This window comes from Labrus mixtus, chromosome 10 (assembly GCF_963584025.1).
Source record: "Labrus mixtus chromosome 10, fLabMix1.1, whole genome shotgun sequence".
NCBI classification, from domain to species: domain Eukaryota; kingdom Metazoa; phylum Chordata; class Actinopteri; order Labriformes; family Labridae; genus Labrus; species Labrus mixtus.
The window spans coordinates 2052920-2125008 of record NC_083621.1 but is presented as its reverse complement, the minus strand read 5'-3'; the positions used below and the strand labels follow the sequence as shown (position 1 = coordinate 2125008).

The following is a 72089-nucleotide window of genomic DNA, read 5'->3' as shown; positions in this document are numbered from 1 at the left end:
GAGGGACACATAAACAGATGGAGGGGTTGGACAGAGCGTTGGGATCAAGGGCGGGTAAATCCCAGCAGATATTTGGCCCCTCTGCTCTGTTTGTTGGGTTGGTTGTCATGGGAATGGACCTGCATTCTGTGACGCTGACTCGAATCCTAACCCTCACTGTGAACACTGAATGCGATTACCGCAGTGTCTGGCCGGACTGCCAGGTTGACACGCTATCTGTTCCCCTCCAAAGAAAACCTTTCCCCCGGTCAAGTCATCTGTTTAGACATTTTGTGGTGGATTCTGTTCTTTATAAAAGGTCATTTTCCTCTCCTTGTCATGTTGAAGATAATCACTCACCAGTACAGTTTATTTGACTTCTGTATTATTGGCTGAACTTGCATTTTAAACTATTCACCTTTTTCCCCAAAGCTATCACCCTAAATGCCTCTGCAGTCATTTTCTTTTTACACTATGACCACTAATGGCTACAGCAGGGAGTCTTAAATGTTAACAGTGCAACATTAAGTAAACCAGCTTCCCCCTCATGGATCCAGACAGACCCTGTTAAAACATACACGTCTTCATCCCATATAAGGGGTCACGACCCAAACATGACTGTACATAATTTCTTCATGGTTTTTTCTTCAAATGCTTTTTTTCCCTTTTCTCAGTATTTAATTTTCCTGCTGTTTCACCGGAGCCCAGATGTACCCCTGGCGTTTTTCTGATGCCCTACCCTCACTCGGTTTCTCGCCGTCTGGTTGGAAGTAATTGACTTTGTGTGTGGGCCTGTAATGGTTCCCAAATGTGCTCATTTGAGTCAGCAAAAGACTAAGACCAAAAGCTCTTGGTGATGGGTGAAACTGTACATTTATGCAACTTAGAATACATACTTCTGTCTGTACTTGTTACTCTTATCAGTGCGAGTTGGTGGAGAAATGGCTAAGGGAAGGGATACTGGGTCAAATCTGCAGTTTTCCAAGAAATTATTTTACACAATTATCCTACTGACCCACATGATTGCTAAATGTGAGGTCCATAGAGGGGCTTTGCAAGGTCTTCTGGCACGGCACGGCCTTGGGCAATCAAGCACATAGAAGCTAACAGTCCTGGTGGATTTCATCATTTTTAAATATGATTGCATTTTTTTGAGGTACAGTAGTTGAAATTTTCAGAATATATACGCGGCTGAGACTTACTTATTGGCGAGTCTTCAATCTCGTTTCCCGTCAGCAATAGGTCGGACTGGGTCGGCTCCACGGGCAGGCTGATGATCTGATTGGTCTTCTTTATCTTGGTCAGCGTTACCTTGGCGATGGGAGGTAGGTGCTTCAGGCGGGGGTAGAAGAAGGAGTTGGCAGGGTGGCTAGGGAAGGAAGACGTGATCTGTGGGAAGGAGAAGGATTTACGGTGAATATTTGGTGATTTATGGCAGATGGAAAGAGATGTTGACGTTGTAGTAACGTCCTTTTAATCAGGATTTTCAGCAGCTAAGATATTAGTGTGTTGAGCATTTAGGTTACTACAATGTCCATGGAGACACATAACGCCTTCAAGATTTGTTTATCTTCTGTTCAATTGATTGGATGAAGCCTCTTCTACATATGTGATTTTTGGCTTTTGATTGATGGATGTTGGCCTCGTCCTCCGGCAGACTTACCTGTGTGATTTTGTCCTGTGGGATGGTCTCAAAGTTGGGAGAAGAAAACGTGAATCCGCTGTCAGTTCCTGCATCATAAGGGAAAAGCTCCAGGGACATATTCTCTTTCCAGTGGTCGCCGTCACACAGGTCAAGAGAGTCCACACCCACAAACCAGTCCGGGCTTGGAACGAGGCGCACGACAAACGACAACTGCAGATAGAGGGGAGGAAGTAGACCACAGGGAGGGGATAGGAAGCGTAGAGAGAGAGGAAAAAAAAAAAGGAAGAGACAGGGAAACGAAGAGGTGGGTCAGAGTGAGAGGTGGAGATAAGGAGAAAGACATGGGTGGGAAAGAAAACGAAAAAGGGTTGTGAGTTTAACTTCTCCTCTCTTGTCCAAGCTTAACATTTTGTTCTGTCAGATGTTCCCCAAACTTTATGTCCCACTCGGACAATCATCAGCGGGACGATTAACTGCCAACTCCTGCAGAGTTTGACATCAAATGTACAGACACAAGTCGGACTTGAACGTGGAAAAAAAAAAGCAGACTGGAGCTGGTTTTATCATTACATTGAAATCCCCATGAAATGGAACTACAAGAGTATCTAACTGTCGTTTTGTTTTTCCAACTGAAAGGAGATAGAACCAATCACAAGATAGAAGGCGGGACATAACGTTGGGATGGATTGATTGGATCGTTAACTACAACAAAGATTAGTAAACACCCCTGAGTGCAGGATGAGTCATCCTACATTTGAAACGTTTTACAGGAAGAGAAAATACAGTAATTTTGCGTTTTTGACATTCTCAGATGATGCTTAATTAACAAATATTTGACAGATAAGTTAGCGTTTACTTTTGCAGCGTCCGCCTAATAAGGCATCATACAACTCTGTGGCATAATGTTGTGTTTTTTTATGATCGACAGCAGCAGTAGCATGACAGTTTCTGACTTATGACTGCAAAACCACTTCAGTCATGAATTTTACATTTTGGATCATTTTTGAATTTTCATAACCATAGCCTCATTTTTATAGTTTTATATTTGGCTGTAAACACAATCATTGTTGGAAATACATTGTACCTGTTGGGACATCTGCAAGGTGCAAGATAATTGGGTTTAATTTTGGTACAAAACCTTCAAATTACTACACTGTCATGCTCGCTTAAAGTGTTAGAAGTGAAGTGGATGATCTGCATCACAATCCCCATGACCTCGGCTAAGAGAGAATCGAACCATCTTATTGACCCCCCCAAAAAAAGCCTCTGTCATACTTGCAAGTCCAGACCCAAAGTGAAAGAAAACCAGGTGTTGAGTGACTTACATAGGAGTGCCTGGCGAAGACCTCGAACTCAGTGTTCATCTGGCCTAAGCCTCCCACAACAGCAGGAGCCGACAGGATCCCATAAACGCTCTGGATGCGTTCGCCGGCCGCCTCGACTTCCTTCAAGATGGTCCAGGCCTCGCCTTTCTCAGCGAACTCCCTCACTCCATTGCTGGCAAACTCATTACGCTGCCAGATGTGGTAATCAGAGCTGTGAGTCACCCCTAACAGTAGAGGAGAGAAGGATGTTAGTTGAAGCAGCAGGTACAGTAAAAAAGGTACATCATCAGAGATGTGTATAAACTGCCTCAGTCAGATTATATACTCTTTATGCAATAAACTGTATTCAGACGCTGTGCACTATGGGTAGACCGGTTTGAGACTGGTTTGCACTCACCAATGAGGTTTGACCACTGTGCAGGGGGCCGGTAGACTGGATACTGTTTGGGGAAAGCAGCTTGGCTCCACTTGCCGGTAAACGTGAGCCTGTATTGGGCGGTTTCGGACGCCGTGCACATGGGAATGTCAGTGGGAACCGGCATCGAACGACCGCCTCGGCCCAGTGTCAGCACCATGAGGAGCAGGTGGTAGAGCGCCTCGGAGAGGGAGAGGATGTTTCTTGTGGCGTTCATGCTGAGGATGAAGTACCTGAAGGAGGAGGTCTATAAACAGGGAGGAGAAAGGTCAATGATAACGTTACTATCTAGCTCTCATCCTGCAAAAAAATAAGAGTGTCAGCACCACATGCAAATGTTTTCCTGCTCTTTGTTTTGCCAATGAAACACAACAAGAAGTCTGTCTTTTGAAACTTTTACCAAATGTTTGCATACATGTCCTTCCTTCTCGACATTCTCTTTTTCTGTCTATTAGCCCGATTTAAAATAAGTTATTAGTCATGCATCTTATTGATTTTCACATCTATTCTTGCAGTTGCCGTTGTCCTCTCTGATCCTGAACATAACAGCACTGACAGAGAGAAGTTAGTAAAAGGGCAGAGCATCTGCTTGAACCACCAGTGGGGAGTTAATCAAGTGGGGCATGTGAGTCAGAGGGAGCAGTTTTCACTTTAAACGCTCTGTTTTTTTCCACTGTTTAGGAATTGTAAACTCAGTTTAGGGGGGTGAAGGCGTGGCGGGACGAGACCTTGTATTAATTAAGAAGTAAACACCCAATGTTTGTTTTTTGTTATTGCTGTAACTACAGCCTGGGGTGGGGGCTGTACATTCTTTGCTCTGTGATATTATATAACAGAGGGAACCTATGCCAGCTGACGTTTAGAGTTTTGGATACCTCATACATCTTATCGTCCATATGAAGCTGCAGTATCAGCGACATGACACTCACAAAGCAGCTTACACCTGAACTCTTCTGTTTTTATCTTTTTCTTCTGACATTCTGTTAATTTTACCTCATGGGATACATTTTATAATTAAATTCACATGAAGGGTAAGCACATAGAGTGATATGCAGTTGTACTTTGTGCAGGATTTGCAATAATTTCTACATCATTCAGCAACAGTGTTAACATGCAAACATGTATCAGTTTCAAACTTTTATTGGATGATGGTGGGTCCATATAGAAGGAGCAGAATGCATTTTATGTCTGCAGATGTTTGCATTCCACTGCAGCATTTATTTCATTTTAATACAATGCACTGAGTCCATAACATTTCAGCAACTTCCAAGTGTTTGCTTCTCTCTCATTATGTTATGAATGCATGCACATCAACAGTCATAGAAGTATTTGTTTTCTAAATGCACATGCATACTCTAAATCCTTCTATGAGACAGCTCTCCGTGCCTCCCCTGCGGTGACAGGATGTAAGATGTGGTGCAGAAACTACTCACTGATTTTGCTCGGGGTTCCGGATGAGTGAGAGGTTGCAGCAGATGAGTGGAGAGGAGGGCTGGAGGTGAAGAGAAGGGGAGAGGAGAGCGATGGATGTGGCTGTCTGGAAGAAAGACTGCAAGGCTCCAAGTCCTCTTTCGCCTATTTATGTCCTCCATGAGCTTCACCCCCCCCCCTCCCCCCTCCTCCTCTCCCTCTTTTTAACCCTTTTGTCCCTGCCCTTCCCTTTCCCTCCCCCTCTTGCTCCACCCGCCTTCAAACTTTTTCACTTTCAATACTTTCCCTCTGATTGTCGGTGACTTCCCTGCCCCCTTCATGCCCTTTGACTTTGGCTCTTCCCACTCATCCCCTCCTCCTCGCTCTCCTACACTTTTTAAGAAGCCCATTAACCGACTAATGTGTTCAGCAGTCGTGGATGCTCCGCCAGGGGTCCTGTGCAGCTCCGTGGGTAGGGTGTCGTTTCACAGTGTGAAACTGTAGCCCTCTCTATATATCTACAAAAATGACTAATGAGGCTAATAATGTGTTTCTAGAGCTCCCTAAATGTCTCTCAGTGAGGTTTCAGAGCTGCTCCTGAGCTGCTAGATCCAATTCTACTACTGCTTTTTAACTCATGTAGGACGTTATATTGCCAGTGTCACAGCCAATTTGCATAAGTACTGTGATGTGTTTTTCAGGGCCTCGTAAAGTCAGGCTGGCTGAGGCATCGTTGGACAAATTGCTGGGGAGTCGGAGGTTTTAAAATACAAAGAGACAATGTGTTTTTTGGCACCGGTCAGGGCTTAGCAGTAACACTGCACCTCCATAAATTTCACTATTTTTTTTTTGCTTTCTGTTTCAGGTGTGCGTTATGATTATAAGGTCTGATGCTCAATAGATTCGCTCGGTAGTTTATTCCATTCAATTCAGAATATGTGCACCTCAGCGTTTTCTGAACTAACCACAGATTTTGTTTTAAATTCTCCACCTTCAATCAGCCATTGTCTTGTGAATATTAGTTATTATTTATGTGTTTATGGACATAAAGTAACATTAGCGCTGTAACATTTAACAATGCACAAGTCCTAGATGCACTGCTCTGTGCAGTGTTTAAAGGATCAATCAGTGAGATGTGTAGTGAGTGAAATGATAAAGGTATCTTACTATATGATCATTAAGGAAACATGTTGAAGTGCTGGCTTCTCTGACAACAATGCAGCAGCCAGTATGTCCTCCTTCTAACTTTAGATTCTGCTCCTGAATGCTCTGGATTTGTTTAAGGCACCCCGCACACGGCCGTTTTGGACGCCCCTCGGTTTGCCAGATATGAGAGCAGTTATCAAGTCAACAGGTGTTGCAGCGATGGAAGCGGGCAAGAGAAGTGGTTCAGATAGAAGTGATTGTACCCGACCTAAAAAGCCTCTGCATGTTTCTGATAAGCTCCACGAGCAGAAACGTGCTCAAACTAGGATCAATATTGGAGATGCTTTTTGAAAAATGGAGAGAGGTTAGAACACAGAAAGGTTTACAGACCCATGCAGAGCTGGATAAACACTGAAGCTTCAGAGTCCACCACATGGTGACCTGTGTGAGCATCGATATCCTGTTTATATCCTTTGGTTGGGTTATGTCATAACCTCACTTCATTATACGAGTGTCATCACCGGAGCTGTTTTATTCTTGCAGTCATGATAAATTTCCTACAAATAAACACGAGGACGGCTGAACTCTGACCCTCAAAAACAGACATCAAGTGTTTGTGGTCACTCTGGTTTAGACGGGACGTAAACAGAGGATACAGTTTCTCTGTGAGAGTTTTACAGAGTGTGATGTGTGACTTCCTCGTCTCAAGCAGCGATGATAACAGCTGCTGTTTTCTCCTGGATCTTGTGTTGTGTGTCTTTAGTCTCTTACCAGGAGGACGATATGTGTGTGTGTGTGTGTGTGTGTGTAGATTAGGGGAGTGGTTCCTTACTTACTTACTTCGCCTGGAGGTGGCAGACAGCGATCCACTGACTCGCATGCAAACACAGAATTGTGCCAACACGCTGAATCAGCCCACATCTAATAATTTCCACATGGTCACGTGTCTGTCAAACACAAACCAACACACGCACAGAGAAAACAGTTTCCCTAACTCAACCTCCGTCAGTTTCAGGGATTTACTGTTTTGACTTTACAGTCCAGTCTGCTTTCTGTAAGAGGCCGTTGAAGAGAGGGGAAGTTAACTCATCACCACCCTGCAGCTCTTTCACACCGAACAGAGCTGCACTGTTTTTCATTTTATTGAGGGCAGTAGAGCAAAGCGAGTGAAGGAAAAGGCATGAGCAATGTCGGAGTAGTTAAATTTTTTTGCTTTAGGTCGCTGGGATACAGAGTACGTCTGACCTAAATGACACAGCTTATTCACAGTATGACATCATCACATGCTCAGACCCTTTGTATCCCTGTGTCTGCAGACATCCACACTAGTACAGTGTCCTCTGAATCCTAATCTCTTCCTGGTCTGTCAGACCTCTGACCTTCGCCCTCCTTAGAGAGCTCAACTGTCCCACTGGGATCATTAAAATAGGAAGTAACTATGACTGACAGTATTAGTAGTTACCGTAACATCTACTGACGTGCAGGTATTTGCTGCTATGTGACGGCCAGACGAATTGCGTTGCTTCTGCGCCCGCTGAACCTGTGCAAGGGAGTCAAAAAACACGCACACAAAGGGTGAAATTAATGGCATAGTCGTGCGTTTGTGCTGGACTGAAAAGGTGCAGTTGTTAGAAAGGAAGCTGTTAATGCCCAGGAAATGGAGAGTCGAGGAGAATATAGGTCAGAAAACACCACCACCACGGGCCCCGAGCCAAAGAGGCGAGTCAGGCACGTGTCTGCCGCAGCTGTGTCGGGAGTCGAGGATGTGGATTCATTTTGTGGTGGGAGAGGGTGGGCGTTCTGTCAGCATCCTATATATTTCACTGATATGTGAGGGTTATAAATGCGGTTGTCAAACTGCCTTTCTAGTGTTTCAAGTATTAAAAACCAGGGCCAAGAGTGCATCGTATATTGGTTTAATTTTTGTAAAGCATCAAGAAATTAGACACAGCCACGGTTTCCCTGTGTGGGGGGGAGGTAAAGATACATTTGGGGTCTTTTGCCTTTATTTAGACAGGACAGTGGGTACAGTAGGAACTGGGATAGAGACTGGGGTATGACATGCAGGAAAGGAGCCACAGGCCGGACCCAAACCCCAGCAGCCTCCCACCTGGAGGACTATAGTCTCCGTTTTTGGAGTGCACATTAACCACTAGGCCATCGGTGCCCCAGTCAGGTTATAATGTAATATTAGGTGAGGTGAACTTATTGTATTGTGTCACGACCGAGGTCATCAGCTGGAGGTCATCAGATCATTCCTGACGATGTTTTCTTTCATGGTCAGAGAGGGGGCGATAGATTAAACAGGGATACCTGCTGTCGCCATGGTGATGTCAGGCGTTGTCTCTTTGTGCAGGTGAAATCAGGTGGAAATGTCCTGAAGTCTGGGAATGAGCTCGGGGCTCTGATTTCATTGTGCGAGTGTGTGCAGCCGTACGTACACCCAACATTTCAACCATGCCAGAAAATCATCAGACCGGTCAGGCTGATCGGACTGTGATTGGCCGCTTCGTCTCAGTGTACACTGCACGAGTAACGACCCCGATTGGGCGGAAATTAGGCAGACATCCAGTCCAAGTCGGCCTGAAATCGTACAGTAGCTCGGCTTTAGACACACAAAGTGGTTGTAAGAAATGATGCTGTCATACTACAACTCCATCCATTCAACATGAATAAATGAAAGTGTCCGATATGCAGAATAAAGTAAATTGCCATCCTTAAAATATTGGAAATCTGCTACACTATTTTGCTTCTTGAAAACGTCTAAGGCCCCGTGTCCACCTAGCGTTTTTTTCTGAGCGCCAGCATCTTCTTTCAATTGTTTTCAATAAGTAGAGAGCATTCATGCAGAAAGCGGCCCAGCATCTTTTTTTACGAGCGCCCCGCCAAAAGTAAAATATTCCCAGTATTTTAGCCTCCTACGGATCGTGTCCTGTACCCACGTCTTCTTCGCCCCGTGTCTTATCTCAAACATAAAACTTGCAGTAAAAAGTAACGGAGCAGTGTCTGTCCTACAGCGGCCGTTGTCATAGAGACAGGATGGACGTGCAGCGCTCGTCTTCTCAGCGCACAAGAGCTTCATGCAAGCGTTCCCACAGTCAGCGTTTTTCTGCACAGAAAAAAGACCAGGTGGACATGAGGCCTTATACAACACCAGAAAACATTGATACATTTAAGACAGTTTGCAAATCTTTGTTTGTGATGCTGATTGCTGCTCATTCTGTTACTCACAACATAACTCAGATCAATACTTACCCTTGGCTGCACCCATTAGCCTCTCTGCTGTTTCATAACAGTAAAGCTTGTGAAACAGATTTAGTTCTTTTTATACGTGGGCACAGACTTTCATTGCTAAGAAATATTATCCAAAAACTGGTTTACAAGCTGGAATTGGCGTCTCGGCCAAGTAACATCATTGAACTCTCTAGCAGAGAGAGCAGGAAGTAGCTGCACACGTTGATCTGAGTGACCGGCTGAACTTCAAGATGTTGGAGGCCGCCGAGGGGCCGCCATATGTCAACAAGTCCCACCGGAAAAGCCTGTAAACAAAACAGCCCTGTTGTTGTTGTTTTGGTAAGGGCCAGCATTGCCATGGGGACGGAATATGAGGTAATTGTTTTGGGACTCTCTGGCTTTATTTGAAAGAAGTTTTCCTCCGACTGCAATCAGTCTGGAAACACTGCTGAACAAAAAAAATGCACAAAGAGAGGCTAACTCACGTGTTTTTAAGAAACGCAGGCGAAACACATGCGAGCAGTGATTCACAGAAAAGCTCCCAGAGGTCACATGTTGTTAAGAATCAGTCACTCTCCCTGTCTTTGTCTTGAAACATTTTCATGCTAAGGAAGGAAATATGCTCCCCGCCCAAATTATCTTTTTTTTTTGGGCCGTTTTCTGAAATAATGACACGTGTCACATGATCACACCATGCAGTGGTTTAACAAGCCTTTCCCCGTGTTTGATAAGCAACTGGACATGTGAATAGCTTCAATCTTAGCTTGCCTTGTGCGCTTAATAGTGTTATAATTTGCAGCATATAGCAAAAAAACTAGCATGTAGCAGAGAAACGACTTGATTAGTTTTACATGTTGACTGAACTGCTGGTAGTCGAGTCTGATGTTATTTTCTGGAACTCTTTTCACTCATACCTGAAAATATCGAGCAGATTTCAGGACTTCATGTCCCTGAAATCTTCCTGAGCTGCTCTTTCAAAACGTCCCTCACAGCAGGAGATGTTCCCTGACAGAAGCCACTACCATCGGACTGTGTCATCTCCTCAACCTGGGCGTCAGGCGGTGGTTGTGGGACGACACAGTCCGATGGTAGTTTGTTAGGCATTAGGCGGTGGTTGAGGGGTGACACAGTCCGATGGCGGTGGCTGGGCGTCAGGCGGTGGTTGAGGGACGACACAGTCCGATGGCGGTGGCTGGGCGTCAGGTGGTGGTTGAGGGGTGACACAGTCCGATGGTGGTGGCTGGGCGTCAGGCGGTGGTTGTGGGACGACACAGTCCGATGGTGGTGGCTGGGCGTCAGGCGGTGGTTGTGGGATGACACAGTCCGATGGTGGTGGCTTTGCGTCAGGCGGTGGTTGAGGGACGACACAGTCCGATGGCGGTGGCTGGGCGTCAGGAGGTGGTTATGGGGTGACACAGTCCGATGGCGGTGGCTGGGCGTCAGGCGGTGGTTGTGGGATGACACAGTCCGATGGTGGTGGCTTTGCGTCAGGCGGTGGTTGAGGGGTGACACAGTCCGATGGTGGTGGCTGGGCGTCAGGCGGTGGTTGTGGGACGACACAGTCCGATGGTGGTGGCTGGGCGTCAGGCGGTGGTTGTGGGATGACACAGTCCGATGGTGGTGGCTTTGCGTCAGGCGGTGGTTGAGGGACGACACAGTCCGATGGCGGTGGCTGGGCGTCAGGAGGTGGTTATGGGGTGACACAGTCCGATGGCGGTGGCTGGGCGTCAGGCGGTGGTTGGGACAACACAGTCCGATGGCGGTGGCTGGGTGTCAGGCGGTGGTTGGGACAACACAGTCCAATGGCGGTGGCTGGGCGTCAGGCGGTGGTTGGGACGACACAGTCCGATGGTGGTGGCTGGGCGTCAGGTGGTGGTTGTGGGACGACACAGTCCGATGGTGGTGGCTGGGCGTCAGGTGGTGGTTGTGGGACGACACAGTCCGATGGTGGTGGCTGGGCGTCAGGTGGTGGTTGGGACAACACAGTCCGATGGCGGTGGCTGGGCATCAGGCGGTGGTTATGGGGTGACACAGTCCGATGGTGGTGGCTGGGCGTCAGGCGGTGGTTGGGACAACACAGTCCGATGGTGGTGGCTGGGCGTCAGGCGGTGGTTGTGTAGATGACACAGTCCGATGGTGGTGGCTGGGCGTCAGGCGGTGGTTGTGTAGATGACACAGTCTGATGGTGGTGGCTGGGCGTCAGGCGGTGGTTGGGACAACATAGTCCGATGGTGGTGGCTGGGCGTCAGGCGGTGGTTGGGACAACACAGTCCGATGGTGGTGGCTGGGCGTCAGGCGGTGGTTGTGGGACGACACAGTCCGATGGTGGTGGCTGGGCGTCAGGCGGTGGTTGTGGGACGACACAGTCCGATGGTGGTGGCTGGGCGTCAGGTGGTGGTTGTGGGACGACACAGTCCGATGGTGGTGGCTGGGCATCAGGCGGTGGTTATGGGGTGACACAGTCCGATGGTGGTGGCTGGGCGTCAGGCGGTGGTTATGGGGTGACACAGTCCGATGGTGGTGGCTGGGCGTCAGGCGGTGGTTATGGGGTGACACAGTCCGATGGTGGTGGCTGGGCGTCAGGCGGTGGTTATGGGGTGACACAGTCCGATGGTGGTGGCTGGGCGTCAGGCGGTGGTTATGGGGTGACACAGTCCGATGGCGGTGGCTGGGCGTCAGGCGGTGGTTGGGACAACACAGTCCGATGGTGGTGGCTGGGCGTCAGGTGGTGGTTGTGGGACGACACAGTCCGATGGTGGTGGCTGGGCGTCAGGTGGTGGTTGTGGGACGACACAGTCCGATGGTGGTGGCTGGGCATCAGGCGGTGGTTATGGGGTGACACAGTCCGATGGTGGTGGCTGGGCGTCAGGCGGTGGTTATGGGGTGACACAGTCCGATGGTGGTGGCTGGGCGTCAGGCGGTGGTTGGGACAACACAGTCCGATGGCGGTGGCTGGGCGTCAGGCGGTGGTTGGGACAACACAGTCCGATGGAGGTGGCTGGGCGTCAGGTGGTGGTTGTGGGACGACACAGTCCGATGGTGGTGGCTGGGCGTCAGGTGGTGGTTGTGGGACGACACAGTCCGATGGTGGTGGCTGGGCGTCAGGTGGTGGTTGTGGGACGACACAGTCTGATGGTGGTGGCTGGGCATCAGGCGGTGGTTATGGGGTGACACAGTCCGATGGTGGTGGCTGGGCGTCAGGTGGTGGTTGAGGGACGACACAGTCCGATGGTGGTGGCTGGGCATCAGGCGGTGGTTGTGGGACGACACAGTCCGATGGTGGTGGCTGGGCGTCAGGCGGTGGTTGAGGGACGACACAGTCCGATGGTGGTGGCTGGGCGTCAGGTGGTGGTTGTGGGGTGACACAGTCCGATGGTGGTGGCTGGGCGTCAGGCGGTGGTTATGGGGTGACACAGTCCGATGGTGGTGGCTGGGTGTCAGGCGGTGGTTATGGGGTGACACAGTCCGATGGTGGTGGCTGGGCGTCAGGCGGTGGTTGGGACAACATAGTCCGATGGTGGTGGCTGGGCGTCAGGCGGTGGTTGGGACAACATAGTCCGATGGTGGTGGCTGGGCGTCAGGCGGTGGTTGGGACAACACAGTCCGATGGTGGTGGCTGGGCGTCAGGCGGTTGTTATGGGGTGACACAGTCCGATGGTGGTGGCTGGGCGGAGAACAGAAAGGAGCGTTGCCATGACAGGACAGTCGCCTCTGTTCAGGTGACAAAACGTGGTTTCATCGTTAAACACAGAATTCAGAAAATGAAAAAAAATAGAATCTGGAATCTGAACTTTCATATGGGTTTACTATTTTAAGAAATAGAAAATACCAGCGTGTATGTAGACCCTGACTTTTTCTTCTTCAACAAACAGACACACACATTATTTCGCTCCTCGCCGACACCTGGTCCGAACATTCAACCTCTTTCACACTGTTCTCGCCCCTAACCTCCAAACACGTATCCCCGGGGCCTTGTTACAGCAGGTAATCAACCCTGATTTCCGGGAGCAATTTCCTCCACTGAGTGGGAGCAATCTGTGTGCATGTGCATTCATTTGCTCTTTTCCTTTTTGGATAAATGGCGTGTATCTGTGTCTGTGCTTGTGTATCGACCTCTAATGGAAGATGCAGGCAGACGATGATATATCAATGCAGCACATGTCCCACTCTGGCTTGGCTGAAGCTGTACTTGTGTTTACACTAGTGTTAGGTTTCTGTGGTTTCTCCGGTGTGTCTAATGTTGAACCAGTTTGTTATACCTTAAATGTAAATATTCTTCTGGATTCATCCATATAGGCCTTGATATTGGCTGCTTATGATGTTGGTTGTTGAGGAATTCAATCCAGAAACTCTCTGACCTGCCTCCACTCTGGGATGACACGTTTTCTGAGTTCTGCTGTTTGACTCCACAGACATAGACTGCTGGTATTTTAACAGACTTTGCTGAATGTTTGTGCCATCAATCATCAAAACCCACCACAGTCCGACCAGCCAATACGAGATGTCAAGGTCAAATTCATACCTGAGAATTATGGATGAACAGCTCAGACTGCTCCGGGGTATTGGATGACCACAGAGTATTAAAATACAAGACATATAAATTCAACTGCAGGATCTCTCGGCTGCTGAGTCGGCTGTTCTTGCTGCCTTTTTTTTTTCAAATTGTTCTTGTGTCTTTCATGATGAGCTGTTGAGCAGTTTGCACCTTGGCGGCATCGTTGAGTTTTAGTGGAAAGGTTCTAAAAGCTACTCCAAAAATTGCAGTTAGGGGTCATGCGTGGGGAGAGAGGTAATGAGTGAGCCTTCACTGTCATTTAGTTTTGTGTGGGCATGACCTTTGCCAGATTTGACTTAACTCTGGAAAAGAGGCTACTGGATCAGAAAGGCTAGCAGTTAGCCCATTTTTCCTTCTGTTACTTGACTTAAATGTAAGGTTTTCTTTGGCTGGTGGGGTCTTGAACTATTGCTCCTGTACGGTCACATGTCTTTGGGCCAAAAAATCGTTCCAAGTCGTGCTGCTTTAGTATTTCTTTTTTGCAATGTACCCATTTATGTGCGGACAACTGAAAAATCAGGTAACAGTTGGGCCCTAAATAGGTCACAGTATGTTTTTGATGGGCCTCTTAGCGCTCATTTGGTTGAAATGTACCTTGTCCAGAGGTTAAATGTACCTTGTCCAGAGGTCAACAGCTGGACAGAAATGCTCCAGTTAGTTTCTTCTCAGTGGATAAATTAAGTCTTGAAAATGGTTCGTCTTTGGTACACATTAGCGGTGCTTTTTGAAGAGTTGTGTGCTTTATACCAGTGATTCTCAGCTGATGCAAATGTGTGCCTGGAAAATAGTTTGAAGTGCTCTTTCATATTGTTTGTTTTGTTCAGTTTGTTCTTTAATGCATGTTTTGACCGTCGCAGGTCCAAACTGCATCAGTTTTCATTAAATAAATCAGATTGCTTGAACAATATCAGAAATTTGGGTCGCTATTGGACCATGAGGGAGTTGGTGGTGGATTCTGAGGCTCAACCAGTTGAGAACCACTGATATCGTGTGCTGTGACTGACAGGAAAACAATAACCTCAGTGATCGGATATCTCTAACCACAAGCCTTAATTTCTTCTTTTCCTCTGCCATTAATTAAACTGTCCTGTCACTAATGTTACTCATTTACATTTGTATTGCTAATGATACTGTTTTTACTGAACTGGGTCCTGACGTCGCTGGTTTCTGTATCTGATTTGTATTGCTTCTACTGCAGTCTTCACATTATTCTGTCTGTATATCTCTCTCTTAATCGGACTGTATTATTTCACCCCTTCTCTTTCTGTCTCTTTCTTTCTACCCAGAACAGAAAGTTCCTCCATCCTCCTTCACAGCCCCTCATACTCTTTGCCCTTTTTGCTCCCTCTCTGTCTCTCTCTGACCCACTAAAGTGAGACCCCATCATGTTTTTCCCATCATGCTCTCCACCCACCCTGTGGTGAGGCGCTGAACCCCCGGCCGGAGGTATAAAGGACATGATTTACGGGGCCCTTTTTCCCCAACCCCAGCTCCCCCAAAAAAAGAGTAAAAGAAAGAAAAAAAAAAACCTGAAATGAGAGCTCAGTTTTCCAGCACAGTAGCCTTTTGCTTCTTTGCAGATTTCTCGTTTTAGAGTTTTGACTTGGAGCAAGGTGCTGCAAAGACACGGTGTGGTCCAATCTTGTCAGGTTGCAAAAGTGCCAAAATGACTATGAAAATTAAAAATATGATAAATCTTAAGGTTTTTAGTTTGCTTAAGGTGTGTCCTGTTGTCTGCACGGAGGAAGTGGAGGTATCAGTTCAGCATGAAGGTTGACTCATTCTAATTCTCCATTTGAAAAGAAAGCTCAGATGTAAGCTCCTTATTTAATAAAGTCTGGATTTTTCATCTTGGTTGTCAGGTCAGTTTTTAGAGTTCCGGCATATTGCTGTTGTCAGAGATGATTGTGCTAAAGGAAGATGGCGTTGTTGCGGCAGTCTGTCTCCATGACTACTGTTGATTCATGTAGCCGCTGCAAAACATGTGATTCTTCAGATTGCATCACAACCATTGCACTGTTCCATTTTGACCAGTTGTAATGGCGCCGTCAACTTGAACGAGTGAGTCATCAACAATTCTTGAAATGCAAGAGGAACTGGATTTTGTTTCTGTTTCTCTGACACCCAGATGGACTGAAAGACATTGCACAATGGCTGTCACAGTGGAAAAAATATTTTGACTTTCTTAAGCAAGATCCCAGGAAATGTTTTTATATCACCCTGAAAATTAAAGTTGAGATAAAGAAGAACAACCAGCTGCAGACTTTTTGAGCTAACTCAACCAATGGTTCAGTCGGTCATCTCTCAACTGGAAGTTCAGGGGTTCGATCCCCAGCTGACGCATTCTTGGGTACCTAATCCTTAGGCCATCTGCGCTCTGATACTGTGTTCTTATATATTGAAACATCAACAGCCCTGTCTAATTTTAGGTGAGAGAACCTGACTACTAACTTAAAGTCAAGCGGCTGGTTTCTTTACCGTTATAATCTCGTGCTAGTACTTGAGATTGGTCTCAAGATCGGTCTCTAGACCACTTATTGAAGAACTTGTCTTGGTCTCAGACTGAGCAGACTCCATTTTAAATCAAGACCGGTCAAGCCCACCACTGATCGGCTATTTTTCCTCACCATCACTGTGATTAGAAGGAAAATGCCCCTTGCTCAAAGAGAGAATAACTTCAATTCCTTTCTTAGTTTGTTAAAAGTTTCCTCTCCATATTCAACCAAGGCTTTTTATCCCCAATCTGTTGCTGAAGCAGGTTTGTAGTCCAAAAGAGACCACTTTGTTTATACTGTAAAGATTCCAGGTGTCATTTTTGGAGGTAAGAAGCCAGCTGTAACTGAATCTGTCGATCCTCCCCATATTGTACTCTAGTTGTTTATTTTTTTGTGAATTATGATGCTGTAGTTTCAGGACTTGAGTCGGAGCCTAACCTCAAGACGCTGATTTATCTTAGTTCAGCTGTTTCGCTAGATGCTGTAGTGGGGACTATGAAACTCAATGCACTCATCTTCAAAATCTCACATCTTATTTTATAACTTTGGTACAATTGGTGGACGTATTTCAGAGTACACCTGAAGGACACTCGGAGAGGGCCGACCTTTGCAGACCTTTGCAAAATGTACCGGTTTCTCCCTTGGCCATTGCTACACGCTTCTTCCCCAGAAGTTTTCCCTTACCCCGCTGGAAAACAAACCATAAACACAACTTCCCTTGGGGCGGTGACAAAACAGAAAGGTGTTTTTATTTTGAAAGTCTTGCATGCACGGTGTTGGTGTTATAAATGCAGACTTGAGTTAGGGTTATGTGTTTTTTGGGATCTCAGACAAACATATTGTCGGGTGTGTCTGCCGGGCATGGCACCATGTTGCAACATAATCAGAAACACACCAAGTCCTGGTCAACATCTCCTATGCCTTGTCCGTTAAACACAACAGTGCTATAGACAGACACACAAACCTCCTAAACCGCAACACCGCCAGACAGAAACAGACTGTGGACCATAAATTCCAACCCTGGATACACACCAGTACATCTGCACTTTAGTGTCAAAACAAACCCCAAACGCCCATAAATAAGGGTTATTATACTTGCGTAACCACAAATAAAAGTACAGCTACTGTAGGCTTAAAATGTGTCTGGAAAAAACACAACACATCTGATGTTCATGTTGACGCTCAGCTTTGTAGATTCAGAGCTTTTCAAGAACATTATTTGTTTGAGAGTTTGGTATCAAGTTGGTTTTTTTGGTCAGCTTTGCGATTCAAGATTTTCAAGATTATGGACGATAGGTGGGGTTACACCCTGGACTGGTCACCAGCCAATCACAGAGCTGACATATAGAGACGGACAACCAGCCACACTCACATTCACACCTACGAGCAATTTAGAGTCACCAGTTAACCTAGCGAACATGTGTTTAGACTATGGGAGGAAGCTGGAGAGAACCCACACATGAACGGGGAGAACATGCAAACTCCACACAGAGAGACTCCTGTCAGACGGGGATTCAAACCAGGAACCTCCTCGCTGTGAGGCAACAGCACTAACCACTGCACCACCATGCGGCCCTATATTAGATTTTGATAATAATAATAGATAGATTTGATTTGGTGCCTTTCAAAGGACCCAAGGACGATTGATGTATAGCATGTGGGGATAAGATGGCCAAAAAAGTAACACGTAGTAGTTTTACAACATATCCCAGCCATTTTTTTTTTTGTGGCCATTCTTGCTGATTATGTAACTGAAGGATTACACCGACGCTTCCTCTGAAGATGATGTGGTAAAACAATTAAAAAGTTTGCATGTGCTGTTCAGAGTGACCTTGCCTGTTTGCCTTTGCATGATGATAAATTGCTGGTTTGAGGATTGAGGCTAATTATTAACATCGGCGTCCGAGCAAAAGCTAATGGGATAAACACTCAAACTCCACACAGACGTTTCCAATCCATATATTTAAAACATGTCAGTGAGCATTTAAATCATCTTGTTTTTAGCCATTTCAAAAGATTGTCAAGGCTTTGAACATGCTCATAATGTAAGACTCTGTATTATTGACAAGCTGATCCCAATCATGACCTGAGCTGTGGGTGGAACGCCAATGCCTGCCTCTCTCTTTAGCGCGCGCTCACCCTGGGAATCGTTCTGATAATAAATACCATTCAGGAGTGAAGACTATTTTAGGATTTTATTTATATGTCAATGTATCTGTGCATCTTCCTATTATCTTTTCAATTAACTATCTTTAATTACGTACATACCTTCACCTACGTACCTACCCACTTATACCTACACCTACCTATATCTACCTACCTACCTTTCAACCCTACCTACCTAACTACACCCACATACCTACACCTACCTATATCTACCTACCTACCTTTCAACCCTACCTACCTAACTACACCCACATACCTACACCTACCTATATCTACCTACCTACCTTTCAACCCTACCTACCTAACTACACCCACATACCTACACCTACCTATATCTACCTACCTACCTTTCAACCCTACCTACCTAACTACCTACCTTCCCAAACTAGATACCAACCTTCACCTACCTGTCTACCTACATACCTACCTTGACCTAACTACCTATCTATCTTCACCTGCCTGCCTACCAACCTACAGAACACCTACCTACCTACCAACCCCACCCTACCCTACCTACAGTACCCTTGCTACCTAACTAAACATAACTACCTTCACCAACCTACTTACCTACCTAACTTCATCTAACTAACTACCTACCAACAACTCCCTACCTACCTGCCTACCCAGCCTATCCTACCCTACCCTTCCCTACCCACCTACAACCACCAATTTCCTACTTACCTACCTACCTGCCTACCTATTATATGTCTCTTACAAATGACAAGTAATACGATTTATGTTGTATTTGCATCACCCTGAAGCTCAGTTTGTACATATTCTAGGAAAATTAAGCATTTGAAAATATTTCAAGAATTAAATCACAAAATGAGAACAAATATTTATGAAGGCACTTCTGCACTGTTTCTACAACCTGCAGAGATGTGTTTCCTTCGGTCTAACATTATCACTCCTCTTGTCTAATGGTTAAAACAGCGATGATTAAAATACAGTACTTTGATTGTCTGTCACTGAAATAAATGCAAATCACTGACTTTATTACATCAAACATCCTGATGTGTAAGTGTAGCATTACTTTGACAGGATGTTGGAAGGAGTACGCATAGAAAACACACACGCTCAGATTGATGTTGAATCTCTCTAGTTTTCCACTCATGCTACAGATAGATGGGAAGTTGTTACGCTGTCATGTTGTCATGTACCTGTATTGTAAAACCATCAGGGGTTTACACGTCTCATGTTGTATTTGCAGATGGAAACCCAGCAAGAGGTTAGAGGATCGAGAGTCACCATCAATAACGAAATAGATCATTCAAATTATCGGTTGACTTAAATAAGTCTGGGGTCGGGGTGACCGTAGGTGACTCTGTTATATAACTGAGGATGGATAACACATTAGATTTGTTTCTGCATCCAACAAAAACAAGACATGACAGACAAATAAGATATATAATTCCACACTCAACAGGTATATGAAGATGAATCTCCAACTCTTTAGAACCCCTGATCTCCCGATAAGAGCATGAAAATGTGGTTTTGGTCCAGCAAAGAAGAAAGGAAGTTAAAGTGATACTCCTGTAGGCCCATAGCAGCTCATAACTTTGACTTAATATATTACTGTAAATGGTAAAATGGATTGAGCTTGGATAGCGAATTTCTGGTCTTCTGACTACTTAAAGCACTTTTACACCGCAGGTCACACCGACACATTCACACCCTGATGGTAGATGTCTTGCCCAAGGACGCATCGGACATGTGGCTGCAGGAGCTGTTGACCGACTCTACCAAGTTGGCCGGCACTAACAACTGAGCCACAGCTGCCCCGATGTTAAACATCGTCACCCTCACTAGGTGGCACCAGAATTTCCAGTCAATTTAACAAATTATCGGTGTGCCATCAGCCGAGTGGTTAGTGCACGCGCACCTTGTAGGAGGCTGGTTAGTCAGGCGGCCCAAGGCTCAGTTGGTAGAGTCGGTCGTCTCTCAACTGAAAGGTCGGGGGGTTTGATCCCCAGCTCTTGCAGCTACATGTCTGATGTGTCCTTGGGCAAGACACTTAAAGGTGCTAGATAGTGAAAGTGGTAGATTTGGAAGTGAAATTTGAAAGTTGGAGAAGTGAAACATGTGCTATATTTTCTGAACTAAATACACAAACTTTATTCAAAGGAAAAAATGGGTCTCTGGACCACTGTTTGGAGATAAAAAGCTACCAGGAGACTTACGAATTCACTGTTGGGGGCCCCCCACCATAACATCTTGTGTAACATTTTATCTTCAAACAGTGTTCCAGGGACCAAGTTTTCCTCTCAGGACAGTTCATGTATAGAGTTATGAACATAAACCACAGAATCTGAACACTTCTCCAACTTTCACATTTCTCTACCAGAACTCCATAGTGCACCTTTAAACCACGAGTCGCTCCCACTGCTTTGGAGGCGTAGGCATATGTGCGAATGGGATTAGTTACACCTGATGGACACTTATCAGAGGTGTGAATGTGTAGGTGCTCTGTGAAAGTGCTTTGAGAAGACAGAAGTCTAGAAAAGAACGATACAAGCTCAAGTTACCATTTACCATAGCTAATGTTCAGACTGCCAAGATGAAGATGAAACAAAAGTTTAAATTGTGTATTATGCAGAAGAAGACATTTAACAAGTAGACGGAGATGCAGTATTAAAATGTGTCTTAATATTTCTTCACATTAAAAAATTAAAAAGGAAAAATATGATACTTATTTGACTGATAGGGATTCCGATGTTATGTACCGGGTTCTTTCCTGATTGTTGGAAGAGAAACCAGTTGGCCTGAGGTCTGTCAGGCTGTCAGGCTTTGATGCAGATGAGTTACTAATAGTTTGGAAATAAAGGGACAGAGGAGGATATTAAATTATCACAGCCGTCAAAAGAAAACCTCAAATCTCTGAAGACGTACACTCTTCACCCCGCAGAAAAACCCCTCCGTTTAAACTCTTGCCCTACCTGAAAAAAAGAAGTGTAAATGTGTTAGATAACGACGCGGGGTCCCATTGCAGTTTTAAGATTCTCTTTGTTAAAAATGAATAATATGGCTCCAGAGGTATCCAGATAACATCCCTTGAAAATTGCTTAAACAAGCCAGTTTGCCTCAGTAGAAAATGACCTCACCCGTCTCTGGCAGAGTTTCCCTCCCTTACTTTAGGAGGGATACGATTTTAAGATGCTACAGTACACCTAATGACTTGTCAAGCTGGACCGGGTTTTTGCAGCGTAGGAGAAAGAGAAAACCAATCCTCATCTTCCTGGTGATGCCAACAGATTATTCAAAAAATCTACAATCAGCTTCGAATGGTTTCCGCAGACTCAAAGGTCATAGCACTCCCTCAGCATGTTGGAGGATGATGTCAGCTTTTTTAAGTACAGGATGAAATTGTCGCGAAAGCCAAAAGTGAAAATGCAAGATTTCCACACGACTGCGGCATTGCATAACGACACTTGGATGCTGACACGATGTCCTTAATCCCCTGGTGACGATGAAACTCTGGACAGTTAGTCCTGTAAGTTAAAAGCCTGATCGACAAGCTGTTCAAGTAACTGGGACGCACACACAAAGTATGCAAAACGGTGTGTATCAAACAGTTTTCATGCACTCAGTGACACAACTGTGCTCATGAATAAAGAACAGGATCAATAAGAAATGCAAGAACACATTCAGGAACCTTCAGTGAAGATGTGGTTGGATATTGGACCAGATGTCTGCACAGAAAAATAATTAATGGACCTTCTGTTTCTGTTTTTATGTGGAGGGAGAATTGCACGGCACAGAAAGTTCAGGCACATTCAGACACTCGAGAAGTCTCATAAAGAGAGGCATTACTTCAGGACAAGACACAGGAGACTTCAGTACAAACAAGTCATACACACAGCGAAAGTATACGGACACACCTTATCAGTTTTCTCTGCGTCAGCCAGGAAATTCACCTCGTGTTTCTGGTGTCCCTCTCTGTTCAGGGATTAACTGTCTCTCTCTGAAGAACTGTTAGTGCTGAACTTGTGCCCAGATAATTCTGCGATTCTTAAGAACACCATCAGGAACACCTGCTGTTTCCATGAAACCGACTGTCCAGGTGAATCCAGGTGGGACCCCTGATTTTTCACTCAGATCACCCAATAAATCGCCCACTGCCTTCAAGGATTTGGACGAGTTGAAAGAGCACTTGGAATGACTCATGCACATGCAGGGATTTTGTCAAAGGAGGAGCAATTTAGTGTCAGTGTCACCTGTACTGGTCCAGTATCTGTCAGGGGATTTGTGTTGGGGACATTTCCCAGAGACATTCAGTAGAACCTCAGGAGGTTAAACTGGTCACAGCAAGGCATTTCAGGGCGCACTCATACTCTGCAATCTGTCGCCTACCGTGTCCAAGCACCCCCAAAAGTCCAGATTGTTTGACTAGTGTGAGTGCTCCTTACCAAGGTCAAGCACAGTACACCTCTTTACACGGTTGGAAGAGGTTTGCTTCATGCATGACATACCGCCAAATCGATGCGACCGTTCCTCTAGACCAGGGGTTCCCCAAAATAAGGGTGACAGAAACTGCGGACCCCCCACTGTTCTTTAAGGTGGTTAGTTAGGTATATAATGTAGCGACAGCCACGCACACACTAATAAACCTATCCAAAAACTAGTAACACAAAATAACACAACAGCCTAAAAGAATAAAAAATGTAATTTCCATTTCACTTAATGATACTGTCTTATATGACATTGGACTACTTTTTATATATTTACAAAAATGGTAAAAAGATATACTTTTTATGGAAGGCATCTCGCGACCCCCCTCTTGGTGGCTGGCGACCCACCTTGGGGTCCCGACCCCCACTTTGGGAACCACTGCTCTAGACAATAATTTTAAACAATGGCAACAAAGGGTTCATATTGGTGTGATGCAGAGGTCGAGTGTTTCATTGGTGAATATTCAGAGTCAGCTGGATAAAACCCACAGGAGCTTGGAGGTCTTTGGGAGAATATTACAAAGTAATGATGTTTGTTGGATGCTGCAGGACAGCAGGGGACTTAGTAGTGGGGACAATCCTGTTTTGGCAAGGTATGGGGGTGAAATGGGCCTAGTGTGAACTGGACGCTGGAGTTTAGGACAAGCCTCAGTGGCAAGAACAATTCACTGTTGAGTGCTCGATGCTTGTAGACTGAGAAGCAGGGAGACAGGAGGCTATCTGACGAGGGTTAGCATGCTGAATTCATAGCTTGAGGCTAGCTTGTTTTTTGTACTTTTTCTTTTAACACTTTATTAAAAATGGGAAATTCAGGTTTACAATGCGAGACATGCCACTCACACACAGGGAGCGCTCCTGAGCTGTTGGGGGTTCGATGCCTTGCTCAAGGACACCTCAACGGTAATCGGGAAGTGAACTCTCCAGCAACCAGACCAATTTCCATACTTTGGTCCGTACCGGGACATGAAACCCTCTCGGTTCCCCTCCTCCAGTCTCAGGGACTGAGCTGCTTATTGAAAGCGAGCTGACTGGAAAGATCAAATCCAGTGGATATTTGCAGGCCCAATAGCTTCATGTTCGAGGCTCATGAGCGAGGTACTGGCAGCCAAGGAGGTCAGAGAAGGGGGAACGTACCTCAGCTCTGCATGGTGCAGATTTCCAGTAGAGTTAGGAGTGATCGCCTGCCCGATGATCAACCTCTTTAAACTCTTTTTCCGACTGTAGACGACTGCAACTGATCCTGGGTGATAACTTTGTAACACTTTGCTTGTTTTGTGGATTAGCCGACGCATAATTAACGGCCTAATTAGAGTCAAAATTTGTCCCGAGTGTGCCTACCCGCCAGTGATTCAGTCACAGATGTAGCACATGACCTTCTAGGAATAGTTCCCTCTGCAGACGGCCCCTTTCATTGGAGGTTTTCTTAAATAAGTGGGCACAGTGTCGCCTGAGTCGTTTCTGGCCAAATTCTCCTGCAACCTTTTTTTTCATGTGTAAACTGGGACGTCTTTGTGCCTTTAAAGCAAAACAGCCTGATTGATTGAGACATTTAAGGGGAAAGTGGAGGGAAAAGTTGTGAAGTTGTAAATTGAATACTGTGAGGCCTTTTTTAATTCTGAACGTGAACACTCTTCTTTTTACTCGCGTTTATCGATGGGAAGTCTTGCAACGAAATGTTAAAATATAAGACTGAACAGCTCAGCTTTTGTTTTATTTTGGACCCACTCTGGCAAACAACCAAAAGAATCCGCTTGTGTGATTCTCACTCATTTTACATTCTGATATATTTTGTTATATTTGTTAAACCTGAGGCAAGAAGAGGCAGAGAGGACGAAGTCACTGTAACCGTAGATGGTTAGAATCTGCTCCGTTCACCCTGTGAAAGATTACAGTCAGAGAAGAGTTATTATTTTTTAATGAGATTACTGTAACGCCATAATCCACGTCTTCCGTTCCTCGGTTTCCTGTGACGTCCTGACGCGGTAATTAGGTCCACTCTTTGTTTTCATAGGTGTGAGTGTGAGCCCGATACTTTGAGTAAATGGCCTCGCCAGCTGTTGTTTCTCAGGTTTCTCTTCTAATGAAATAATGACGGCGGATGTGAGAACTGCTAACCATGAATCTGACTGTTTGAGGGTGTGGGGGCATTGAGAGGAAGACCCCCCCCCCCCCCCCCCCCGTTTCTGTATGTGTGCGTCATTGCCCCGTGTCCACCTGCACTCTCCTCATTGGAAACAATCAAAAAAAAGACGCTAGTGCTGGAGGTTAATGAACGCCGAAATTAAAGATACTGCCGCACCAAACATAAACTGCGGCTGTTTGCTCCCATTCACGTGTTCATGCACTAACTGTGTCTAAATATCCACGAGGTACGTTATCGTGTGTTTGTGTCTAAACACTCATCTCAATGCCCCCCCCCCCCGGTGAGTTCATTATCGATGTAAAAGGAGGGCAAATGAATCACTCCTGTCTCTCCTCAATTAAGAACCTAATTATCTGCTCATGACTAATCGCTGCAAACAACCTTCTCAAGGACAACCGTGCTCCTCACTGGTAAACAGAAACTGAGAATTATAGTCACAGAAAAAAATACTAGAGCCTCGTGAGATACATGCACATACTTACATTCTGTTGATTTTCTTTTGAAGGGTAACTAAACCGCAGAGTTTCAGCTGACGTGCAACTACCAATGTATGAACATGTGCAGGGCTGGGCTGTGTGTGTGTGTGTGTGTGTGTGTGGGGGGGGGGGGTAAGACAAACCCACCGTTACCATCAGCCGAAACTTCATACATTCTATGCCCGTGGTTCTCAACTGGTCTAGCCTCAGGACCAACCACCTACTCCTTTATAAGAAATCGCCACCCAAATTTCGGCTATTTTTCAATATTTTTGAGAAATGTTGCAGTTTGGTCCTCAGACTGTACAAAAACTATGACAGGCACACTTTCGCTATCCTCTGAAAATGACTACGCGACCGTCTTTCGGGTCCCGACCCACCAGTTGAGAACCACTGGTCTATGCGACACACACACACAATGACGAGCTCTTGTTGGGAAATTCATGACTTTTACTTAAAAAATACAACATTTTTTTTTCAGTTCAAAGCTTTCTGCTTACATAGAAAGTGTTTTAATCTTGAGGCGGCAGTGCACATGCCCCATGTACAGAGGCTGATGTCCATTCCCCCCTCTCTCTCTCTGCACGGTTTCTGACTTTATCCACTGTCCTATCTATGACAAAAAGCCCCAAAATACATCTTGGAAAGTATTTTATTGTGCAGGTCTCGATCCTTCCAAGAGAAAATTCTTCCAGAAAGAACAGAACTGTAACTGTGGTGAATGCTTCTTAATTTCCTCAGTGGATATTACAGCATGTCCCTGATAAATAAAAAAAAACCATTTCCATTTGAGGGCCATAAAAACCAGAAGACTAATCCAGAGAGAAACTTGGAGAAAGATTCCTTTTGCGTAACACCGTCATCTGTTTTGTACAAGAATAAGTTTACATCTGGTCGGCAGAGCAGCCTAGCAGTTAGAAACACGACCATAATTCAAAGGTCGCCGGTTTCATTGCCTGTTTTTACCCTTTACCATCTGATTGCATCAATAATCCATACTTTACCCCTTCATTCTCTCTGACTGAACACACATCTGTGTTGGAGAAACTTTAACTAAATGTATGAATTGTAAGATTATCAACAGTTCAAGTACTTGTTTTCATTTGGGATTGAAGAAAATTGGATTTCATAAAGCCGGTACAGTCATTCCCTGGATCGTCCTTGTCACAGTTATTTGAAATCTGTGTTTTTGACATTCAAAAGAAGCAGACGCTCATCAGTGGGAGTAAAAACAGACTCTAGTGCCGTGGCCTCTAGAGCTCAGTGCACTTCTTTAAAAACTTCATGTTAAATTACACTAAACTAGTGGCTGTCAAGCTGCAAAAAAGCGGTCTTGAGTGCAAAATCCTGCAGTTCCTTGAGTGTCCACTAGAGGCTGGCTCCAGGAACACCAGAAGTAACATACGCATGGCAAAAAAGCCGTTTTTACAGCTTCTCTTGCACCCAATCAATCTTGTGTTCCAGACTTTCTTTTCTGTATTGCAGCCTATAGGCCTACAAGGAAAAGCTGCATAAAACCTTTTCTTTATGACGATAGATCCGTACTGAATGTGACTAAATCTAAATCGTCATATTCGTTCCATCGGTCGAGGAAAATGCCCCCCCATCCCTCGTTTTTTTTAAGCCATAGCTGCCTAACCCTTTCCATCTATTGAAGCTTTGGATAATGTTGCTCCTATCTGGTCCTGTTTCTGATTTTCAGGGGAAAGATTTCCCCAAATATGGGAAGGAAAGGTTTGCGGTCGGGGAGTTTTCTTTTCACCCAAATGTGCTGAAGACTTTCAAGTGAATAAGTGTCACTGTTAGCTCGCCAACGGTCAGACACTGTGACAAGAAAATAGCTCGCCTATGAACCAAAATGCTCCAATGTGTGAAAAATTACGACCCTGGATACATTGAATTATGGATTTATGATGCCAGGAAGTGATGTTTGGCCCTATAGGCGCATGTTTTGAATGTGGTGAAATGGTGTCCAATGAGGTGCTAAAACCACCAAATCACAATTTGGGGAAGCCAAAGGACAAACTAGAGACCCAAAAGAAATGTTATGCATTTTCTCATTTATCTGGGATGGTTGACTTTGGACTTTGAAAAGGCTCCGAGGCCCGTTAGGCCTTATTTGACTAACCTGCCTGTAGTGGGCCGAGTGTAGGAAGGTTGCAGGACTAATAGGTAACCCCGGATCTCTACAATTACTTACCTGCTACCATTTATCTTGGCTGTATGCCTGTCTGTCTGCTTTGTATATTCCTGTGCACATAATATGTAAGATCATCTGCGTTGGCCTCGACGTTCTAAGACATGTGAAGGAGTCGTCTCTCAAAAAAGCTTCCTGGATCAACATTTGGAAAACAGGCTGTTATTAATCTATGACAGAGGGAGGCGCACTGCCATGTGATCTAAATTTATATCCCCACCTATTCCTAGAAGAAGACGACTATTGATTTGTAAGAACACAGCAGCACGCGCTTCTGCAGATGGTTTGATGTTTCTTGGAAATATCTGGGAAAAGGGGATGAGTCAGACGAAGTTTGGTTGTTTTTACTTTGGAAAGATGAAGTGTATCGAAGTGAGCTCTTGTTTAAAGCCATGGGTAAGGCAGAAAGCAGATAGATGAGGTTTGAAAAATGTCTTTAAACCTTCATCCCCTCCAGTCACAGGCAGGAGGTTTGCTTTCTCGTTTGGATTAAACGTCATCTTTTAAATGTTGTGTTAAGGAATGATCGGGGACAGCGGGGTTCCTCTTCTTCTTCTTCTTCCTTATCTTTCTGTCTTGTAAATAACATTGGACTGGTTTTCATGGAGGACATAAAGAATGGGTTTAAGCTGTGTTGAACCGGCCTTTTATCTTTTTTTGAGATCCAACCAAAATAAACTGAACTCGTAGATGAAACCTGGGCTCGTCGCCCCGACAACGGCAATATATCGGTGTGTATGTGAGCTGACCCAACCTTATGTTTCCTCTGTCATGAGAACCAGTCCTTTCACTCAACGTCCATCTATTGACTTCTTTCACACTTCAGGTTAGGGCGAGCAGGTCATGGTAAATTCAAAGCTTGATCCAAAGGCAACTTGGACTGGTTGAAGATCTTGAAGACGTTTCTCCTCTCCTCAGAAAGACTTCTTCAGTTCTAAACTATCCGATGGACGGAGCTAGAAATGTAAGTCTCTGTGGCTCATAAGGATGACTCACATGAGAGAGTTCTGAGCTGCTGAGTTGTGTCCACCCCCAGTCTTCTGTGGGATGTTGGAGTCACATGACCCCAGGGTGGGAATGGGGCTTTCAGTTGTTTGTTGTCATGTTCAGGTTCAGGTTCAGGTTACTTGATTTGTACCCGTAGGTAGATTTGTTTGCAGCCAGCAAGATCGACATCCATCATGACACACAGATTACAAGACAAACGCAACAATGAACAACACATGAGAGAGAAGGAGATCTAAACCAACTCAAGAAATAGGAAGTGATGTAGCAGCCCACCCAACCCATGCTCGAGTGCACATGAATCGGGCCCGAGACCACTTCTTCAAGTGGACTCCAGCATAGTGAATGAAGCAAGTGTGCTCTGATCCAGACTCAGGGCTCTAATGGGAAACCGCCCTGAATTTCTCATCAACACTCAACACTGCGTTTACTCGAGTTATCAGGATTGCACAAGCATGGTGTAAAGGACTTTGTAGTTTGTAGAATAAACAAAATGACGGAAAAACTACATTTGGTTCATCACATATTAGTATTTAATGTGTTTGTATATGTGTCTTTATGTGGTGCTACATCTACCTGTGTGTGTGTGTGTGTGTGTGTGTGTGTGTGTGTGTGTGTGTGTGTGTGTGTGTGTGTGTGTGTGTGTGTTTATATGGGAACCGAATGGAACCGGTTAAGTGTCGGCCCTTCCCACCTCCGACACACGTGGTTCACAGTGGGAGAAAAAAAAAACACAGAAACCTGGCTGCACAAACTGGGTCAACACCTTCACACACTTGTTTGGCCAACACACACAAACATGCACACGATACAAACACACACACACACACACACACACACACGCAGCACAACACGTTGAGGGGAAATATGAAAACGTGACCAACACCCCCAGCTGAAAAATGTAAACCCACTTTGTTGTTGTTTTAAGGTGACCTTTATTCAGAAGACGCCTCTGTTAACGAATAGTTCTCCATCTTTTTTCTAATTTTCCTTCTTTTTCATTTATCTTATTTTGATCTGAATCTCTACTTCTCTGTCTCATCATGTATTTCTACTTTTAATTCTTTGCCGTTTCTCCTGCAGCGTGGGATCTATCCGGCAGTGTATTTACTTTACAAAGAAACTGTTGCACAGTGTTTTTCAAGCAGTGTTCGGTTCTAACCTCATTAAGCCGGAGATAAAAAAATATTCTACGTTAACAGACTAAATGTTGTAGTAAGAGCCAGCCTCTTTTTATAACTGGTTTTATCCAAGCAGACACCTCCGGTCTTGAAAAATGAAGCCAATGCGGAAGTGCAAAAGCCTGCAGTTCTTTGAGTGTCCACTAGAGGCTGGCTGCAGGAACACAGGAAGTCACATACACACCCATTCAAAATAGCTGTTTTTTATAGCATAAATTAACATGTTTACAGCCTGGTACAAAAAAGCAAATAGGTGTGATTAGTTATTGTCATGACTGGCACAAACTGTACGGCTTTGTTTTGATTTTATGATCGATACGTGTTCTCCATAGTTAGGCGTGTAGCTGACATGATTGACAGGTGGGCGCGGTGTAACGGTTCATCAACAGGCTTAAAACCCGCCTCAGCTCCAGCTCTCAGCCTGTCGTTAGGTTGACAGAAAGTTAGTCTGAGACAGCATTTCCAGCATGGAGGCTGCTGCCGATGAACCTCCCGAGCCTCCTGCAGGAACAGACGGCTGACGACACTCGGGCTTCAAACATTCATATTTACAGTCTGTGGATGAAACCCAACGACGCATTGAGAGGCATAGAAACGCTGCATGTTTGGCAGTATGGCGACAGCTGCAGTCCAAGGGTTTAAATCTGCCTTGCACATGGATAATCTTTTTGTCAGATCCCTATATCATCATCTTGGTAACACTTGCTGCAAAAACTCCACAGAGCTTAAAAAAAGCTTTTTTTGTCCAGCATACATCCATCTGTTGTCGACATTTTACAATCCATTGTAATGATGCGGCTTGGCTGTAACTTCACAACACATTTTCTGCATGTGTGGCTCGTCGGCGGCCAGTTATTGTAAAAGTTGATAAATTGAGACGATATATATCAGACACTTTGGAAGTGTTTAGTATTTTTGCCTGCCACTGACAAAATAATGGTGACCAACGGCGCAGCCAATGAAGTTGGCACCTTTCAGACGGCAGCCAGCATTAACAAGCACGTGTCTGGTGTTTATTATCACCAGACATTTTTCTTGGCAGCCTTGAACGAGCCCTATGAAACAGCATGTGGACCCATTGGATACTGAAACCAACGTTAATGGAAATCCTGTATTTAGTGAGGAACTCATCTCAGCAAGACGCCTCACCTTCTCAGTGTCAGGGCAGCCGCTGTGTTCGACCACATCTTTGTGGATAATAATCTTTTGTCCGGCTCTATTTGGACTGTGTCCAGTCGAGGGGGAGACGAGAGCGGAATACGAAGCAGGAGAGAGGAAATGTCAGGAGTCGAAACCACAGAGAGGTGTGAGGAGATGTGAGAAAAGCAGAGGGAGAGGAAAGACAGATCTAAAAAAAAAGGAAGTGTGAAAACCCCAACCGTTTCCTCCGTGTCCATCATCGTCTGGTTCTCCTGTAAAGCCAGGACCGACCGGGTGCAAACTCACACTCGTGTCTTTGTCACTTCAACAGAAAATCAACGAATTAACATGTCATAGGTGATCTGTGTGTGTGGTCTTAAAAACTGCAGCTGCCTTTCCATAGTTTGGTTTTTGTATGAAACCCGCTGGGCCGCTCGCAGCTGCATGCAGGAGGTGGAAAATGGAACAGAGGTGAATTGTAAATCACTAAAGAATCAGCTTTACCATCTGCTAATTCTTCCTCAATCCATTCACTTTCCACCAATTTACTGTTTGGAAAAGGCCTCTCATAAGTCCCATTTCCACAAAGCTGTGCGGTTCATTACAGTACGTATTTATTGGCGTTTCCACTCTCAAAAGTTGGGAACGGATACCAAAATAACCGAACCGCAACTGCCTACTTTTTTGCTACCCTTCTGTTGAGGAGCCAAGCTAGGCACGCTGCAGTCTGTCGAAAGAATGGTCACCTTTTCCTGCAACAGCGGTAATAAAGGACAAACACAAAAGGCAGGATGATGGTATTTCCTGAAGAAGTAGAGAGCGTTACTCATTCACCTGTACTTTCCCCCAAATGTTCCTCTTCTTCTAACAAGCCAGCATCTCTTAAAAGCTTAAAGCTGAGTCTGTATTCACAAAGGAGGATGTGGCTGCTTAGAACATTCAGAGTATTTTTTACAATGTCTCTGACCTTTGAGTTGAAGTCTGACGGTGGTCGCTTCAGACGCTTCTTGTCTTGCTGTCGAGGCCGACACTTCTTCTTCCCTCCCTCAAAGTTCCTGCAGCCTCATTAAAATGATTCTTCCCCTTTTGCACAGTGCCCTGTGAATAAAACGTGCCCTCTCTCTGTTCCTTTTTTTTTTTTTTTCACTACATCTGGATCCCATCCTGCTTCCTGAGGTTAAGATTGAACCATCATGAGTTTCCAGCTGCTGGAGATCCCGTTCCAGTGGCTGTAACCCTGAATGGATGAACCAGAGAGAGCGAGAGGAAGATGGAGAGATTTTGGGGTAATGTAGGGAGCAAAAGAGAGAGATGGGTACAGAGATGTGGTAGAGTTTATGTGTTATGTGTCTACAGTCGGTTCAAGACGAGGTGATTGGCCGGATTGATTTCCGCTCCTAAAGTAAAGGTGGCGTTCCAGACTCGAGGCTTCTTGGAACCGATTATCTGCCCAGATTATTTTGTAGTGTGAGTGGTATGAAGATCCTAACCTCGCTGGTCTGCTCAGAGAGCACCGAGTCCGCCCCGATTTATAACAAACATGTTTGATATTTATACATAATAATAATGTCGTGCGCCCCGTGCTGATGCGACGAGGACTTTAGCCTCTGTACATGGGGCTGAAGCCGTGGGTTCAAATTCGACCTCGGCCCTTTGCTCTGTGTCGTCCTCCACTCTCTCCTCCTGTCTCCCCTGTCCTTCCTATTGAAGGCTAAACGGCCCAGAAAGAGTCCGACAGGAGAAAAACCAGATGAAAAAAAATTGACCTTTGCTCTTAAAGGAAGAACGTGACATGTTCCTCATAAATAAATCATAAAGTCTGTCCTGTGTAAATGTGTCTCTGAGTCATGACTGTCTACAATGAGGGAGAAGCTCGAGTCCCGCTGGCTGTGTTGTTGTCAGAGCCGTGTTTACATGGACGGGACGGCCGGCTCCTCCCCTTGTGTAGAAAAGCTGTTTTAGTCAAGAACTAGAGAGAAGAAGAAGAACATACTCACTGATTATTTGGATGTTAGTAAGAGTTTTTAGATCACGCTCATTCTGTGTCAGTTTACATGCAACGTGAAGCTACGAGTTAACTAAAGAGCGCTAACATTAGCATGCTAACACAACAATGTGAAGCTACGAGCTAACTAAAGAGCACTAGCATTAGCATGCTAACACAACAATGTGAAGCTACGAGCTAACTAAAGAGCGCTAGCATTAGCATGCTAACACAACAATGCAGGACACAGGTGATTGCAGCTCGAGCAAAGGATGATTTTGTCCGCTAGTTGTGTTTAATTATGGTGCGTTCTAATTGATATCTCCTTTGTGTGAATGTGACTGGAGGGGGGTTGGAGGTGTGTCTCTGGAGGAGAGCGGAGGCTTCAGGATGGAGGAGGCGTGGCCTAACAGGAAGTTTGGTTTGGTTTCATGCTGGAGCTAAAGGGCGACATCTACTGGATCAAAAAGTCACACATTCTTCCTTTAAGTCACTTTCTGAAACATGTTGGGTAGGTTTCTGTAAACTTAAACTGCATCATATTTCTACAGAAACACTTTAATTCCAGTTGGATTATTGGTTGAATAGTTCAGTCTACTAATTCTGCTTTGAATGGTTGTACATTAAAACATCATTGTTTTTATTTTGTGCCTGTCTTACTTATATCTGTACCTATCCAAGTGTTGATTTCCTCAGTGCAAATATCCAAACATATCGAGGAATGCGTGCTTTAAATTGCTCAGGTTGCTTGAGTTTTTGATAACTCAGATGAACAGTTTTGGTATTTGAGTTTACATCAGAGTCATTTTGAGGTCTGTGAATCATTGACAGTCAGCACAGTGTTGGTATCATCATAAATAACGAGCCAAACCAAAGCAGTGTGATTATGATACATTAGGATACACACACAGTTCTTCATGTAACTGTTTGCTTTTGCTTGTTGTGTGATCTCTGATCCGATGACAGTGGGCTTCATGTTTGAGCAGTAAATAACGGGTAGACGTGTTGACAACCACTGAGCTAATTTGACACAGGTGCGCTGTATACATCTGGAGAACACACAGAGATGAATACAGATTTATCGCAAAGCGAGATCAAACTGCAAAACAGATGTGAGGAGCAGAGCCTCAGCAGCTGGTTTGTCATCTTCCCCACTGTGCTGTTGTAGCTGTACTAGTGACATCTATTGGAAACCACCGGGAACTTTCTCCTTCCCCTCCCTCTGCAGGATGCTACAGAGGGAGGGGAAGTTTGTACATCCTGCTGGTCTAATCAATCAGTCTTTATTTGTGTAGCTGTGAACTGCAGACACAATAGCATGTCTGAGTCAGCAGTCTGTAGGGACCAAGTCTGGAAATTGGTCTGGTTGCTGGAGAGGGGCCAGTCCACTTCCTGAGCACTGCACAAATGCCCTTGAGCAAGACACCGAACCCCCAACTGCTCGGGCTCTTTCATGTGCAGCCCCCTCACTCTGACATCTCTCCAGTAGTGATGTCAAGCATGATTATGGACTCTAGGCACCCCCCATTCTTTTATTTTTGATGTTTTGTATATTATCTTGTTCAGTCATAATGTGATTCATGTGTAAAGGCACCTGTAATTCTTTAGTCGGTTTATTTGTTGTTAGAGGACTATGTCTCACACGGGCCCTTTTGGGGCAGCATGGGGGTCTTTGGGGTCATGTGTTATTCAGTTGACCCAGATGTCTGGTAATATGCAGCCACGCTGAGTTGATGTGCTTGTGTTTCTGTGTTTCCAGGTGAGAAAAAGTGATGGAAGTAATGTGTAAACGAAAGCGACACAGATGTAGAGTACATAGAGTGTGTGAGAGAATCAGACTTCTGTTACTGCAAAAAGTCCAGTTAACCGAGAGTCTTTGAAGTGCAGCAACCTGCCGTGTTTGCTAGTTCAGAAGTCAGTTGTTACACCACATGTAGCCTTCTTTAGTATTATCTGTGTGAGTGTGCAGAATAGTTTGTACGAGTGAGAATCACAAGCTGTGCATCGTGTTTAAGTGAGTCTGATACATAATTCAGTCGACCCAGATGTCAGATGTAATTTTGCAGCCACGCTGAATCGATGTGTTTGTGTTTCTGTATTTTCAGAGATCGAAGTAAATATAATTATTATAAAACCCATGTGATCTGGAGGAGATTAAAACACCGTTTGAAAAGAGTGCTAGTGACGACAACAGTGAACTTCTGAAAAGAAAAAACTAGAAGCACACGGAGTGAGCGCACAAAAAAAGTTGGAGCACTTGGAAATATGACGCTGGATGCTGCACCTTTTCTCCGGGTGGCCGCCTGCTGCCTCAAACGCTCTTTAAGAAGCTTACACCAGGTGGATAAAGACCCTGAGACACTAAACTCCCAAAACAGAAAAAGAACGAGAAGTTCACCTTTCCACAGTTTATTTCCTTTTAAAATAATTCATACAAATGCATACAGTCACAAACATCTCTTTGTCAGGTTGTCAGTTTCGACCAAAAATAATGATATTTACTGTAGAATATAGAATATGTATACTGTATATTGCTACGCCTACTACTTCACCAGAAAGGGGACCAAGGTAGGCAACAGTGGACTGTGTGTCACCACCAGGGATGGAATTTCAAGGAGCACCTGGACACCTGTTACCTGTGGCACCCCGTCGATTTGAATCAGGAATGCTTACAGATTAAATCAGGAAAGAAGTCCTCCCCCTCCGACAGGCGTCTGCTGAGGAGAGTTAAAGATGTTTGGGCTCCCCCTTCATTTTCTCACCTGGGCTGTGAAATAATAACGGGGGGAGGGGAGGGGAGGGGGGGTGAGTTGGTGAAATTTCCATCCCTGATTGCTACTTTTACTACCTCACCATGAAGAAGAGCAGGTAGGCAACAGTGGACTGTTTTTAACTACTGAGCCGCTGGGAGGAGGGGAACGCAAGAAGCACTCAGCTGTCCTGCCGAGACAACGACACCTGAGCAGGAATCAGTCATGTTTCATAATCAGCTGCTGACACTGAGCACCTTGTTTACTTCGTTGGAATGTAACCAATAAGAGCGCCGTAGATCTCTTATATTTTTTGGTATCGTCGTGAGTGTTTTGAGGATTTCCCAGAGAGAGCTTATTTGTTGATTTTTTTCGATGGCAGTTTTTTGTAAAGGTGCCGTGTAGGCGGAGTGCTCGCTGCTGCCCCCCCTGCTCCCAGTGGAGCTTTTTCTTTTTTAAGACACAGATACAACCAAGTCACATCGACACAGGCAGGCAGAACACCATATGTACACATAGACACAGAGGCCACGGAGGGCGGCTGAACGCTACTCCCAGGACGAAACCCCTCGAGAAATGTTAAAGGGCTACTAGACGGTCTGACATGCTGTTTGCTCAAAGGTCGTTCCCTTCAATTATTTATTTTTAGAAAGCTGATCAATCTATATAACCCTAAATGGACTTTAACTGCTGAGAAACTGCTCGTAGAGTTTGTGAGTTCGATCCGGCGGATTTGATGGATCTCTCGCTAAAAGGGGGCGGGGTCGAGGGCTTGACCTACTTATGCTTCATAACCTGGACAATTCACGTTGGAAGTACTGGATCATGATATGAAGAAGACAAACATAAACAACCTGTTTGGAGATTGTGATGCTACAGACTCTCAGTGCATTGCTTCATCCTTCAAAAGGTAATCCACACAAACCGTCTCATACCAGGGATCACGCCATCACGCCACCGCCATGCAGCCGTTCCTCCCACATACTCCCAGGATTTGGATCAAACAGGAACGCTAAAGGCCTTTGCACACTGAGTCCAAATTGGTGAACGTTAAAAAATAAATGCGATCTCATGTTGTGTCGGTCATGTTTGCACACTGACTCCGAAATTTCAGTCCATCATTGTTTGATCAGAACAGGTTTGATTTTCTGTGTGTGTGTGTGTGTGTGTGTGTGTGTGTGTGTGTGTGTGTGTGTAGTGTCCCTACTTCCAGCCGCTGTTCAGGATCGTTTCCTTTGTGGATAATCTGGACCACTGACATCCTGAAATACACCTGGAAGTGATCGGGATTATTCTGCAGCTCATCAACGATAGCGATAGGTGAATCTCTCCTCGCTCTTGTTTTTATTTTCAGGAGTGGACAGACACCTGTTTTTTTTAATTTAGATCAGTATGAGATATATGGTCTCCTCCTGCAAAAAGAGGAAATCAGACTCAGTGTGCAAGGTGCCTGTTTGTACCGTTTTTGTTTCAGTATACAGATCTAAAAATCTGACCCTGTGTGCAAAGACCTTTAGTCCCGAGAGCAAAAAAAAATAAATCACATACCCCTTAAACAAAACAGACGAAAACCTAACATCAGGTCAACTTTAAACGTTTCTTTAAAGTTCTTTTTGCTAACGCAGCGGGACACAAAGAAAAGGCAAGCAGGTAGAAAAAACAAAAGCACTGAGTGGCATAAAAACAAAAAGATTTAGAAAAATAATATACCAACCGCGGAAACTACATTTCCTGAGATGGTGTGCAAAAAGCTGCCTCTTTTTTTTTCAGGGGGAAAGGGAAAGGAGAGGGGCGGGGCTTGTTAATTTGGGGTCACACATGAGAAAAACTAACAAATATTGTATTCTAAGACCAGTTTGGCTACACAGAGAGATCACATAACCCTTGTTTTTTTTTTTTTTTAAGACTGGAATACAAATATCAGTATTTTCTTGCGGTAAGTCCAAAAACTGTACACAGACAGGTTACATTCATTTCATAACCTACGACTTCAAACTAAGGGAAGGACACAGACACAGAGAGAAAGACGGGGAACAGGCCGCTCACGCTTTAGACACTCCTCCGTCTAAAACAGCAGATTTTGATTCAGTAGATAGTCATCATTCCTTTCACTTCCGGCAGAGGAAACTGGACTTTATACTGTCGTTGTGACGTGACATGTGGCTCTCAGCAGTGCTTCCCTTAACTTCCTCTTCCTCTTCGTCTTTGGAGTGTGATCTCGCCGCTGTGACGCCAGAGTCGTGCGTCGATCGTTGTTGTTGAGGTCGACCTGTCCGTCCACCTGACACTCTGTGAACCTGTCTGATAACAACATCTCACAAGGAATCGTATCTCTATGAGTCTGGTTGCCATGACAACCTCTTCCAGTCACTAGAAGACATGGGGTGTGTGTGTGTGTGTGTGTGTGTGTGTGTGTGTGTGTGTGTGTGTGTGTGTGTGTGTGTGTGTGTGTGTGTGTGTGTGTGTGTGTGTGTGTGTGTGTGTGTGTGTGTGTTTGGGGGTTGTTGTGTGTGGCTACAGTTGGTCGTTTGGATGCTGCTCTCTGTCGCCCTCTGGTGGCTTGACTGTGTTTTGTCCAGGAGATGGGGCATGAGGAGGGTGTGAGGGAGCGGGCGGGAGGGTGTGTGACATTGGCACGGCGCTTGGGACGATGCCTTCGACGGGCGGCGGGAGGCCCCCGGCGGGCAAGTTCACCACACCTGGAGGATACCTGAGAAGAAGAGAGGGAGGGAGGGGGGGGGGGACTGAGTCATCCGAGCACAACTGCATCAAACAATAACAACAATCTATCATTTGAAGAGGATGATGTAATATGACAGGGCAGGCGAGTCCAAGTCACTTTCTCGCCATTTGAAATGGGAACGTCTTTACCCTTGAGTCACAGTAGACTGCCGTGATTTTCAAGCTGGGTCCTGCAAGTGACAAGTCCCCTCCCGAGGGTCTGGGGGGGGGGCTGCTGTTGCAGGACCCGACCGAAGACAAACGGCAGCATCCGCCTCTCCCTACCCTCACATCACCAGCAGTTGACCTTTGACCCCAGAACCCCGACTGCAGCCCCGTATGCCACGACAGAAACATTTCACACCGCGACATCAATACACACATCAACACCTAAGAGGAAAACTTTAGCTTTTTCTTCAAGTGCTGCTGTTGTGTTTTTATACATTCAAACTTTTTCATACTTTTATGGCATGAAGGGAAACTTCAGGAGCACATGGACACAGCAGCTGTTTTCCTCAGAAGCTTTTGAGGAACATTGTTTACCATCAAAAAAAAGTTCAACACATTTTTAAGCCGCTTGCTTCCACATCCTAAGTCATCAGAGCCTTCAGAGACATTCATGTTACGAGGAAAGAGTTTGTGGAATCACAAAGAACGCTTCAAAGATTATCATGTTAGCAAAGAAAATGGAGGTGACGTCACATGCTGAGGGTGTGTTAACAACTGGGAAGTAAACTCGGCGTGTTGACGTGTGGCTCTATCTGTACTCGCTCATGTTCGGTCTACATGTCATCACTTTGCAGGGTTTTGATGAGTTTGGACGACTACATGAAGGGAAACAGACGAGAAAGTTTCTGCATTTGTCATTTAAACTGTGACGTCAGACATCTTTGTATACCTAGTGGACACTCGAAGAACTGCGGGATTTTACACTTCTGCGTTGGCTTCATTTTAAAGACCGGAGGTTGCCGCTTGGTTCGTACTTTAAAGTCATGTAGAAATGTCTTTCATGTTGCGTACACACTTGGCCAGTAAAACAGGTTCTGATTGTAATTCTTATTGTAACACAGATTAATGACTTTACCAGAGTTTGGGGATAAAAATCAAACTGTACTGACCACTACAGCTTTCTTTATCCTGATGTCACTTTTTACCTATAAGCCCCGTTGAGCTCGGGGTGGACGGTGGCGGGGTCGACTCCTGTCCAGTGGTTGTTCTGGGTGAGGAACTCCTTATTCACACAGTTCTTCAGACTGTCGGGGACACGACCTGGAAACAATAACAAACATATAATAAAAAAAATGAAGGAACAAATCGATAGCTCAGTGTTAACAACAACATGGGGGAACGTGTGAGTGGTACAGCGCTACATTTCAAAGCAGGTGTGACTTTTGTTTTCTTTATCATGAAGTCTTTTTCTGCAGGGACACAAAAGTTACACATTAGAGCTCAACAGCGTCGTTCCAGAAGTAAAAATCCCCAAATGATTTCCTCCATAGTGGATTCGATTGTTAGCCATGATGTCATAACCATCACAGGTAGACTGACCACGAGCGACCTGAGTGTGAAACGATGGTTTCTGCTCCTGTAGGAGACACAAGGTCGTATGATATCATGTATGATAACATAGATTCTCATACAATCTCGGGAAAAGAACTACACTACCCACAATCCTAATGTGACACAGCGACGTCTCTGATTGGTGGAGATCCCAGTTACCATGGAAATGTCCACTGTCCTCACAAACTTCTGCAGTCAGCTGCTACCACAGAAGTTCAACACTAACATATTACAACATTATTATAAACTATATGAACTCTAAAATAAAGATAAAAGAAGGTCTGTGTACAATGGGTCTTACTGGAGTCGCAATGGATTGTGGGATGTGTAGTTCCTTCACTCCCGGCTATAAATGATGTACACAGTCTTGTACCTTTGCCTTCTTCTCTGTTCTCCAATCGTTTACACCAAATCAAATGCTTTATAGTCATGAGTATTAGGGTTATGAATGAATTTGTGAAATGTAAATGGAGGAATTGGAGGAATTAAAGTGGTCACTGTTAAGCCAGTGGTTAAAAGACTGAGGCTCTTACAAAACCAAAGAATGAGATCACAAGAAAGTTAAAAAGAGAAAGAGGAAACTTGAAAGGAGGAGGTGGTGAGACAGAAATAAAACGTCCGTCTGTAAAAAGATGATTTATGCCCGACTGCAGCAGCAGCACCTAAAAATATCTCTTTTTGTGTTTTTCCATCAAAGCAGTATGTGTGTGTTTATGTTTGAGTGCGCACACACCTGTGATAGCCCTTCGTATCTCCCTGGCTGCCTCCTCTCTCATCTCCAGAGAGGCCTGCTCACTGTACCAGGCGGCGTGCGGCGTGCAGATCAGGTTGGGAGCGTCCTTCAGCGGGCCCTGACTGAAACTGACACGTGGTAAAAATAGTACACAGTGAAGTCAGTTACAGCCACACACAAAAAGAGATCACATTCATGGCAGACTGATGGGACACTAATGTGTTTACATGGACCTGATTGTCCCAGTTTTGATCGGGTTTTTCAAGTATCATGTTTTTTTGTTTGTGCATGTAAACAAACCGGGATAAGCCCGTATCCTGATTTTGGAGAACCATGTTTTTATTCCCGGAAGACTCCATGAAACTGTGGCATGTTCTTTACGCCGGTTTCTGACAGCTGCAGACTACCTGCCCAGGCGCGGCCTCAGCCAAATGACGTTATAGCAAAACAAACATGGCGACGGCAACAAGAGCGTCTTACTTCTGGAGAGACAAAGAAACTGAGTTCTGTCTCAAGCTAATAATAAAAAGTTTAGATGGGAGAAAGCATCGATAGGCTGACGTATTCAAGTCTGCGGTGAACGGGCTACAGGTCGTCGGAAAGTGGCCTACTTAAGAAACATTACTACAACCCTGTCCAACCAATCACGACTGCGTATCATCACCCATTGCTCCCTTGGCCTACACAGTGACAGGCTGACAGCAGTCAGAGGTGAGGAGGACATGTTTCATATTTTCTGGCAGCCACAGAGGTGTCCCTTTTGTCAGATTTCTCATTTGTCGCGGTTTGAGTTGTAGAAAATAAACATCACAGGCGCCTGCACAAATAAGACGCAGTAATCATAAACATGGATACTTGTATTTATCATGTTTACAGAGATATGAAGAACCAGGTTTCTCTGTGTGCATGTAAACACCAGATCCTGAATCTGATCCAAACCAGGATGAGACTCATAACCAGGATACTGCATACCCAGTAAACACACTGATTGTTAGATTCATTTAGCTCTCGTCTGTAAAATGTCTTCAGATTGCTTACTTATTACAGTGAATAAACCACCGACACTAAACCAAGAAAGATGTAGAACAAAATAAAACCTCACTTTTAACCTCATTCTTTTGTCACAATCCTTCTTATTAATTAACCGAGATGATTCAGCTTTTTGAGCTTTGACAGAAGAAGGAAACAGTTCAAGAATGGAGCAGATAACTGATTGATCTGAACGCTACCTGAAAGGCTCCGTCTCATGAACGTCCAGAGCAGCTCCACGTATCCTCCCCTCCTTAAGGGCCTGAGCGAGGGCCTTCTCATCCACCAGACCCCCCCGGGCTGTGTTCACCAGGAACGCTCCCTGACGCATCTTTAACACACACACACACACACACACACACACACACACACACACATGAACAGTCTAAACTAATGTCATAATATGTCAAAACATTTTTTTAACATGAGTGAGACTCCTTGTTTGCTTATACCATCTTTGCAAAGCACAGAGTGTGTGTGAGACTGACTGGCTGTTCGTGTGTGTGTGTGTGTGTGTGTGTGTGTGTGTGTGTGTGTGTGTGTGTGTGTGTGCGCGCTGTGGCCTTTCTACCTGTTTGATGGTGAAGTCGTTGATCAGGTGGTGGTTGTGTTCGTTTAGGCTGCAGTGCAGAGAGACGCAGTCGGAGTGGAAGAGCAGGTCCTTTAGGAGAAATGTAGAAAGAAAGTGTCAAGAATAAATCCCATCTCTCTGTTTCTATTGGACACGACTGATTCTTTACTCAAGAGGCTTCACACTCAAAAGAACTCTGTTTCAGATTTTCCATAAAAAAACAAGTTTAAGCTTTTGTTCATGAATAAGTTAAAGGTCCAATCAGTAAGATGTGTAGAGACTGAAACCTTACTACACTGCCTGGCCAAAAAAAAAGATCAACACTCTAATATTTTGTTGGACCGCCTTTAGCTTTGATTACGCCACACATTCACTGTGGAATTGTTTCGATAAGCTTCTGCAATGTCACAAGATTTATTTCTGTCAAGTGTTGCATTCATTTTTCACCAAGATCTTGTATTGATGATTTGGAGAGTCGGTCCACTGCGCAAAGTCTTCTCCAGCACGTCCCAAAGATTCTCAATGGGTTTAAGGTCTGGACTCTGTGGTGGCCAATCCATGTGTGAAAATGATGTCTCATGGTCCCTGAACCACTCTTTCACAATTTGAGCCCGATGAATCCTGGCATTGTCATCTTGGATTAGCCCGTGCCATCAGGGAAGAAAAAATCCATTGATGGAATAACCTGGTCATTCAGTATATTCAGGTAGTCAGCTGACCTCATTCTTTGGGCACATAATGTTGCTGAACCTGACCAACTGCAGCAACCCCAGATCATAGCACTGCCCCCACAGGCTTGTACAGTAGGCACTAGGCATGATGGGTGATCACTTCATCTGCCTCTCTTCTTACCCTGATCACTCTGGAACAAGGGAAATCTTCCTTCCAGTTTTTAATAATGTGTTGGACAGTTCTTAGATGTTTTCTGTGCTTGATGCATGCCAATGATTTGACCCTTCTCAAACAGACTAACATCTTTTCCACGACCACAGGATGGGTCTTTCAACATGGTGGTTTAAGAAATGAGAAGCTACTCATTGCATCAGTTGGGGTTAAATAACTTGTTGCCAGCTGAAAGATAATCGCCCATGCAGTTATTACCCAATGGGAGGCTCTTACCTATTTGCTTAGTTAAATCCAGGTGGCGACTTTTTTTTTTGGACAGGCAGTGTATATGATCAGACATTAAGGAAAAAGAGGGCATCACTCCTTCATAATGTGATTCCAGAGAGTGGAGTGTTTTTTTCAGCAAAGAGAAAAGTATAATGACAGACTAACTCTGGATCTATTTACATTTTATACTCATGCTGTTTTTTTATTGCCTTAGTTTAGTGAAAATGGCTCTTCAGCATATACTGAATATTTCTGTCATGGGAGAAATATTTTGCTAATACTCGGGTTGCGTGCAGAGCAGCTAAATAAAACAAAAACAGCTTCCAACCCACAGACAGTAAAGAGCAATAACAAGACGTAGATTTAACAACATGCAGCTGTCTGATGTCCACTGTGGCTGGCTTTACGGCAACGGTATCCTTATGATCACAAATTACATTAATATGCTAAACTAGTTCCTGCAAAACACAGAAAGGAAAATTAAGAATACAAATTGATTAGCTCTGAGTATTTTTATTTGCTTCATCACTTTAATTTAGTTTGTAAGTATTAGCTCTGCAGTGTTGAATTTAGCTCCTTACTAACAGGACTTAAGGAAGTCAAGTCAGAGTTATTTGCTTTCTGTGAGCCAGTGAAGCGACACGAGGACAGAACTAGATCATATTTTGATTAAACACATGAGCTTAAAACGACAGGAAGATTGCTCACACGGCAGATTAAAGATGTCCCCTCTCATTTCCATCTGTTTGTCATACCTGTAGTGTTGTGACCCGTTGTAGTCCCAGGGATCTCTCGACTCCGTCAGCCAAATATGGGTCATAGAAGATCACATTAAAACCGAAGGCCTTGGCTCGCAGGGCTACAGCCTGGCCGACTCGACCTAGAAACACACGAGTACACATGAGGCATGGAGGAGCTCACATATTGACTCACAAACAGGAACATTAAACACATGAGTTCACATTGAACTGGAGCATTCAAAACAGCATATTTGCGTCTCATTTAACCTGTGTCTTTTTCCTTGTACGAAGCACAGATTTCTCTGTCTGCACACAGCTGCTCATTATGACTTGAAAAGCTTCCAGACTGTACAGGGAGGAGATTTACGTCCTGCTTCTTTTTAATCCGCTTAAATGTTATTGGCAGTTACTTCTCAGGAAGCCAATTTAGCTAAGCAAAGGACAAAACTTCTCAAAGTGGAAATGCAAAAGAGAGAAAAATCCCCTTATTAAAAAAAACTTCAGCTCTATTCCTGAGCAACAAATCAACGGTGTGTCAGTCTGAGCAACATGTACCAGAATGATGAAGCAATAAAAACTCTTTAAAACCTTTTACTTATTTGGCAATGTTGCTCTAATTTTTGGTCCGGTGTTAAATATATTTATCGACCGCCTGGAGCCAAATGCACCAGCTGGGCGTACACCTGGGTGTAACGTTACCTCGGACTTAGAGCTGAAACTCCCGACCAACTTAAAGTTATGCCCTCTGCACCAGTTTGACTTGAGCCCTGTTTGTGCTGCACATGGGTGTGACTTTTGCGCCTCGGATGGAGCAGGTGAGAGTTAGAAAATCAGACTAAAAGTAACATTCAAGGAACTTAAATGGAAAACGTGATGGCACCACAGTTTATACTCAAAAAGTGAGCCGATTGAAAGGTTTAGATTTAGCCGACAACCCCTGTTCGAATTGAGTAGCTCTCCCCTCAACTAGCCTACAGCACTGACACTTTTACTACAGGAATGTGGTTTCAACTTCTATCTGAACCACTTCTCTTGTTCATCGCTGCAACACCTGTTGGTTTGACCTGATAACTGCTCTCATAGCTGGCAAAACGAGGGGCGTCTAAAACGGCCCTGTGGGGGCGTGTCTTAAAACCGCCTACCTTCTCTGGTCCAAACAAATCCAGAGCATTCAGGAGCAGAATCTAAAGTTAGAAGGAGGACATACTGGCTGCTGCATTGTTGTCAGAGAAGCCAGCACTTCAACATAACATGTTTCCTTAATGTCTGATCAGATAGTAAGATACCTTTATCATTTCAGTCAGTAGATATCTTACTGATTGATCCTTTAAACAGCATGTTGTAGGTCTCTCTGCAGAGGCATTGGGTGTCTGATTAGGTGTTGTTACTCACCGAGCCCTATAAGTCCCAGTGTCTCTCCTCTGATCCTCGCAGCTCCTGACGCCACCTCTCGGATCTGCTCCACGCTCTGCACCCTCGTGCCCTCTCTGAGAGCCTGACATGAAGAACAAAAAAAAATACATTAGTGCAAATATCTCTCAGACAGCAGAAATCCAGATTCTGTGAAACCCAGACCAGGTGTATTTCAGTCTGAATCTCTTTAGATGATCATGAATATATAAAACGAGAGTCTAAATAAAGATTTTTCTTCCATCCACAAATAATTTCACATTGCCTTCTACATCTTAACATCAATGACTTTTAGTAATTGCCGGTTAAAAGTGTGACAACTGAAGCCGTCTTCGATGGAGTTAATTTAGATACACTTGATCTCAGTCCTTTTCATGAGCCACACAATGTTACAAACCTGGTGCAGCCAGGTGGTGCGTCGGTACAAGGTGAGGATATGACACAGTGTGGAGTCTGCCGTCTCCTCCACTGAGGCTGCTGGCATATTACATACGGCTATGCCTGTCGGACCAGAGAGCAAGATAAGGATTAGTCATAGCTTCTGGGGACATTTTTAGGAGCAAGATGACGTTTTGTGGAAGTTATTTCTTTATGGAAAAGTGCAGAATTAAGTCGTGAGTAAGCAGATTTCTCTACAAACTCCACTGAAAACTTTAAATAGCGAAGCCTCCTGGTGGCAGGAGATAGAGGATTTTAGGACAGACTGCAGTTTTAATGAGGAGCCGCAGTGACTCCATTTTTTAAATACAAATATAACCAAGTCCAGACGAGACAATACCTATTAGTGGCATTAAACGCACTTCATTCTCGTGCCTTGAGCTGCTAGTTGGACTGTAAAACAATAACGATGGATGGAAAAGGAAATATGTCAGCTATACTAGCTACACCTGAGACATTTTCACATCTGCACTCCTGAAAATATCTCGATCATTTCAGGAGGACTGCTCCGGATATTCTCCTGACCTGGTTGTTCACATATGCTCCTCACAGCGGGAGACTATCCCTGTCAGACAGGAGGGGGGGCGGGGGGTCTCCCGAGGTAAGACATGACGTAAAAAAAAAAAAAAAAGAGGACGCAGAGGTAGAGGACAAAGCAACAGAGTCCTCTACACCAGTGTTTCTCAAATGGGGATATGTGTACCCCTAGGGGTACGTGGGAGTACTGCAAGGGGTACGTGACAAATGGAATTTAAAAAGTTCTATCACAACAAGCCAAATTAATGATTTATAGGAAAAACCATACACTGATTCAAGACATATGTTCTCTATGCAACATCAAGTAGGGCACTATTTCCAACTTGAGGAATTCAATGTCAATTAATCGTTATAATGAGAAAATATTTGCCTTTATATCATGACAACATCAACAAAAGAGAGGAGAAGAACATACTGGAGAACAGAAAACATAATGCAGCCGTTTAATGTGGAGCAGACACTCTATGCACCGTGCAGCAGTCACAGTGTATAAACGTCACTCCCCCTCCTATTGGCTCGAGGTGAATTCTCCTGATAATATCCTGCTGCTGTTCTCACATCAGCACGCTCGGACTTGCTGCGGAAAAAATACTAGGGGGTCTGGCAGGAGAAACTCCGGCTGAAGTACAAGTGAAAAATGTGTCTATTTGCGTTCACACGTACTTTTTTCAGGAGATTTCTTTGAGTTTGAAAGCCCTATAAGTCTCAGCCGTCGTATCAAACAGTACACAGACTGGCTAACTGGCTTCTTTGTAGCTGAAGGCTGCGGTGTGAACTAGTTCCATAAAGCAAGTTTAATGTTATTGCACGATTAGTCCAACTGTGAAACTTCTATTTTAAGGTGCAAGAATTACATATTGTTGTGTTAAAGACCCGACTTTGGATCTGTTTTTACATTTAGTTGAACTGAATCATAAATTGATAAACACTTAAATAACTCTTGTTGTTTGTAGTCCTTATCTGAGCAATGTGGACCAACACAAGCTGTCTGTGTGGACGTGTGTGTGTGTGTGTGTGTGTGTGTGTGTTCTCACCAAGTTCCCCGGCAGATTTGATGTCGATGTTGTCGTAGCCGCTGCCGATGCGGACGATGATGCGCAGAGCTTTGAACTTCTCCAGATCTTCTCTCATCAAGGTGATGGTGTGATACATGAGAGCGCCCACAGCTTCATTCAACACCTGAAAAGAAATACTCAAGTTATTTAAATTATAGACCGATAACCACGTGTGGTGGTGAAATATCTAAACCCGTACGACTTTAGTTAGCCTCTGTACTCACAGGAAACCCAGATGAAACCGATAATCACACATGCATAAGGGTGTCTGTTTGCAGAAGATAGGCTCAACAAAGTACGAGACACTTTTAAAGGTCAGGCCATCAGCAGCGTGTGTAGGTGTGAGCATGGCTTTGCAGAAATCAATACCAGTGAGAGACTGTTAGCTGAGCTCAGGGTTTCCATAAACATCTTGAAGGATTTTTCAGTGTCCACAGTTTACATGTTTTCTTATATTTCCTGTTTAAACAACAAGGACTGTTAGCTGTCCCTCAGTATTACCATGGAAACTAAGCCTTTATAACCACGGGGATCCAGATAAGGTGTCTCTGCATGTTACACACGCCTCATATCAGCAGGAGTGTGATGGGATTGTTGATGGTTTAAAAATGAAAATATTCTGAATCAAAAGCCGATAGCTCGTCTTTGTCGGCGTGAAAACTGTTTCATTCAGCCTCTAAATTGGTTTTCTGCTGATTTTCCTGATGATGCCAGCCGTCGTCTTCATGTGTGGAAGAGAGGATGAAAATGACATGCGGTTCAATTACAATAAAGAAGCCCTTTTAATTACACAATGAGGTGGCTGCTTAGTAGACAGCCAGAGATGGAGGGAAAGAGAGAGAGAGAGAGATAGTGAGCGAGGGAGAGCCATCTGTTTCTCCCACGCTGTGGCCTACTGAGCGCGCTCTCAGAGAGAGTGTGCCTGGCAGACACCCAGAACCAAACGTAACCCTGCCAGACATACAAACCCATTTACACTCCACAGTGACAGTGGCAAGACACGAGCCTGACCCACATTTTGAGTTTGCTCTCTGCACTCTTCTTCAAAGATCTCCTCATGTTCACCTTTCATGTTGTCAGTGTGTGAGGCCTGTAGAGTAGGTCTGCATGACTTGCAGCTCATAAAACTCCTTGTTTATCTGATAGTGTCGTCTGTAAAAACACTCATTTCAGCCTCTGCTGTCTCTTTAAGGCCTCCCTCCACAGGGGAGGGCTGATCTCCAGTGCTGGGAGAAAAGAGTCTATGTAAGAGGTTTCACCAGCTTACGTAGAGGCTTGAAGCCGTCTTGTCTGTTTCATATCGGGGAACTATGGCGTGCTTTGCAGAACAAGCTGGTTAGCGCCCTCTGCGGACTCATCCTGGGATTACTCCAGCATACGTTTACCTCATGATCTGAAACGTCGCTCCGCGTTTAGTTTGGGCATGCAGCATTTCTATGATCTTACTTACATTGTGTGTGTTATAAGCTGAAGTGTGTTACCTTCTCATGGATCTCCTGTGTGGACTGGGCGTCACAGAAGGCAACGGTTGCAACATCTTTCAGGATGGGCATCTCCACAGTGCAGTCACGCCCGTCCAGCAGCGCCACCAGGGGGCGCGGGTGCATAGGCCCATTCATAATGGGTGGTCTGATGCCTACACACACAAAAAAGAAACAATCTGTTCAAATGAATTCTGTGATGACGCACATACACGACTAAAACCCCCTTTACAGACGCTTGAAATCTTGTGTTGCTGCAGGCGTGCACAGACTCTCATATCTTCAAGTTTCAGTTAGTCAGTCATGAAACCTAGAACTGAAGCTATGCTGTTGTTCCCGATGCTGCATCCCATAATGTTTCCGCTCTGCACTGATGCAGTTGCTATGACAACTGTGACAGGAAGCATGGAGGAAATACAAAAAGGAAGTTCTCAGCTGTCTACCTGCTTCACACAAAATGTTGTGTTCTGGGGGTGTGCAGCTGTTTTTCTCTGTTTGATAAGAAAGCATGTTTTTTTCTGCCTTTGTGTTCAGATTTGCGGACTCTTTCGGACAGGCGGTGATTTTAAAGACAGGTATGCTAATAAAACACAGATAGTAAAAAATATGACCAGGAGGGAGGCAAAAACACAACGATAATATGGCAGTGCGCACTACATGTCCCTCCCAAGCGGCAACCTTTGGTCTTCGAAAATGAAGCCAATGCCGAAGTTTGGCAGCCGATGAGCCTCCAGAGCCCCCTGCTGTAACAGATAGCTGACGTCACTCAGGCTTCGTCCGTTAATATTTACAGTCTATGGTAACCCCGTGCTACACACACATGCCCCCCACTTTTAGAAGTAGGCTGGTCGACAGTGAAATGCTACTTGAACAACGAGTTATGCCTGTATGATCCATTTACTGTCACTGTACACCGACCCTCGCGGCCCGACAGCCAGCCCAGCCCACCATTTATGTGAACTTCCTCATAAATCTAGAAACTTTGAAACACGACAACATTTGGGCTTCCCACACTGAGCGTGTCGTCACAGCAACATGACCGCCGTGGGAACATGGTCTATATGCTGTCTACTGTATCTCTCGGTTAGTCTCTCCTCTGTGGTAACTGAAGGGTTAATCTTTGAAAGACATACTGACCAAGCTCGGAGACATCTGAGAGACAGACTGATGTGGATTCAGTGTATGTAATTGGGTCTCTGTGACATGCAGAAACTTGACAGCCCTCTGAAGCCTTGTAGATCAAAGAATCGGGGAGCAGAGTGATTCTGGTTTCTGCTGACGCTGAGCGAGCCCATCACTCACTCCTGACTGTTTTCTATCTCAGACGTGCAGGCTGACATCTCACATAAGCAACAAACTCTGTCACTTCACTCAAAATAATTCTCAAAAACTTTTCTTTACGACTCAGACATCCAGATATACATCGAGCAGTCTCTAAGTTTGATACTTTTTTCCAGTTTAAACGACCTCTTTGTTACCGTTTGTTTAATGCCAAAGATCTCTGACTATCAGATCTGTGGAAATAAGTTTGTCAGCATCAAAACTGCAAATTTGTTGTGGCAGAGCATAATACTGGTGACGGTATTAAAACCAGTTTACTGTCCACAACTACTGTCAGCCTGGGTGCTAAACACTTTAGCATGATGCTACCTCCTCTGACTTCAGAGGTCTGACATTTATCATCAGTGTTTTTAAATGTAGCTGATAAAAATCCCTGATGCATGGAAATATGCTAACATGATGTCTTATTGACAGCTGGCTGGCTCGCCGGTTCTTTTTACCAGTTTTCTTTTGAACAGCTCGGTGACCAGAAGGTGACGGCTGTGTTGTACTGAGTGTGAGGGAATAAGTCGAACTGCACTCGTGTGAAAGGCTGGAACAGACTTGATTTAATTCTAGCTCAGGCTTGTCCATGTTGTTGTTTGTGATAAACACACTCAGGCTTGAGTGAGCCAGTGTGCATGCATGAGGAAATAATGTATACAGAGCATGCATGCATCTCTGGGTCATTCTCCTGTGTGCTGCAGTGTTCAGGGTTTTACTATAACAGAAAACAAGTATTTAGTGTTGGTATTTATACAGTAGAAATTATATATATAATTATATATATATATATCTATTATAGTTCAAACTTGCAACGAATCCTTTCAGATTAGTTCAGTAATTAAGTGTTTTTTAAACTTTGAGAACGACAGTCTGTAATGTGAAAAGCTGAATTATTTCAAAAGTATTAATTGTTACACAACGTTCATTAAACAGATGTGTGTGTATGTGGGTGTATGTATGGCTGCAGCTGCAGAGCGTGCTGTGCAGCCAGACGACACACCAAAGTAGGCGTGTGCGTTCAGGGTCTATATCTTCACTCTTTTGACTGAACACAGCGCTCTGTGACGGAGGAAAGGCTACACAATGAACTGTCATCACTTTACAACACGTTTTTGTGTGAAAGCTGCGAAAGCCTTGTGAATGAATATATGTTAAAAGACTGAATTTACTTCCTATATTTACAGTGAATAAGAGGCGGATCATGTGAGGCCTCAATCATGGGGGGAATCTGAACATCCGACAGCGGTTGGATCTCACATAGAGACGCAGAAAGATTTTATTCAATGTGGTTATTTTTTCTACAGCAGTAGTTAAGGAGGAGCGTGCTTGCTGTTAAGGTAGCTGTCTTTAAAAAAAAATCTTAAATTGTATTTTGGGCTGTTTGCCTTTGATTGGATAGGACAGCTGACGAGAGACAGGAAACGCCAGGAAGATGGGTGACGACATGCAGCAAAGGGCAGAGGTCAGACCTGAACCCAGAGCGGCTGCGACAATGACTCCAATCACCAGGCTGTCCTGCACCCCAAGGCAGCCGTCTGAAACACTGTAAATAGGAAGTATGAGAACACTGATATTTACAGCCTGAGTATTTTTCATGTATTATTTGTCGGTTGCTTTTGGTTTTAGGTTGCAATGATGTCATTCAACTACAAATTTGACAACCTGAGAAATAATCTGGAAACACTTTTTGTGAATGAGATATGTGTCTTAACACCATCACTGCATTTCATGTTTCTAACACCTCGCTTCCATTTACCCGTGTTGTACACGTCCAACAGCGCTTCCGATTGGATGATGAACCGCATTGTTTGACACTACAGCTGCAGAGAAGCTCACAGTTTAGCATAATCCATCACTCAGTCTCTCTATTGTCTTCTTATCGGCGATGTCAGATTACAGCATGAAAACTGATCTGATGAAGCAGAGCAGCACGAGCAATAAGGTGAAACTCAAATCCAGCTCGCAGTGCTTCATGGGAGCTGGTAAAACATTAGCTTTCCATAATAGGATTTGCCTAAAGGCCATTGCACTTTCACATCGACACAAAATCAATGGTGCATGGCTGAGAAATTGGAATTGAACAAGTGCAAAAAGTACTTTCAGGCTTCAACACAGCCTTCATTGTAACTCAGATATAATCACAAGTAGCAGGATTGCCTGTAGCAGCTGCTTCCGGCCTACAGACTCGTCTTTTTTTGCACATTTCATTTGACCGGTAAACCCCCTGGGAACAATCAGAGATGATGCTGTCATACACAAAATAATAAAATCTGCTCACTCAGTGTAATATTCGGTTGTACGGCAGAGTGGTGTTTTTGGAAAAGTAGCAGAGATTCCAGACATTTCTCCGGCTCACACTCGGTCACAGAGCGAGGGGAGGAAATAGCTTTCATTCCAGCACCGAGCGTGACCTTGGGAGGACCAGCCACTCTCGTTCTGACTGCTGAGTAGTACAGTATGATAAAACGCCCGTTCATTCTGTGTCTGCTTCACCCACACACTCACACACACACACACACACACACACACAGACCTCAGTGCCAACACTTATATATATATATATATATAAATATAAATCTACTGCCTCTCTCTCAGGATATGAACTCAAACAGAAGTGGACATTATCTGTTTCATCTCTTTAATTTAATGTATTTTCTCATTTTATAGTCACATTAAACCCTCATTCAATTCTTCATTATATGAAATAATTGCTTTTCTCATTCCCATTACTATAAAAGCCAACACATGTCTCGATATGTACTTTTCCGTTCTCATCATTTTCCATTCTTCAGTTCATTTTCTCTTGCCCTCTCTCTCTCTCTCCCTCTCTCTCTACCCCCCAAGTAGCCCCGGGGTGGGATGACCGCTGGGAGCTTTCCCAGTGCAAACAGGCCTCCTGACTGCCAAAGGGGATCACAGCCCCAGTTCTCCCCTTACACCCCCCCACCCCCATCCACCCAGGGTTTCTCTGCAGCCACGCTTTAATTCAGATTTACTACAGTGTTGGTTAAACACTTTAAAGCAGTGCAGTAGAACGGATTCGCTGCCAAGATGTCAACAAAAATAGAAGAGAAGTACTATTCCTTTAAATCAACAATATGAGCTGCAGGACCTGGGGCAGCAAATGAGGTCCTTTGAATCTGTTTTAAAATACTGCAATCACACAAACATGACACTAAGGACATTTGACTGACATGTAGAGATGGGGGGAAAAGAATCCACCAATGACTGTTTGGACTGAGGACATGAAAGCCCTGCAGCCTGCCTGTATCCGGCTGTCAGTGACCAGCTAACGAGAACAGCTGGATTTTTATCCCGGGGCGGATGAGACATTTTCAGACTGTTAGTCAACAGAAACGATCTTCCTGTTTCCCTTTTCTTTCTTTTTCTTTTTTTTTTTTTTTACATGCGGGTCACAGGGAGGTCTGCCAGCCTCAACAAAGAAGCAAAAATGACTTGCAAGTTCCTGGTTATGGACTTCAGTATCCTGGTTATGAGTCTCATGCCGGTTTGGATCAGATTCAGGATCTGGTGTTTACACACAGAGACACATGGTTCTTCATAGTCTTCTTAGTTTTTACAACACAAACCGCATCAAATTAGAAAGCTGAGTAAAATGAGACCACTGTGGCTTATTGAGGGTTTAGCACTATTCAATGCTAATGATGTGTGATCTGATGTTTAGCCGTGTAGTAATGTGTCTTCAGTACTTTGTAATGTGACCGTAAATGTTGGGAACCCGGCGTCCTGTAGCCGGTTCACCACAGACTTGAATAGGTCACCATTTCTTTCTTCCATCTTAACCTCCAATTATATTTAATTCTATCATGACTGAAAGTTAAAACACAGTTTCTGGATTGCTCCAGAATAAGACGCTCTCGTTGCAGCCGCCATGTTTGTTCTGCCGATACGTCACTTGGCTGAGGCCGCGCTGAAGCAGGTAGTCTGCAGCTGTCAGAAACCACGGTAAGGCATAAACATGATGGATGTATTATAGAATGGATACAGCATTGGAGGTGCTTCTAAATGTCTGTAACATTAACAGCATTATTGAATGTGAACGGTAAATAGATGCACTGCTAGTTACCAGGAATAGCTATTAGCTAAGTTCAGACATCCAGAATTGAATCTATTTTGGTCCCACTCTGACCGAACTCAAAAAGAGAACTGCTCCAACATGACACATTTCAGCTCCAGTGTTTGTCTTCCTCATTGTTCAGGAGAGAGAAGAGAGGCGAGCGTGGCTGTCTGCACCTGTGATCAGTCAGCCGCCTGCGAGCATTGTGCGGAGAGCGAGGTGATTTATGATGCCGCTGGCTCCGGTGGCATGCAGTAACACGGCGTGGTTAAAACAGCCCCTATATCCCCCCCTGTCTTTGAGCCCCCCTCGCTGTTGATCTCGCCGTCCCTTCATCACTCTGTGCCTCATTGCCAGATCTCCATCTCTCATTGCTCCAGGCTTCGCTTTATCTCACTTCCTTTTTTTCCTCTCCTGTTCCCTTCCATCTCTCTGGAAACAAAAAGCAGTGTTCTCGTGTTCTGCTTGAGTTTCTTTGAATGTGCAGGTACGCAGTGTTCAGGGCAGGCGGCCTGATGTTTCTGCAGTCTTTCTGTCTCCATCTTCTGACACCTCAAACACCACCAGTGCTCCATCTCTCTCTCTCTCTCTCTCTCTCTCTCTCACACACACTTACACACACATGCTGCCCCACCCAGATACACAAACACAGGTGCAGACTCAGCGCACCTCTCCATGCAGGTTGACTCGACTGATAAGCGGTGATATATGATACATACTTAGTGCTTGCAGATGGAAATGACAGCTTCGCATGGATTCTGGGTCTCCCTCTGAGACACACACACACACACACACACACACACACACACACACACACACACACACACACACACACACACACACATGCATAGACACCAACCAAAACAATGGCATGTTTACACACACGGACACAAAGATTTACAAGGTCTTGAGTCACAGGTTCAGGTTTGTCCGCTTTTTGTTCCCATTACAGACACGCCAGCAGCAAAACAGACAACAGTGTTTGGCAGCAGATCAGTTGCAGGAAACGAATCCCCGTCAAACTTTCAACATGCAGGTTAAAGCTTCAGTTGTGCAGTTCATCTTCTGATTTTTAACCGACCTGTTACTTTACTTGTTTGTTTGAAAAGAAGATCATTATTTTCTTATGTTAACAAGCACTGCAGCATGTATTCATGTTCCCTGTTGGATGGAGGTCTGGGTATTTTGACCATGCTTTACACCTTTTTGATGCAGATCAAAGGAGATTTCAGACCGTTGTTAGGGGAGCAGATATGAGCTCACATTTCATCTCAGCAACTCTGAATATCATGGCAGAGTGCCCCGCCAGATATTTGAAATCCGACAAGTATTTAATTAAATTACTGCGTACTGTAAATTTAGCCCTTTTCAGAGTGCTGTTTCAAGGCACAATATTATATAATAATATAATATAACGCCCCTGTGACGTTTTGCCTTCAATATGAATGTCACAAAGGCGTACAGGGCGGGACAAAGTGATCCCCTCTCTGTGTCGTCTTCAGAGGTAGTGACAGATGTGTTACAGCGAGGAAGAGCAGCGGTGTTAGTGTGTGCATGTCTGACTGTGTGTGTGTGTAAAGCTCCTGCTCTCTCCAGCTTCCACCACGCCGTAACACAATGTGAATTCACAGACTGGGACACCAATGGGGGACGCCGTTGCAGAATCAATATGACTGTCTCATGGGCGTAATGAAGGTGGAGCTTTTTACAACACTGCTGCAGAATTGAGTCATGTAAGCACTTTTTTACTGTCGCTGAGGGAGGCAGGTTAACATAAGTAAAATCTTATTGATGCTTTTAACTATAAGATAATGATGTAAAATGCAATACCCAAAAACAGAGTATTCAATATTTAATTTTCTTAAAAATGTCCTTTGTCGTGCAACAACATGTTACTTGTTTTAGCAGGAGCAATCAACACTTGAATGCATGTCTGAGCTGAGCCCCCGCCTTAAAGTTGGAAACCTAAAATCGCCCCCTGAGTCAGATCAACTCAAACTTCCCCTTCATTTTCTATCTTTGGTTCAGGAGAAACATTTTGCAAACACAAGTAATGTTTAAACATTGCACACTTCATGTTGTTATTATATTCTGCAGGCTGAGTTTAGAGGCACACTACTCACCCTATAGTTACGACTGCATAGGCAAAAATCAATACAGCTTAATGGAAGTCTCACACACACATACACACACACACACGCCTGCAGCTGCATCAAATAGTAAATGGACTTGCGCCTGTATACATTGCAGGTCACACCTACACATTCACACACTGATGGTAGAGGCTGCTGTGTAAAGAGTTCATCAGAAGTAACTCATCCCCATTTATACACATTTATTCACCGCTGGCGACGGCAGAGGGAGCAACTTGGGGTTAAGTGTCTTGCTCAAGGACACATCAGACATGTGGCTGCAAGAGCTGGGGAATCGAACCCCCGACCGGAACGTCCGACTCTATCAAGTATCAACTGAGCCACAGCCGCTCAGACTCTAGAGGCTGATTATGAAGCCTGCCATGGCAAAATGAAATCAATCATTTCATTAGAATTTAAAGCACTCCTCCGAAAGAAAAAAAACTAATGTGACCCTGTGTGCTCATCAGGTTGATTTAAAACTCACACCCTCACTCAGAGGAAAACCGCTCTTCACCGCTCTCCTGTGAGAATCCGCCGTGATGCGTGTCAGCTTCGACGCCGCTGGTTTGTAAGCTGTCATAAACCTAGAAGGTTAAAAATGACTGTCTTGAGTAATACTTGCATTAGAGGAAACACTACACTGTAGTATATAGACTGTGACTGGTTGTTCTATTGGATTAAGGAGAAAGTCACGATCACTTTGAAGGTTCAAGTGGATCGGGGTCAGTTTGGAGAACATTTGCTCCATTAGTGGATTATAGAGGCGATAAAAGAGTTCCTGTATCAGCTGTTTTCACATCACTGGAGTACTGCCGCTGAAATCCTCCTAACCTGGTTGTTCACACATGCACCTCACAGCAGGATACTATCCCTGTCAGACAGGAGGGGGGGCGAGGGGTCTCCTGAGGTAAGACGTGGAGGACGAAGCATCAGAGTCCTCTACACGACGCTATAAAGAGAATATGTGTCTTTCTATCAATGCTGCGTGTAGTTCAACAGAATCTCAACATGAACTAAAGAGAGGAGAAGAACAAACTGGAGAACAGGAAACATGCAGCAGCAGGTTGATTAGAGCACGGAGATGGTAGAGGTGGCGTGCAGACAGTCTATGGTCGTGCAGCGATCACAGGGAATAAAGGTTACCACCCCCTCCCACTGGCCCCTCCCACTCGCTCCAGGTGAATTCTCCTGATTATATCCTGCTGAGTTCTCACATCAGCTCTCACAAAGCTCTATTAATAAACTGCTGCGTCTGCTGTCATATAATTTAACTGATGCTTTTAATGCAGGTCTATGTTGACTTGCAGCCTGGATACTAATTATTATTTTGGATGATACACTGCAGACCTGTTATTTTGTCTGTGCATGATGATTATCTCTCTTCCTGTCCAGACAGCCGCGCTTCTTCAATCACCGACCTCGACAAAGTTCACAAAATATTTCCATATGGTTAAAAGTAACTGGAAAGAATGATAAAGACAAACCATTATGTAATGTCTTTAACAGCTTTTAAGTATCCTATGGTTCATCTGCCATTGTTGCCTGAAGATGAAGAAACTTTGTCAAACATTTCAAACCTCATTTTGTCTCTAAACTTGAGTTTTCCTTCAACAGCAAAGGATGAAACTGTGGCAATGATCAACAGCCTTTTGCAGTCATGAATAAATAACACAGCGATCAGACAGGACTGATGGGGCTGGCAGGAAACGTTCATCATCAACATTTTAAATGCATATTACAGCCATGAGCTCCTCCTTGGACTGTTCCTATCCAGGGCTGGCTCTTGGCAAAGGCCATATAGGCGGTGGCCTAGAGCGCCACATGCTGGAGGGATGCTGCAGAACCCCCCCCTTAATCTTGCCTAGGGCACCAAAATGGCTGGAGCCGGCCCTGTTCCTATCTAATAAAGAAAAAAGGCCCCAAAAAAGATCTTTAAATATATTTTGTGTTGTGCATGTAAACATTAAATCCTGATTTTGAGAAACTCTCCTTTGCTACCTGGAGAACTCTGAAAGAAAATGTGTACATTTTACCGCGGTTTCTGACAGCTGCAGACTACCTGCTTCAGCGCGGCCTCAGCCAAGCGACGTATCAGCAGAACAAACATGGCGGCTGCAACGAGAGCGTCTTATTCTGGAGTGATGAAGAAACTGTTTTAACTTTCAGTCATGATAGAATTAAATATAATTGGAGGTTAAGATGGAAGAAAGAAATGGTGACCTATTCAAGTCTGTGGTGAACCGGCTACAGGACGCCGGTTTCCCAACATTTACGGTCACATTACAAAGTACTGAAGACACATTACTACACGGCTAAACATCAGATCACACATCATTAGCATTGAATAGTGCTAAACCCTCAATAAGCCACAGTGGTCTCATTTTACTCAGATTTCTAATTTGATGCGGTTTGTGTTGTAAAAACTAAACATCACAGCTGCCTGCACAAATAAGACGCAGTAATCAGAAAGCAGGATACTCATATTGATCATGTACACAGAGATATGAAGAACCATGTGCCTCTGTGTGTAAACACCAGATCCTGAATCTGATCCAAACCAGGAGAAGGTTCGTAACCAGGATGTAAACGCACTCCATGATTGAAACATTTCTTCATTTCTGTGACTTTTCCTGCGCTCTCTCTGTTTCGAGGCTAGAGGAGCTAATGTTTCTTTTATGTGACATCAGGTTGTGGTTGTCTGTAAGCTTGGCAGCATGTCACAACACGAGCAGTCTGCTTGGTTTTGTCCTCTGACATAATAAAAAGTGTCTGAACGGGAGCTCCTGGTGGGAAACTGCCTGGAGCTGCTGAGAACAATCACGTCGTCATACGTCACACATTTTAAAAAAAACACTTTTTAAATTCAGAATTAACTAAATAAGAGTCCTAGTCTTTTATTGCAGGGAATTCGATTCTTATGTGGGATTTTTGGGGGGGACTGACATGTGTTTTTGTCACCTTTATAATCAGATTACCCCCCCCCCCCCCCACCTTAGAAACATGAATCTAACATCAATCAATCACCGGGAGGGTCGGCCTGATTTTACAGCTCAAAGGTTCAATGATCTCCTGTGTGTGCTGAAAAACAGATCCAATGACTGGATCAGTTTCACGAGTATTGACTGGTGCTGATTTGTGCACGAGCATCTTTTAACGGCGACCCCCCCCACCCCCCCTTCCTCATGTGAATCATAACTCACAGTCGTTATTCCAGTGACCTTGGACTCTGGAGCTGTGGGGGCATAGGAGACCCCCTCTGAAGTGAGGGAGGAAGGGAAGAAAAAAAAAAGATGAGAGCTTCAACTTTAATCTTTGATGTCATCAAGAGCCAGAACCCGCAGCATGTTGATGACATCACCGATTACAATCTCTGGTTTCTCTTTTTTTTGGGGGGGGGGAATTGCCCCCACAAATCCAGAATATAGGTGACCACAGATACAGTGATTCATCTTGAGGGTGGATCATCCTTCACCCTCACCTCCTCCCTCTTCTGCTCCACACCCAAGCCTCCACCTACTCCCCCCCACCCACACCCCCCACACCCCCCACCCACACCCCACCTTCTTATTCCTTTGCAGCCCTATACCTGGATCCCATTTTCTAGAATATTCTCCTCTAGCTGCTATCACGAGCTGCATCTGCCACCTGTGTGTGCATGCTTGAATGTGTGTGTCGGTTTATTGCCCAATCCTCGTGAATGTCTGTGCGCATGCGATTTGTGTGTGAAGGAAAAGTGCTCACATGTAAAAGAAGCACAATGAAAGAGAGATATGTGTCATGTCCTTGGTAGCCCCTCGAAGGAGAGAGAGATCTATTTCTGTCGCCACAAATGGAGGTGATCAAGCAGCCTTCAATAGCAGAGATATACCTCTTCTCTCACACACACACACACACACACACACACACACACACTCACACACACACTCAGGGAGCTAGAGAAAAGGCTAACCATTCTTGTGTGGCGCGAGAGAGAGAGAGAGAGAGAGAGAGGCTGAGCGATGAAAAAGATAATAGAGTGGGAGAGAATTAAGAAGAGACTGAGGAGGAGGAGGAGGAGGAGGAGACGGAAAAAGGGAGAGGAAGAGAGAGAGAGAAGGGGGAGGGGAGGAGGAGGAAGAGAGAATAATGTACTCAGAGTTCATAAATATTGGCACACACACACACACACACACACACACACACACATGCACACACACACACACACACACACATGCACACATACATCAAAGCAGAGTACTAGTTGTTTACCTAGAGGCATGCCTTTGTTGAGGAGATGTGAGCTTCCCATGGTGCGTTCCCCAGCCGGCGAGCACGCAGCACAAACCTGCAGTCTTCACTCAGCAGACATGAACTGGAATCCAGTCAGCATATGGCGGCTGTGGCCAGCTACCTCGCTTCCCTCAGTCCTTCTCCCAGCCCCTCAGTGACAAGCATACACATGTGCTCCCCCTCTTCTCTCTCTCACTCCCCTCCCTTCCGTCCCCTTCCGCCTGCTCTCTCTCTCTCTTTCTCTCTCTCTTTCTCTCTCTCTCTCTCTCTCGGCCTTACCCCTCCCTCACTGTGCTGTCTCCAGCTACCTCCCCTCCCCTTTCTCACTTTCTATAACAGCTAATCTCTCTGTCTTTCCGTCTCTCCCTCTGTCTCTGTCACACACAAAAAGTGCACACACCGAATGCTGTACGAGCAGGAGAGCAAAGGAGACAGAGTAGGAGGGGGCAGAGAGAGAGAGAGAGAGTGTGTGTGTGTGTGTGTGTGTGTGTGTGTGTGTGAAAGAGAGAGAGAGCAGGAATGGGGAGGAGCCAACGCTGGCCAAAATTCATCTTTTGTTTCCTGAAAGACGACAGGGAGAGGAAAAAAAGAAAGAAGAGTTATGCAATTACAAGTCTGTAGCAAGAGAGGAAAAACGTGTTCTTTCTGCTGTCAGAGGAAGTCTTAATGAGGATCATAAAACTTGATTTAGGAAACAAGGACATTTTGTAACACGGACTCAGTGTGTTTTTTAAATAAACAATGACAAACCTAACTTAAGTAGCGGCTTTGCTCTATAAACTCTTCTTTATAAGTTTACTGGAGTGGTGGACAAACACAACAGCATGACTTGAGTCAAAATAGAGATCTTCCTGGTCGATTATGACTCCAAAACAAGTAGACGTTAAGTCAAATTTAGTACTTGAGTTTAAGTTCAAGCCTCCTAAGTACTAAGAGTTGCTCCTGGTGACAAAATTCTTAGACGTTCTCAGAATCAGGACATTTTCTAAGAATTTCCCCTAAAAGGTCAGACTAGATCTGTGCACAGATGAAAGTTATTCACAAAGCTTCTTAGCCCTTAAGAGATCTCATCAGGTGTAAGACTGGGAGGAGGACTCATGAGTTTCTCAAGCTGAGGAGAAAACAGAGAAATGTTCTTCAAACACGACATGAAGAATATTATTATTGACTCATAGCTGGGCCAAACAGACAAAAATGATTTGTGCAGACATTTTGATCCATCTATTAATTTTTAATTAATCAGAATATTAACGGACATTAGTACAAATATTCTGAATAACAGGTAATGTAGGATGTACCCAGGGGCTGTGCAATGTGCCAATATGTTACTGCTGCAAGAATTAGGTGCACATTTGGCGTCTTAATCGTCATCACATGGCGGGCAAAATATGTTTTGTTAATGTTAAGATAAATTCACATTTTGAATTTAGTAACCTAGGGATGTGGACGCCTGGGTCGCGCCCCATGTACAGAGGCTATAGTCCTCCAAGCAGGCGGTTAATCACCAAATTTGATTAGTTAATCGTGATTATTTGCATTTTTAATCACATGTTTGAAATTCCCTTATTTCACAATTGTCAGGCTTTTATTTTGAAATGTTGTTCCGTTTTAAGATGAGAGTACTTTACTTTCTGTTTGAATTCAACCCTGCTTTTATTTTGAAATAAATGAAGGCCCTTCTGGTAGAACGAAAGGTTACTACATTAACTTTTTGATGTGCATGTACGTATGACAGGCAGTCTAGAGATCTTGTTATCACTTCAACTCTTCAACTTTCCATCTCTGTGCTTCTGTCTGGGTAACACCTCTACACCTGCTCAGACTCTTTCTATTCTTGCTGAGGCATTGTTCCTCTCCACTTGGCCACTTGATAACCACAGTGATATAATCAGCCTCAGACACCCCCCTACCCCCAGACTGTCAGGCTCTAACCTAGTTTAACAGCAATGATGGTTACATCACAACCTCACTATTGGTAAATGTCACAGACGGCCGGTGGGCTAGTTGTTCGAGTCCAAAAAAAGAGGCAGAGGGTCAGACGATCTGTTGTTTTCAACACTGTCAGGAGGCTGACTCACGACCCCTGTCTGATGTAATCACCCCCTGCCATTATCCTCAGCCATTCCTGTCAGCTGCTGACTTTATTATTAACACAAATATAAAACAGACTTAGCTAAAAATAATTCAAAATGTCATCTTCAAAGAAGCATCAGTAACATGCTCCTCCTTATTTACTCCTTTATTTAGACAGAGGGGCAGGGCCATGCATAAGATTTCTGCTTTCCTTTGAAGACTGTGAGCCCCCCTGTTTTTTCTTTGATAAATGAATCCAATTGAATTCTGCAGCCATTCCTCTCGCTGTTAAGATTCATGACTCCTCATTCCCCTTACAACTGAGTCATAAAGCAAAGAAATCTGATGGGTATTAAGCTTTATAAACAGTCAGAGGTAAGGTAGTGTGAGACTCAAAACTAAACTACATCTGACTACCAGAGAGCTGCAGGAGTACACCACCAACACCACTGGTCAATGTGATTCTACATGTGTTCATTTAACGATGAACACAGTCACAGAGGAAGAAGACATGACTCAGTTATTCCTCAAACAGGCGGAATAAGTAACGGATGTAAAAGGTAAATGGACTTGAGCTTGTATTTCTTTTCTAGTCTTCTGACTACCCAGAGCACTTTTAAGCCTGGCTCACACTGTGCGATTTTTCCCTCGATTGTATAAAAGTCGGGGTGGCATGTCAACTCACACTGTACGACTGAATCGTTTACGATGCCCGACCAGACCTTGCGACTGACGTGCTCACACTATACAACCCGATTGTCGGGCACAGAGAGTGAACTGTACGAGTGAAATCGGGACGGAGCGTTGACAATTGTTAATAAAGTTTCATTTGAAAAAAACAAAGGACAACGGTTGGTGAAAGAGAAGGAAGTGGAACTTGTTGTAGGATATAGAAAAGTTGATACAGGGGATCGAACCCCCAACCTTCCAGTTAAGAGTCGACCACCTCAGTAGCACAGCAGAGGGTTACAATACTGTATGCAAAGAGTCTGACTGTGTAAAAGTTTAAGACTATAAAGCAGGGTATGCTTTAAGGCGAGGTGTCATTCCAGCAGTCGATGCCTCATGAACCTTAAATGTTAGCTGGTCATCAATCATGACACCTAGGTTCTGGGCAGACCTAGTGGGCATGAGCTGGATATTGATCTGTGGTTGCATTGAGGGACTGGCTGGGATGACAAGGAGCTCAGTGTTTGATAGATTGAGTTGAAGGATGAGAGATATCAGCAAGGCTTGATGAAATCCTTGCTGAGACTGTAATGTCATTTAGCGGGAATGACAGGAATAGCTGGGCATCGTCTGCATAGCGATGGTATGAGAAACCATTGGATTGGATGATTGCACTAAGGGAGGTGGTGTATATGGAGAAGAGAAGGGGACCGAGCACTGACCCTTGAGGTACCCCTGTGGATACATTTTGCACTTTCGACACCTCCCCCTTCCAGAACACTCTAAAATATCTCCCTGGGAGGTAGGGCATGAACCAGTAGAGGGGAGATCCTGAGATGCCAATTTCAGTGAGCGTGGATAGCCAAAAGTAGCCAGCATAGGGATTCTGTTTCCTGCAGAAGTGCCGTCTCATTAGAGTGAGCCCGCTTACAGCCACATTGATTTGAGTCAAACAGGGTAAATAAAGTATTTGACTTGCAGAAATTAAGTTCTGTATATGACACTACTTTGTGTTGATATCTGCAGGATTAAAACACGGCAGGTTCCTGCATAAGGCCGTGTTCACACTTGACTTCTTTTTTCAGAAAAAAGCGCTGCTTTCAGCACCTTTTGAGCGCTTATGCGCGAGTGTTCTTTAACCATAACAACGGGATCTAGTCTGCGGTGCAACCGCGCCGGAGCCGGCCGGAGCACAACGCATCAATTTAGAACAAGCGGGACGGGAAGTCAGACACCGATACAACATTAAAACATCCGGTTTATTTTCAGAATAACACCCTCCGTTTTGACGGTTCAGAAAAACGACCGTTTGTGTGTTTGTTTATGTGTTTATAAGGTTTTTATTGAGTTTTATAACACGAACATCGTATTATCTCGTGCTGTCGACAGTGAATCTGTTAAATTACCGCGGAAACTCCTTTGTCTCCGTACTCCAGCTGTCCGGCTGTGCTCTCCGTGCTGCAGACTGAGAACGCAGCCAGTGGGTGTTGACGGATGAGGATGCACGGACCCGTAACAGACCGGAGCGGACACGGAAAGCACACATATCTGGTGGAAGTTTGCCGTTTTTGGGCACAGGTAACTAGGGACGTAGGTTACTACTCGTCCTGATTGGTCAGCTGTCAGAAAGGCGCTTGACGTCACACAGCGCTTTTCTGAAAAGTTGAAATAATTCAACTGAAAAAGGCGTCGGGCACAGCGCTTTTTGAAAAGGCGTCATCCTTTTTCATTTTTCCATCGGCTTGTATGTAAAAAAGGCGCTGGCAGTTGAAAAAAGAAGTCAAGTGTGAACACGGCCTAAGAATAGATATTGGAATAAGTATATAAGGTTAATTAACAACTTTCTCTACAACACTTTACTTGTTTGGGTGCTAAACCAGGATGGTCCATGTCTTATAACAATGCAAGTGACATGAAGAACAAAGACTAGGTGTAGTTCAGTTCTCATGCTAAATCCAAAGCGACAACTTGGACTCAGTAATGTGAGAATCTACGTACACATTTATCGTGTTGACAGAGCCGGTGGCGACCACCTCTCACACAGAGGAAACGAATATTCCCCGGGAAATAAAGAAATCACGAAACACACTCAGTGCTTTAAATAAGGACGGAGAGAGGAGGCGACTCCTCTGTAGCCGCACAGGGGAAAAGAGTAGAAGGAACAAGTAATGATGTGCAGGTTATGAAATGCTGCCCATGAGGGAATGGAGGAGGAGAGAAGAAGTGAGGGGAGGAGAGGAGAGGTTTAACTGCATAACATCTTGTTTGTTTCAATGCAAACCTCAGTCTTGGATGTGTGCAAACCAGGCAGATATTCAAACACATATAGTGAGATTGGACTTTAACAGTTACACCTTTCCCTCTCCTTTTCACTCCACTCTCACACCTTACGTCTGCCTGCCTCCCCCTTCCTCTCTATCTCTTTACCTCCATCTGCCCATCTTGCTTTTTCATCTTCAATCCCTCACAAATTTCTCTCTCGATCTCATCCACACTCCATCACACCCCGCCCCCCCCCACCCCCCCACTCCTCATTCCCACATCTCTTTCCCTCTCTGTTCCATTCGCCATACATCTCCACACTCCCACCCAATCTCTCTCTCTCTCTCTCTCTCTCTCTCTCTCTCTGTAGTCACTGCAGCGTGTCTAATGGTTCAGCTCCTTCTCAGCAGATCCACTAAGAGGAGACCAGGCGAGCCGCGGCACCGGCTAACGCCCCCCCAACCACTGGCCTTATCAAGACTGACAGCCAGCGAGACCAGCAGCTATTGCTAACGCACATACACACACACAAACACAAATAATTACATAGATACAAGCCTGTGCACAAAGGAAATAAATGTACACTTGCACAAGCAGTTAATGCAAAACTAGCGCACTGACAAACTCTGGTGCAGAGTACACGATGCAAAAAAACACAGCTGCAACCAAGCATGTAACAATAGATAAAACGCACCGTAAGAAACATTGCTGCATGCACACACAGATGCACTCTTACCCTACAGCTGGGACAGATGCAGGCACACACAGGCAGCAAGTTGGATTTATAGATACTGACAGTGAGCTGCAGAACAATGTGGGTGCCACTACACAAGAAAGAAGCAAGATAAGGGAGAAAATAGAAATCTAATCTATTATAAGAGGAGACAGGTGCTGCCAGCATGAGGAATCTTATCAATGAGTAAAAGACAATGAAGAGGGGGAAGGGAGAGAAGAAGGAAAGGAGATCAAATAGGTCTGATCAGCAGGACAGGAAAAAAAAAGATTAACTGAGAAACTGGTTGTTGGAGAGAAGATCGAGGGGATGGATAAGGAACAGGAGGACAAAGCAGAGAAATAGCCGGTGCAAATTAGGAGGATGGCAAAGAAGTGTTGGACAAGGATAAGGAATGGAAAAGAGTGAAAGGAATAATAATCTGCAGAGAATAAACTAACCGCACTCAATGAAATGTAACAGTTCTAGATCTTAAGGTTAGAGACTGTCAACAGGAGGAAACGATAATCCACTTTGAGGACATTTATTAAATAATATAAGTATAATCGCTGTCAATTTGTAACTTAAAGGTCCAATCAGTAAGACATGTAGACTGAAATGATAAAGTGAACGCATGTAAGGGGAGAACATGCAAACTCCACACAGAGAGGTTCCTGTCAGACGAGGATTCAAACCTCCTCACTGTGAGACAACAGAGCTAACCACTGCAGCACCGTGCAGCCACATTCAGATATGTTGTTCAATCAGTGGCAAGTTTAAGTTAAAGTGACCGGTTGTGAGATAAAGTGACACTTTTGAGATAAGGGGAACAAATTAAGCAATAAATATGAAAATAAGCATCTAGCCAGAAGTATGACATGAATAACAGGTTTTGTAGTTTAGTGTGTGAAGTGATTCAGGGAGTCACTGATGAGTGAAGGTTACGAGTAAATATAAGCAGAATGTGTGCTGATTATTAAGTGAAAAAGGATAGTTTGATATCTTTGTTTTTTTTCGCCTCAACCAGCAGGAAGCAAATGTTGAACATGTTATAAGAAATGGATTTCCCCATTAGAGGACTCGGTTCTTCTTTCTAGGTTAAAAAATAACGCCTAAAACTGTGCAAAATCCTTCAAGGAGCAGCAGAAATAAAAGAGCTACAGCCAAACAATACAAACAATAATCACTCAGTCACACAGGAGCATTCATACTGTCAGTTCTCACATGTACACAGTCATTTCCCCATTATTGACTTGGCACAGAGCTGCCACCTCTAAATCTAAACATAGTGAAGAGCCAGAGCACAGCCGCTGCCACCACACACACTCACACATTCACACGTATACTACACAAACATTACACACAGGAAGTACAGGGTAAGGGGACAGAGATAGATTTTAAACCTTGTATCTTCTCCTCTCTGTTTTTTTACAGTTCCACTTTTTCTTTCCAAAGCCGTGTGAGGGAGGGGTATGACGCACATAATGGGCTGTTTGTACGCCATTATAGGTTGTGCCAGCCAATCAGCACAGCCTGGTACTGGACAGCGGCCAATGGCGACGTGTTCAACACAGCTGGGGGAGGGTGTTCTCACTCAGGCAGGAAAAGAAATGTGGTCTTTATCTTGAGGAGTATAGTGGGGATTTACTTGTTAAACCATAAAACTTAAAGAGGACATATTATCCCCCTTCTCCACCTTTTCAAACAGTCCCCCTGTGGTCTAAATGAAACATCTGTGCTGTGCTTTGGTCAAAATATAACATGAATCAAGAACCAGAGGAGGTTTGTGACCCTGTATAAACCAGCTCTCTCAGAACGCTCCGTTTTGGTGTGTGTGTCTCTTTAAATGTAATGACCCCCCCTGAGTTTTCCCAGTAGACATCACTCCTTCGCTAACGAGAATAAAAATGGCAGACCTGCACAAAAGTTTTGTTCTAGGCTGGAGGTGGAGTCCATGGGTGGAGATATCAAAGGAGGGGAGGGGATTTTTTTTACCAGAATCCCACTGTGACATCACAAGGAGAGCACATTTGAAACAGAGCATTTTTCTCTGTGTTGTAAGACTTATGCAGACCACAAACAAAGGACTGGATGGGTTTATTTCACATGTTGTGGGTCAGTAGAATCTCAGGTTATGTTCAAAAACACTGTACAAGAGGATTTTTCATAATATGTCCCCTTTAAAATAAAAGCCCATCCCAATTTAAGGCCCTGTCCCTTTGACTATCCAGGTGTTGCCGCATGTTTCGACAAATAAAGGCAGGGCAAATGTATTTATAGCACATAGCAGCAGCAAGGCAATGCAAAGTGCAAAGTAAATGCGATCACTACGATCTCCGTGTTCATAATTAAACCGCTCCATTATGTCTTCTGTTCTTCAGTATGCTCATCTTAAGATTTTTTGGGGGGGCTTTTGGTGCCTCTATTGGAGAGACAGGACAGTGGATAGAGTCGGAAATTAGGGAGAGAGTGAGAGTTGGGAATGATATGCAGAAAAAGGAGCCCCAGGTCGGATTCAAACCCGAGACGCTCTCTTCGACGACTATAGCCTCTGGACATGGGGCTCGTGGGAACTAACTCCTCAGCCTCTGCCAGCCCAGAGTTTTATATATTTTAAGGGCCCATCTAAGTATGAGCATTACAAATTAGCTTTGGCTATAAAAGCTGTAGTGTGTGGCAACAGTTACCTTGCTTTATACTTGTCCCTATACATATAATACATTATATAAAATAATTAAATAAAGCTCTACCTTGATGTAAAGAGTGCTAAATAAAGGTTGAACTCACCTCTGCTAGAGTCCGATGCTCACGTAAAGCGACCCTAAGGAATGAAAGACAGGACGCAAATTTAAGAATGCTGAATTTATGGTTCCAAGGATCACCAAAAGTAGAACGTGCTCCTTAAAGGTCACATATTCTCCTCCTTTTCAAGTGTAAATAACTCTCAGAGCCCCACAAAACATGTGTGTGAAGTTTCTTGTTCTAAATCCACTCTGATCCTGTATTTGATCATGTCTATAAACCCCTCTTTTTCAGCCCTGCTCAGAACAGGCTGTTTCTGTGGTGTATCGTATGTGTAGCTTCTAGGATCACTCAGGCTATTCTATCTATTTCAACTCCATTTAATTTCAATTTAATTTTAATATTTTCCAACTAGAAAAAGTATTTCTAATGTTTTCAAATTCACAATGTAGTGGCGATATATATAGTCTATAAATAACAAAAATTCCAAACAAATTATAAACTTAACACAAACTCATAATAAAGCCACTGAGGCACCTAGAGGGCGAATCTTACGCAGAATATATTAATGAGTCCATTGTCCAGGTGATGATTGAATGTTTTAGGGTGGTTTATTTTATCCAGAGACATCAAGCCGGCAACAAAAAACACTTCTGTCTCTCTTGCCCTGTCATCCTGCCTGGCTTCTTGATAAAAAACCATTAACCCATTAGGTGCCTACCTGAGTCTCACCTGGCTACCTGGCTATATAGACACACCCATGTACAGACTCCACCCTTATGCCCCAAGTAGCAAAATAAACGAATGGAAATAACTCATATGAATGTAAACAATAATAATCAAAATACCCCAAACATAATCTAATATTCAAATGTATCCCCAAAATATCCCAAAATAAGAATACAGACTTTCACTTAATTTAGGAACAGTGACTAGCTGTGTTGGTGTGCAAAACATTTTGAATAATGGATTAGTATTCATAGTAACAGCGCTCAAAACAATCTGCTGTAATGTACTTTGAATCGTCAATCAATCTCCGTTAGAAGATGATTAGTATGGGGGACAAAAAATGACTAAAGTGCAAATAAATGAATAAATAAATAAATGTTGGGAGAAATGCATACAATAATGTATAAATAAATGAATAATTAAATAAATGCATCAATAAATATATAAATAAATATACATATATATAAATGCAACAATGCATATAAAAAATAATATATTAATAAATATATTTATGTATGTATTTCTGTGTCCATGTTGTACAAGGAAAAATAAATATGTAAATTAAGTGGGCCATCTTAACATTACTGAAGTAGGATTGGTCAATTTTGAAAAACAGACAGAAGCAAATTTTACATATATACTTTTCCTCTTACGACCTGGACACAGAAATAAATAGATGTGTAAATGTAAAAATACGGAAATAAATTAATAACTCAATTAATTTGGACATGTATGCATTGATACATATATAACTGTAGAAATACGCTAATAAATAAATGAATAAATACATGAAATAATAATAGAATAATATAATATAATAAAATATATAAATAGCCTTTTTCATTAACAAAATGTATTTATTATTTATTCATTGATGTATTGTTTTCAGCATTTATATATTTATTGATGCATTTATTTAATTATTTATACATTATTGTATGCATTTCTCCCAACATTTACATTTTTTGTCCCTCATAGATTAGTGAACACATCTGGATATCTGGAACCAAGCACACAACGCCAGAGTCAATGTTGACACCGTGTCACCAGGTGGCGGTAGTGAGCAACGTGGCCCGACTCGAGTTGAAAGAGAAAAAAAAAACACAAACAACCACAAGAAAAACCCACAAAACCAAGATGGCGGTGCAAGAGACAGCATCTCAACTGTCCATGGCTCTCAAAGTCCAAGAATATCCCACCCTGAAGGTAAACAGAATCTAAAACGGTCTTATATGAACTCTCTGTACGTTACTCACCCGTCCACAACAACACGAAGAGTCCGATGCTGTTGGGGAACCGGAGATTATTAGATGAGTTGATAGAGACAGAGAGACCATCGAACTTGACAGGGAGGCTAACGTTAGCTTAGCCAGCTAGCCGCGTCCACTGTGTGTTAACAAAGTGACAGCTAATATCAAGTAGATCAATACATTTAACGCATTTACAGGCTGCCAGTCAGCTCACTTATCTATACCTCGATAATCTATTATTATTATTGTTATTATTATCGAGATGAAGTGTGTGGTAGGCCTCGGAGGTGTTCAGCTTGTTGTTGTTTCAGAAACATCTAAACGGCCGCCGCTAACTGATTGACATGATTTAACGGTCGCGAGCTGCGTCGCTATGGTTACAGCGATCAAAGAGAATGTTCAACGTTCCATTTAACCGCTTTGGTCGCTATGGTGATTTAACTGATTAAACTACGATACCAGGGACTCTACACGGTGAGCTGTTTGATGTATCAACCGGCCTATGTAGCCTACCGTAAACGTAACGTGGAGCTGGCTGAAAAGGTGGTTAATATAACGGGGGAGGGGTGGAGGGGGGGGGAGGAGGGGGGTTTGAGTGTGTCAGACAGACAATCAGCCCTGTTATGTGAGAGTTAGCGCAGTGTCATCACATTGCTGCTGCTGCTGCTGCCTCCTCTCCGAGCTTCAAAATGGCCAGCCAGAGAAATCACACAGTCTGGTGGTGGTGCCGCCGCACACACGCACTGTTCCTCCATTGCACAT

General features: G+C 44.3%; 3 protein-coding genes across 5 annotated transcripts in view; 1 reads left to right on the top strand and 2 right to left on the bottom strand.

The window, feature by feature from the left end:
• spon2b (spondin 2b, extracellular matrix protein) overlaps positions 1 to 4971 on the bottom strand; it is a 6785-nt gene extending 1814 nt beyond the window's left edge. Inside the window, exons 1-5 of the mRNA XM_061047559.1 lie at positions 4798 to 4971; positions 3347 to 3611; positions 2950 to 3173; positions 1643 to 1834; positions 1182 to 1368 (exon numbers count right to left, since the gene is read on the bottom strand). Of these exons, the coding sequence (XP_060903542.1) occupies positions 1182 to 1368; positions 1643 to 1834; positions 2950 to 3173; positions 3347 to 3611; positions 4798 to 4956 (1027 nt within the window). The 5' untranslated portion in view covers positions 4957 to 4971. The remainder of the gene's footprint in view (positions 1 to 1181; positions 1369 to 1642; positions 1835 to 2949; positions 3174 to 3346; positions 3612 to 4797) is intronic.
• A 30366-nt stretch (positions 4972 to 35337) lies between these two features.
• LOC132981611 (C-terminal binding protein 1) lies at positions 35338 to 61289 on the bottom strand. 2 transcript variants are annotated; one of them, XM_061047557.1, is made up of 11 exons: positions 60870 to 61289; positions 49083 to 49237; positions 47581 to 47725; positions 45969 to 46072; positions 45554 to 45656; positions 44177 to 44301; positions 42309 to 42398; positions 41938 to 42068; positions 40709 to 40836; positions 39570 to 39684; positions 35338 to 38404 (listed from the first exon to the last, which is right to left on the bottom strand). In XM_061047557.1, the coding sequence occupies exons 1-11, from the start codon at positions 60907 to 60909 to the stop codon at positions 38209 to 38211; spliced, it is 1332 nt and encodes a 443-aa protein (XP_060903540.1). In that variant the 5' UTR covers positions 60910 to 61289; the 3' UTR covers positions 35338 to 38208. The 2 variants fall into 2 exon arrangements, with proteins under 2 accessions (XP_060903540.1, XP_060903541.1); XM_061047558.1 differs by having other exon boundaries at positions 38265 to 38404; positions 39534 to 39684; positions 60870 to 61287.
• Positions 61290 to 71155: 9866 nt separating this feature from the next.
• The window catches only part of maea (macrophage erythroblast attacher, E3 ubiquitin ligase), a 16410-nt gene continuing 15476 nt past the window's right edge, over positions 71156 to 72089 (top strand). Inside the window, exon 1 of one of the 2 annotated variants that reach the window (XM_061047550.1) lies at positions 71156 to 71283. In XM_061047550.1, the coding sequence (XP_060903533.1) occupies positions 71215 to 71283 (69 nt within the window). In that variant the 5' untranslated portion in view covers positions 71156 to 71214. Of the gene's footprint in view, positions 71284 to 72053 lie in introns of those variants that run through there. The other variant, XM_061047551.1, reaches the window with a different exon arrangement.

Bases quoted from the DNA above. Each gene is read 5' to 3' on its own strand.
- LOC132981611 (XM_061047557.1), bottom strand. From the start codon at position 60,909: ATGGGAAGCTCACATCTCCTCAACAAAGGCATGCCTCTAG. The intron at 45,657-45,968 runs GTTTGTAACATT...TCTTCATGTCAG, and splicing joins GCACCACCTGGCTGCACCAG to GCTCTCAGAGAGGGCACGAG. The intron at 39,685-40,708 runs GTGTGTGCGCAC...TATTGTTTCCAG, and splicing joins GATACGAAGGGCTATCACAG to GTCGTGTCCCCGACAGTCTG.